At 39.9% G+C, this 72,089-nt stretch overlaps 3 protein-coding genes and 2 long non-coding RNA genes across 8 annotated transcripts in view; all 5 read left to right on the forward strand.

Annotated features, from left to right (window-relative positions):
* Nucleotides 1-342: 342 nt before the first annotated feature.
* atp6ap2 (ATPase H+ transporting accessory protein 2) lies at nt 343-11,843 on the forward strand. Its single transcript, XM_034185934.1, has 9 exons — nt 343-438; nt 4,924-5,054; nt 6,544-6,672; nt 7,134-7,229; nt 7,320-7,457; nt 8,610-8,663; nt 8,773-8,922; nt 9,015-9,134; nt 11,512-11,843. The coding sequence occupies exons 1-9, from the start codon at nt 372-374 to the stop codon at nt 11,704-11,706; spliced, it is 1,080 nt and encodes a 359-aa protein (XP_034041825.1). The 5' UTR covers nt 343-371; the 3' UTR covers nt 11,707-11,843.
* Nucleotides 11,844-15,905: 4,062 nt separating this feature from the next.
* Nucleotides 15,906-40,721, forward strand: senp7 (SUMO specific peptidase 7). 4 transcript variants are annotated; one of them, XM_034185930.1, is made up of 23 exons: nt 15,906-16,081; nt 17,713-17,800; nt 19,769-19,834; nt 19,934-19,995; nt 21,091-21,345; nt 24,207-24,331; nt 24,681-24,796; nt 26,298-26,616; nt 26,698-26,858; nt 30,416-30,553; nt 30,648-30,681; nt 31,610-31,834; nt 32,037-32,446; nt 33,265-33,392; nt 35,028-35,144; nt 35,259-35,375; nt 35,458-35,553; nt 35,648-35,847; nt 36,024-36,070; nt 36,229-36,272; nt 37,072-37,140; nt 37,227-37,377; nt 40,194-40,721. In XM_034185930.1, the coding sequence occupies exons 2-23, from the start codon at nt 17,747-17,749 to the stop codon at nt 40,329-40,331; spliced, it is 3,072 nt and encodes a 1,023-aa protein (XP_034041821.1). In that variant the 5' UTR covers nt 15,906-16,081; nt 17,713-17,746; the 3' UTR covers nt 40,332-40,721. The 4 variants fall into 4 exon arrangements, with proteins under 4 accessions (XP_034041821.1, XP_034041824.1, XP_034041823.1 ...); XM_034185933.1 differs by having other exon boundaries at nt 32,040-32,446; XM_034185932.1 differs by having other exon boundaries at nt 15,917-15,936.
* Nucleotides 40,722-44,542: 3,821 nt separating this feature from the next.
* On the forward strand, nt 44,543-45,077 carry LOC117525141. Its single transcript, XR_004564965.1, has 2 exons — nt 44,543-44,733; nt 44,816-45,077. It is a non-coding gene; the product is annotated as an uncharacterized LOC117525141 (long non-coding RNA).
* A 45-nt stretch (nt 45,078-45,122) lies between these two features.
* Nucleotides 45,123-46,546, forward strand: LOC117525140. The gene is made up of 3 exons (XR_004564964.1): nt 45,123-45,435; nt 45,934-45,959; nt 46,093-46,546. It is a non-coding gene; the product is annotated as an uncharacterized LOC117525140 (long non-coding RNA).
* A 1,455-nt stretch (nt 46,547-48,001) lies between these two features.
* Nucleotides 48,002-72,089, forward strand: part of impg2a (interphotoreceptor matrix proteoglycan 2a) — a 33,814-nt gene continuing 9,726 nt past the window's right edge. The window contains 11 exon segments of the mRNA XM_034187169.1: nt 48,002-48,205; nt 49,936-49,994; nt 52,064-52,084; nt 53,651-53,859; nt 55,356-55,390; nt 57,424-57,622; nt 61,063-61,757; nt 61,840-61,920; nt 62,011-62,127; nt 63,186-63,405; nt 65,732-65,942. Coding sequence (XP_034043060.1) covers nt 48,002-48,205; nt 49,936-49,994; nt 52,064-52,084; nt 53,651-53,859; nt 55,356-55,390; nt 57,424-57,622; nt 61,063-61,757; nt 61,840-61,920; nt 62,011-62,127; nt 63,186-63,405; nt 65,732-65,942 — 2,051 coding nt within the window.

Below are 72,089 nucleotides of genomic sequence, written 5' to 3' on the forward strand. Positions count from 1 at the left end.
CCAACTGAAGCTGTAATCTGACGAAGGCCTTTGGCCGAAACGTTATTATGAAATAAAACAGCAGCAGGACATCAATATTTTGAGTGTGCTATGCTTTTTCTTTATATTTGAGTTACTATTTCAGCATATGCAACTCAGCAGAGGATCTTGGTGTGCATTTTTTTACCTATTTATTTAAACTAAACTAAAATAACATGAGATGAAATCAAACAAAAAATTGTTATTATATTTGTATTATATTTAAATATAGAACTGTTCCAATCAGTTTTAGACATTTCTTCTTTTTTACTATTATTATTTGTTTTAGCACGTTGTGGTTGCGTGCTTTGGAGGATGTGACGTCAGAGTCAGCTGATCTCTGCTGGTTGCTGATGAACTGGAGAAGGATGGCGGCTTTAGTCCCTGTCGTGTTTGTGCTCTACTCTTTTGTCTTTGCTGGTGAGAAAGACCAAGATTTACACATTCACCGTCCGATTTTTTTTTAGAGTATGTTGTCTTATTGATATACTATGTGACGTCAATTTGCGTCAGCCACTATGTTTTAGAATGACAGCTCGCTAAATGCTAGCGTAGCTTAGCCTTAGCATCGCCGTTTAGCTTGCTGGAAAAAAAAAGAATGTTCATATGCGGTCTGATTTCTTTGAGCTGTCTCAAAATCTAGTTACATGTAGTTTCTTTGGTCAATAAATCGCTGAAATGAACGTGGAAGGAACAATGTACATTTATACTAGCAGAGTAACAGCAGTCTGACAGTCATGTGACAGACTTACTTCCTCTTTACCTTAGTTCTCTGTCACAAATTTATAATTAAATCCTCTCCACAGCGTTTAAAACAATACATTTTTTTTTTACTGCGTGTGGTATTTACTGTCATCGTTTAGTTGCACAGACTATAAATGTCAGAAACAGGTGTGAAAATGGGCATCTTCTCTGCCTTTAGATAAAGATTGTTGCTCAAAATCTACTTTATCCTGTTTTATGGGTAGGAATGTATTACTGTATTATTTCATGAACACGCAGCACATGAAAGGGCAAGAGTTAATTTTAATGTTGCATATCGATTGGAGGTCTGTTAACTTAGACATTAATGTGGTGAATACGGCACAGTAAATGTGTATCAAGCATCCATCCTCAAAGTTTGAGTGACAACTAAGGTGAAAGGCATGGAGGAGGTCCATGCATAACTGGCACATGCACATACTACTGTGCATAGTATTTTGGGAGACATTATAACATCACCCATACCCTTTATAGTTTACATATTGATGTAAGCCTGACGTCTTCTCTTTAGCCATGTTGGTTTGCGGAGATAATGATATCTTTGAAAAATGTGTTTAATACGGACTGCATTTTTGGTGACCATGATGTTTAACTGAGCTGCTCATCAAAGAGACACCCAACTCATGAGTCTTCCTGCCAAGTTAGGTGAAGATCTGCTCACCTTTTTCCAAATTATTTCCAAAATAGACACGTGAGCAATTATACCCTACACGCTCATCGACGTGCAGAGAACGGGTGAGGGAAAACACCATGCCAGCTTTGGCAGTACACGATTTAGATGGTGTGAATAAGATTTTTTTTTTTTTTTTTTTTTTTTGGAAGTGACTCTGTAGCTTGTTAACAGCTGTTAAACTATAATTATATATATATATATATATATATATATTTGTGTGTGTGTGTGTATATATCTCACAGTGAAAGCCACCTCTCTGAGATCTTGTGAGATTTTGCAGGATTTGAAACCTCAATATTGTTAATAGGGAGACTTTGCAGCCATTAAACGGCTACAGAAAGTAAAACTCTCCATAGCTGTTTAATGGGTGCAGAGTCTCTGTTTTTTTCCCCCTCTGTTGCTTCACACTGTGTGGTGATAGAGAAAGCTGTTTTTAAAAGGAAGTTGTCACAGTTACAGCAGTCATAACTTTAAATCTTGGGCCTTTGCTTATGGCAGTTGCCATAAGTGATGTTTTGTGACTCTGTGTTCATTGCTAATTCCTTGTTAGTACAGTGGTAAATATCCCCACCTGTCACCTGCGGGAGACCGGTGTTCGATTCTCAGACGGAGAGAACAAAGCTTCTTTTTTTTTTAACTCCCTTTTCGGTTCGGAAAGTTATTCTTTCGGTTCATGTATCTCTGGAAGATTTAGGTTATTTGGGCTATTTGAGTTAGGCTGTTACATGACCAGCATAATAATATCCTACCAACACATACACTCAACAAAAATATAAATGCAACACTTTTCGTTTTGCTCCCATTTTGTATGAGATGAACTCAAAGATCTAAAACTTTTTCCACATACACAATATCACCATTTCCCTCAAATATTGTTCACAAACCAGTCTAAATCTGTGATAGTGAGCACTTCTCCTTTGCTAAGATAATCCATCCCACCTCACAGGTGTGCCATATCAAGATGCTGATTAGACACCATGATTAGTGCACAGGTGTGCCTTAGACTGTCCACAATAAAAGGCCACTCTGAAAGGTGCAGTTTTATCACACAGCACAATGCCACAGATGTCGCAAGATTTGAGGGAGCGTGCAATTGGCATGCTGACAGCAGGAATGTCAACCAGAGCTGTTGCTCGTGTATTGAATGTTCATTTCTCTACCATAAGCCGTCTCCAAAGGTGTTTCAGAGAATTTGGCAGTACATCCAACCAGTCTCAAAACCGCAGACCACGTGTAACCACACCAGCCCAGGACCTCCACATCCAGCATGTTCACCTCCAAGATCGTCTGAGACCAGCCACTCGGACAGCTGCTGAAACAATCGGTTTGCATAACCAAAGAATTTCTGCACAAACTGTCAGAAACGGTCTCAGGGAAGCTCATCTGCATGCTCGTCATCCTCATCAGGGTCTCGACCTGACTCCAGTTTGTCGTCGTAACCGACTTGAGTGGGCAAATGCTCACATTCGCTGGCATTTGGCACATTGGAGAGGTTTTCTCTTCACGGATGAATCCCAGTTCACACTGTCCAGGGCAGATGGCAGACAGCGTGTGTGGCGTTGTGTGGGTGAGCGGTTTTCTGATGTCAATGTTGTGGATCGAGTGGCACATGGTGGCGGTGGGGTTATGGTATGGGCAGGCATCTGTTATGGACGAAGAACACAGGTGCATTTTATTGATGGCATTTTGAATGCACAGAGATACAGTGACGAGATCCTGAGGCCCATTGTTGTGCCATACATCCAAGAACATCACCTCATGTTGCAGCAGGATAATGCACGGCCCCATGTTGCAAGGATCTGTACACAATTCTTGGAAGCTGAAAATGTCCCAGTTCTTGCATGGCTGGCATACTCACCGGACATGTCACCCATTGAGCATGTTTGGGATGCTCTGGACCGGCGTATACGACAGCGTGTACCAGTTCCTGCCAATATCCAGCAACAGCTCTGGTTGACATTCCTGCTGTCAGCATGCCAATTGCACGCTCCCTCAAATCTTGCGACATCTGTGGCATTGTGCTGTGTGATAAAACTGCACCTTTCAGAGTGGCCTTTTATTGTGGACAGTCTAAGGCACACCTGTGCACTAATCATGGTGTCTAATCAGCATCTTGATATGGCACACCTGTGAGGTGGGATGGATTATCTCAGCAAAGGAGAAGTGTTCATTATCACAGATTTAGACTGGTTTGTGAACAATATTTGAGGGAAATGGTGATATTGTGTATGTGGAAAAAGTTTTAGATCTTTGAGTTCATCTCATACAAAATGGGAGCAAAACCAAAAGTGTTGCGTTTATATTTTTGTTGAGTGTACTTACAGTTACTGTAACAAACAGTATCCATGGGTTTTTTGTTTTTTTAAGCATATTCATTTCTGTCCTGATGTTAAAGCTGAAAGTCTGTAATATGAACCCATTCCTGTTTTTGCTTTCAATATGAATATGCTGGGGTGCATGGCTGAAACAACAAAATCTTTGTGCCCGAATGTATATGGATTCCTGACTGTTGCAGCCAGTGATGGGTAGTGATAAATGAGGTTGCTTTTAATGGTCCTGCTGTGATCTAGCCATCCCAGAAACTTCTTATTCTCAATGCAGTTGTTGGGTAGTATGTCTCATGGCCATGTTCTCAGTCTATTTAATAACTTCATACCTCCTCTGAGATGCCATGATGCATTCTGTTCTTTTGCTTACCGCCCTACTCAGACAAAACACAGTTTAACTTTTAGATATACCATTTCAGATATATGCAGTGCGAGCAGTCACCGCATATGAATGTCAAATGCAACATTTTTCAACCAATCACATAATTTTACTGATCCATGCTGAGGGAGAGCACTGTGTGAGCAGCCTGCAAGCTGTTATAGCAACCCTCTGTTTAATGAAGGCATCTTTCAATACAACATCTAAAATTGAAGTCCATTCGCTGTCAGTCTTTGAGTCTTCTGAGTTCGCTCCCCAAAATAAATTGTACATTAAACTGGGAAAATCGGGGAAACTTCCTTCAAACTTCTTTAGATCTAAAGGTCCCTGGTTCGATCCCGGATTTCAGCACCAGTTTGAAGGGAGTTTCCCAGATTTTCCCGGTTTCATTCGAATGCTGAGTTGGACAGTTAGCTGTATCATACACAGCTCAATGATGTCATGAAAATGCTGTCTGTTGATACATTTATTTCTGCAAGGTTGAAATAATTAATTCCAGATTTTAACACCACTTTACTGTAACATGGTTTATTCATACTATAATCCATAAGTGCAATTCCACTTTGTTAACCTTCACTTCCATTAGCAGCCAGCAATATTTCAATGAAGATATTATTCCATATGTTTCCCTCAACAATAAATGACATTTTTGATGTTTTTTTTTTGTAATTATTTATACTGTTATTGCATGGTTTGTTTGTTTTGGGGTTTTTTTTTTAACTTCATGTTGAGCTCGACTTTGATCAAATCCAATTTGTCCATAGGTGTCCACGGCGATGCCTTCACTGTACTTCAGGCTCCAAAATATGTGTCTTTCCAAAAAGGAGACTGGCCTGTTTCTGGAGAGAAGATTGCTGATCTGGTGGCTTTAACCATGGGCTTCTCAGTTCAAGAGGTGCTTTCATATTTTTATCTGTGTGCTTTATTTGTAGCTAATATAAATCCATTTAAGTTAACTCTGTTTTTAGATGACAAAGTTTAATAAATGAGGTGTGCTTGTAGCCAAAGAGTTGGTTGCTACCCAGATATTCAAATTCCTGCTGCATTTAACAAATTTGAATCTATTCAATGCACACATTTATTATTAGCAACCAATGAGTGGAGAGCTCTGTAACATTTGCAGGAACAACCGAATGGTCGAAAATCTGATCAGCACTGTGAAGAGGAATATAATTCCAGTACAACATCTTAAAGGGTAGATGATCAGGTTTTGTCTGGGGTTGGTGGGATGTTATGCATCATAAAGCATTTGTAAAATATGTGATTAAATAGACCTTGAAATAACAGAAGAATGAAAAGATCAAAAATGTGGCCAAAAATGTCATGTATCAGAACATAGACTTATTCATCAGTGAAGGACATTGTCAAGTGATTTTTGCTTCTAAAATCATGCAGATTTTAATTTCATTTTTGTGTTTCATAATCTATGTATAGAGTGTCTCAAAAAATGTACCCAAAAGTATTTTGACAGCACAGAAAAACCAATCAATATTATCAGACATTTTCTGCATGACCATGTGGCCAAAACATGTAATTTTTCTCCCCAGTGCACAGTCAGTATTTAACCCTTTTATCTTTTAAACCACATGATCAATATAACCTCTTCGTCTGAAGTTTGCTAAGAAACAAATCATCCGTCTCCAGATTTCCTGAAAACCTCCTAGCAAATTCATGTCTCTGTACCATTTTCTGGGGAGTTAGTTTGCTTTGAGATTTTGTTTAGAAATTTTGTTTAGAAAGAGATGCAAGTCAACCCTTAGGATGCGTTGCACAGAAATTGACTATTTTTTTTCTCTGAATTAGGGTCAACTGCGGCATTTTTCCTGGACTTTAATGTCTTGTAGAACAAACTTTAGGGTTCCTGAAATGAGAAAAACACCATTATTTCCTGGTATTCATATTTCAGAGTACTTTTGGGTACATTTTTGAGACACCCTATATTTTCTGGTCCGCTCCACCTCTCTGACAATCCACAAAAAATTGAAATTCAGTTTATTTTATTTGTATAGTGCCAAATCACAAAAATGCTGCCTCAGTCTGCTTCACTTTTCAAAGTGATGAGGAAAACCTCCCTCTGGTGATAATGAGGAAGAAACCTCAAGCAGACCAGATTCAGAGGGGTGACCCACTGCTTAGACCATTCTAACAGTTACAAGGTTTTTACAAATTTTACAAGAATTTTTTTAACCAACATTAACAGAAATATCTGTTAATGTCTGATTCAAACTAGTAAAAGTTCTCACGTAAAAATGGCTGGTCATATTTAACTTGAGTTTGTCAGGCTTCTCTTAAATTTAAGGATTTTTTCCCTTTTGAATTGTTCCTTCTATGACAGGTGAAATACTGTGATGATTGCTCTTTTTACACTGTGTGTTTGTGTTCAGGATCTGGCCTGGCCTGGCCTTGTGGCTGGCTCTTTGTTCCAGCGTCCGCGAGCCAGCGTTGTGGTGGTGGTGAGAGGAGCTGATAGCCTGGCTTTCCCTCAGACTGTGGCTTCCTATCCTCTGGAGAATGTGAGTCAAACAAACTTGTGACCTCATGATTATACTTCATGCATTTTAGAAGGCTTCCAAATTTACATCACATCTTTTTAGCTTCTTGCATATGTTTTTTTTTTAAACATATAATTTATTATAGATGTGGGTGTGATGAATCAGAGGTTGGACATTATATGAAACAAGTAAGCTTTGAGTGAATGCTAAAATATGAAGGGGAAAATTAAATTACCCAACAGGGGTATCTGACTAAAAAAGTTAGGGAAGGTATAAGGTGGTGTGGAATGGAACTGGCCACAGTACCTCATTGTGCTGTGGACCCGCACATGTGCAGCTATAGCTAGCACGTCTTTGAAGCTTAGTAAAAAGTGTATGGGACTCACCCTTTATTTTTACTTTTATTATAGCTATGGTTGAACACTGGGCTGTAATTTGTGTCGGGTATTGCATAGTTTTTCATTGTATCATTATCATTCCAGCCGGTTCCCTTCACCCTGGATAACGTCGCGGAGACTGTCCACTCTCTGTTTGCTGAGGACACTCCAGTTGTCCTGCAGTTGGCCCCTAGTGAAGAGGTAGCATTAAATTCCACTTTGTCTGAACTCTGTGCAGTTATTGTGAACACTTGCATCTGTGATGGTTTCCTCTTAAATTCTCTCTCTCAGAGGCTGTACATGCTTGGCAAAGCCAACGCTGTTTTCGAGGAACTGCCGGTTACCTTGCAGCAGATTCGTGCCCGTTTGTCCCAAGAGGGTTCTGTGCTCACCTCGCTGCCCCTCAACTCACTGAGCCGAAATGTCGAGGTCATTATCTTTACAGCATCACCTAAATCTGAATTCATGATGTTCGTATCTACTCATTTCACAAACACTGTTCTAAGACACTTTGTCACATTGACTTGGTGTAGTAGGAGTGGGTGTTGGGTGGGGTTGTGGAAACCAGTGGCTGAGGTGCCTTTTTTGGTGAGGAAACTTGTTTTACCATGGTTCTGCTAACAAAGTTGTGATTTTCCATTGATCTGCAATATCAATGGATACACTGATTGGAGCATTGAGAAGCTGAGTGAGAAATCTGAGTGTCTGCGTTTACAACTGTCCTGGATAAAGACAAAGATCCAGGCTTCTAAAGACTTCCTGAGCTTGTCCATGTAAAGTGTATTTCTTTGTGGGGAAAGTGTTGAACCTATAGAGACATCTACTTATCTTGGCAGTGACATTCATGCCTCTGAGATCAGATCACGAGATGCCTGGAATTGCTTAGGGAGTCATGAGGTTGCGGGACAAGGGTGTTTGATGATCCCAATACTTTTGCAGGAGAATAAAGGACCAAGTCCTGAGGGTCCTGGTGCTTCCCGTCTTACTGTATGTATGCGAGACGCAAACCAGTGACCTGATGTGATGATTGGATGTCTTATTGGATTTCTTTGAAGTATCTTTTGGTAGTACTAAAATGACTTCATGACAACGAGTTGTTATATAGGGAGACTTGGATGAGGAGTATCACTTGCATTGTGAGGGAACGTTAGCTACTACAGCTTGTGGTTTGTTTGTTTCTCTGTGCATGATTGAGCACATAGCTTCTTCAGTTGTCTGCCTGGGTGTTTTCCATCTAGGGCTCATGGTGGTTCTGTAGTGTGGCGATCCCATACTTGTCTCGCCAAAATACTACAGTAATACTTCAATCCACAATTGCTAAATAGTAGTCATACATGAAAGAAACCATAAAATCTGTGTTCGGATTTAAACTTCAATAACCCACAAACTAAGGGACATTTTTTTGTTTAAATAGTAGAGAATGTGTCACACAACTGTTCAGGTTGACATTTGAACTTTAAGGAATAATCTTCTTTGCAATATGGATTCTTCAGTTTGATGAGCTGCTTATGTGTTTGTTTTTTTTTCCTCCTGTTCCCTTCTTTAGGATTTACTTTACAATTTTCTTGTTTTGTTTTCTAGGCTGATTTGCTCTTTCTGTCTGAGGTTCAAGTGCTCCATGATATCACTGCTCTGGTAAGTCATCATGGGAAATACAACCCCATCCCAATTTCAACAGAAACAAACAAACTATACAATATACACGAACTGCGTCACTTTTGCTTAGAATTTGCACTTTGTGTAGCTGCAGAGACACCGACATCTAGCCAAGGACCACTCCCCTGACCTGTACTCTTTGGAGCTGTCTGGCTTAGAGGAATTGAAGAGGTCTTATGGGCAAGACTCTCCCCAGTATCGTGACGCCACCACCATTCTTACGTCTGCTCTGCAGAAGGTAAGAAAAGATCTGAAGGTGTGACGTGTCTTCTTAACGCCATCACTTCTGGTAATCTGTCTGTTACTGTTCTTGTACCTTTTGTATTGTAGTTTGGACAGAACGTGTACAGTCTCTATGGCAACAGTGCAGTGGTGGACATTGTCACGGTGAAGACGTTTGAGGCTCCTTTGACCAGAAAGTCTCGATCGATTCTGGAATCTCCACAGATTGTAAGTCTGACTGACCTAGTCGTTGATTAGGGCTGGGCCATAATTCAGTAATTCATGATGATTAGTCATTAATTAGGGATGTCCCAATCTCTCTCACTCATGTGCTCGCTCTTTATTTGATGTATACAGGATTACTGTTTTCAGCTGTGTAAAGCCTGGTTCACATGGCAGGATTTTAAAATTATCTGTAGGTTTCCAAAACCTGAGAGACCACGTACGTGGAGATAAAAAAAAATCATAGCTCTAACAGGTTTGGTTGTACAGTGTGTGGCGTGCAGCCACACTGTAAAGACAACACACCACACACGCACATTCCCAGGTCAGATAGGAAATCTCGCAAAATCTCTCGAGATTAAACGTGACTTCAGAGTAAACAAACGGAGATAGTTTGTGGACTATTTAAAACAGAGGGGAAAAAACAATACAAAAAGAAAAGGCATTCTTTAAAGGAGTGGAGACACCGTGTTCACTGGACTTTCTGGTAAGTCAGAACAGCTGTTTTGATTTTATTTTCCGCTCCGTGTGTCCACCACCTGACTTTCTGATTGGCTCCACGTCACATTCAGCAGGCTGCGTGCTCGTTTGTGGTCGGAGGACACCACACACGCTGCAATATTGGACCAAGACAATCCAACATGTTGAATATCCCCGATTTGCGATCGGAGCGCCCCTGACGTCCTTCCGAGCAGGTTGGAGTGCTCTTAACACACCACATGGCAGGAATATCTGATAAGATTATCTTTAGCATCTTCACGACTGTTGGGGCGTCCTTAAGATTGTCGGAAGGGGAGGATCAGGTCTGATATCGGCCTAATTATCTTACCGTGTGAACCAGGCTTAAGTCTGTCCATCCATGTAAGATCAGCCAAGGACAAAATGATTTTGAGAAAAGTTGGATGAAGTCATAGACACAGCTCAAGCTCAAAACATGGCCCTAAGTCTTGTATATTGGGCGTATTTATAGTGACTATTTCCTGGGGGTGTCACAATACATGTATTTGTATTGAACCGCACGGTACACATTTGACTGTTCAGTGAACAGAACTGTACACAGAATACACAGTATGGCTCAGTATGATTATACACACGTGTGTATTTGTTTCCATACGTCACCGACATTTCACTTCATTTCCACAGTCTGTCACTCGAGTTTCATGCTCTGTGCACGCAGGAGTGCGGGGTTAGTGCAGGTGATGTGGTCATCCCCTCAGCCAGCTTTGTCTGAATCGAACAGAAGGAAACAGCCAGTTGAAGCCAAAAACCTTGGAAGCGTAATTGGAATTGGTTGAATTACCTTTTTCTTCTGAAATATGAACTTAAAAGCGAAAACGTATTGGTGCGTGTTTGTGTTGGGTCATTGTCCCTGTATAATTTCAGTCTGCGTTTGAGTTTATACAGAAAATGCGACCAAGTTAATATAAATGTTGACATTTTATGAGTTAGTGTCAAATTTCACAGATGAGATGGCGGCCAAATAGCCTCACTGCGTACTGTGATTTCAAATCTGCACAGTGTGAAGTTTTATGAGTTGGCGTCATTTGCGCAAAAACAAAACAAACTTAAAATGGACAAAATATTGAAGGAAGTGGGGAGGTGATGGTCTAATAGCATCAAGAGAATCCTTGGTTCAAATCCCAGCCTGACTGGAAAATCCCTAAGGGCCCTTGGGCATGGTCCTTAATCCCTTAGTTGCTCCCGGTGTGTATTGAGCGCCTTGTATGGCAGCACCCTGACATCGGGGTGAATGTGAGGCATTATTGTAAAGCACTTTGAGCGTCTGATGCAGATGGAAAAGCGCTATATAAATGCAGTCCATGTACCATTTTAGTCTGGCTCCACGTATTGCGCAACATAATAAACCAAAACAGTGTGCTGCACAGTAAATTCATCCCAACATGAATGACAGGAAGTGTAAGCCAATTCATAAATGTTTATTGAAAAAAGAAAGTTTAACTTTACATTTTGTCACGATGCTACAGTGGCTGACAGCAGCTCTCTGCTGCTCACAGATTAAAGCTACTGTATGTAAAAACTGAACTTGTACCAAACCGTTATGTCTAAACACAAATATAAACCGAACTGTGACTTCTGTGTTCTGTGGCATCCCTACTGTTTCCAGAAAGTGGTTAAATGTGCACCCGTGGTTACTATTAAACATCTGTGTGACCTGGAAGGGTTCAGTCCAGCCATAACAGTTGAAAGCTGAAATGGATTAAACTTGGTTTAATCTTGAGTGAGCACCCTTTCTTGTTTTATTAATTGAATCACCACAGAATCTTTGATTTTTTTTTTTTTTTTTTTTTCCCCCCCTTCTCATTTTGCTTAAATGTAGAATTATTCCTCTACTGTTGTGTTGAGTTTCATTTGTCACTTGCAGAGTAATCCTGGCAGCCCTTACAACTTGGCCTACAAGTACAACTTCCAGTATGCTGTAATCTTCAACATCGTGCTGTGGCTAATGATCGTGCTAGCCCTCTCCGTTATCGCCATCGCTTACAACCTGTGGAACATGGACCCAGGATATGACAGCATTATTTACAGGATGACAAACCAGAAGATCCGGATGGACTAAATCTTGACTTTCAACATTCCAATAGATCATTTAGACACCCTCAGTTTTGGAAAAGTTGTTGTTTTCTGTGGTTGTGTTTAGAGAAGAACAGCCGAATGGGTGGAAGCACCAAACATGGAATTTGGTGTCAAACAAAATTCATTACTTTACTAACTCAAAGGGTTTGCTTATGTAAATACGTTAAAGTAGACATTTGACATTTTTCAACCTTGGCTCCATTTTTGTCATGGGTCTTTCAGTTGGGGTAAAAGCTGAAGTGGTGCATTGTTGATTTCTTATGTAAACAGCATCATGGGCTAACTAGCTAATTAATGTAATAGCATGGGGCAAGCTAAAACATCACCATCAAACTGCTTCTTGTTGCCCCTGAACAGGCAAAAATGTCTTTAAATTGTCAGGAAGCATAAAGAGGAGCCATAAAGTGTAAACTTGCATGTTTGTCACTAACTATAACAAAACTTAAAAAAAAAGTCTGATTATGCTGTTAGCTGTTTACCTTAGCCTAGCCATCCTCCCCTGGTGCTGCTCTCCACTGAAAGATTCCAGGACTGATGAGGGGATGGTTCCAGAGCCTAGGTTCTAAAATTGGGTTTCCCCTTTAATTGTCTGTTGTTTAACACACTCAGAAGATTCAGAATTCCTCCCTTCAGAGCCTTTGTTCTCACCATTCCTGCTGATGTCACTGACTTTGGTTCCTGTATGTCTCCTGGTGATTACAGTTGTTTTTTTGTTTGTTAAAAACATGTAATGTGAAAGGCTGTTTGGTTTCTGTGTCGCTATGTGAAATTGTTTAAGAAATTTGTGTGTGTATATATTGAAAAGAAACTATGAGAAACTGCTGTGCTCCTGTTGTGGTTACAAATATGTTTGCCGTATTCATGCCAGCAATATTCCACCATGTGTTCCAAATGCGAAATGGATATTTAGTGTGCACTAGTAAATATGGCAGTACTTGATTTTACTGTTGGCTGTGAGGCTCAGGCAAGGATAAATGAAGATGTGTAAATTGCAATGAAGTGTCAGATAAATTATCACATTGATCACCCAGGTTATTATTATTGTAAATAAGAGAATACAGAGAGAACTTATGACATGAGTGTTGTTGGATTGTGATATGCATGTTCATAATGTACTAGTATTGATGAAATTACATGGTTTTCATTAAACACAAAAATTTGAAATACTTGGAACTTTTTTAATGATTTATGAAATGTGTTGGTAAAGGTGACTTCACTGCCTTTACAGTAATTAATACACTGGTGGAGGATGGTGTGTGTGTGTGTGGGTGGGGAGGGTGGGGTCTGGTGGTTGCCTGATTGTTTAGCTCTTGTAAACCGTCAGATTCTGGAGCTTGAGCTTGTTGCGTAGTTTAAGCCAAAGATCTGCTGTCTGTATCAGCGGTTACCAAGAACTCAGGATCTGAGTCATGTTTGGTGCATTGCTGTATGTGGCTGTCACCATGGTAATGTCATTTTCTGATGAAATGTTCCATTAGAGCTTGTTGAAATTCTGCTGTATTACATAAAATTTGACATCTGCAGACAAGCCTGATTAACCTTAACCTTTGATCTCAAAAGGGAACCAGTAGGTCATTACCTACCCAGTGATGGTGGATTTTTAACTTCACTGGTCAACCAACCTGCCAGGATTCGCTTGCTGTGCCCCAACAGGTCCCATACTGCAATAATCCAAGTCCCAACAAGTCCTATACAGCAGAAAACTTTGACATTTTAATCCAGTCAAGAGGTTATCAAGAGTAAGAGTCAATTATAACACATCACCTGACCCACCTGGACATCTCTCAGGTCATATAGGTGGGTCCCAGTGAACATTTATCTCAAACTGACCTTTGATGGTCAAGTGCTCAAACAATTGACACCAAAGACACTTCCCAAGTAATGTGGCATCACCATGCAAGAGACGAGACCAATGGTTGGGTTTTTCCCACTTTCCCAGAAAGTGCGTCTGATGTTAGCATCTGTTTTTCTCAACCTCTTCAAACCTTGAGCAAACAGACACAGCAGAGCAACCGTCTTCAGTCGTAGTAGAATAATCAACGATGGCATTGTGAGTGCCCCATTGGTGAACACCTTTACTTAGATGCCCAATAGCGTCACTGAATGCATTAAGTACCTAACTCAAGTCGATGACCCGTTCAAGATGAACAGATCAGGACTTACAGGTTGATCGAAGAGACTATACTACTGTACTACGTACAGAGTAAGCCCCTTTGATTGCTCCCTTGTTTTTGCACTCAGAGTTGTCACAGCAAATCCAAGGTGAATCTGCACGTTGAATTAGCTGCCCTTCCTGATGCAACTCCACATTACATGGAGCTGGGGTGGGGTTTGAACCTTCCGCACTGAAACCAAGTGCACTAACCATCACTACCTGCCACTGTACTGCATACAAACATGACACAAATTTATAGCACAATAATTATATTATTACAGTTGTATGTAAAAGTTTAGGCACCCCTGATGAGTTCCATGATTTTTCTTTATAAATCATTGGTTGTTTTGATTAGCAGTTTCAGTTAAATATATCATATAGCAGACAAACACTGATATTTGAGAAGTGAAATGAAGTTTATAGGATTTACAGAAAGTGTGCAATAATTCTTTAAACAAAATTAGGCAGGTTCAGAAATTTTGGCACCCCAACAGAAAAAAATACATCAATATTTAGTAGATCCTACTTTTGCAGAAATAAAAGCCTCTAAATGCTTGCTATAACTTCCAATGAGAGTCTGGATTCTGGTTGAAGGTATTTTGGACCCTTCTTCTTCACAAAACATCTCAGGCTTGTTGGTTTCTGAGCATGGGCAGCCCGCTTAAAATCACACCACAGATTTTCAATAATATTCAGGTCTGGGGACTGAGATGGCCATTCCAGAAAGTTGTACTTGTTTCTCTGCATGAATGCCTTAGATTTTGAGCAGTGTTCAGGGTCTTTGTCTTGTTCAAAGATCCAGCCCCGGCGCAACTTCAGCTTTGTCATGGATTTATGAACACTGTTCTCAAGAATCTGCTGATACTGACTGGAATTCATGTAACCCTCAACTTTAACAAGATTGCCAGTACCTGCAGTGGCCACACAGCCACATAGCATGATGGAACCACCTCCAAATTTTACTGTATGTAGCAAGCACTTTTCTTGGAATGCTGTGTTCTTTTTCAGCCATGCATGCTGCCCCTTGTTATGTCCAAATAGCTCAATTTTAGTTTCGTCAGTCCACAGCACCTTATTCCAAAATAAAGCTGGCTTGTCCAAATGTGCTTTAGCATACCTCAAGCAACTCTGTTTGTGGCATGTATGCAGAAAAGGCTTCCTCTGCATTACAGCATCATACAGCATCTCTTTGTGCAAAGTGCGCTGTATAGTTGAATGATGCACAGCGATACTATCTGCAGCAAGATCATGTTGTAGGTCTTTGAAGCAGGTCTCTGGGTTGACTATGACTGTTCTCACCATTGCGTCAGCTTATTTGAGATTTTTCTTGGCCTGCCACTTCGGGCCTTAACTAGTATTGTGCCTGCGGTCTTCCATTTCCTCACTATGTTCCTTACGGTGTAAACTGACAGCTGAAATCTCTGAGATAGCTTTTTGAATCCTTCCCCTAAACCATGATGTTGAACAATCTTTGTTTTCAGGTCATTTGAGAGTTGTTTATAAGCTCCCATGTTGCCACTCATTGTAAGAGATGCAAAGAGGGGAAACATTTGCAAATGGCCTCCTTAAATACCCTTTCTCATAATTGGATTTACCTGTGTAAGGAGGTCAAGAGCCAATGAGGTTACCAAACCAATTTTGTGTTCAAATAATTAGTGCTAAATGTATTCAAATCAATAAAATGACAAGGGTGTCCAAATTTATGCACCTGTCTAATTTTGTTTAAATAGTTATTACACTCTTCCTGTAAATACTAGAAACATCATTTCCCTTCTCAATTATCAGTGTGTTCGTCTGCTATATGATATATTTAACTGAAATTTCTGATCCAGACAATCAATGATTTATAAAGGAAAATCATGAAAATTATCAGGGGTGCCAAAACCTTTCCATACAACTGTGTAATGTAATAATATATACTTATGGTTTTGGCAGTAGAATTGTTTCTCTGAGTGTCCATCTAGTTTTTTTAATACTTTGGCTGACCACGTGTCCTCAACTTTTTTGTTTTGTTTGCTTCCTGTTGTCACCGGATGTAGCTGATGAAGCTCCTCTAAAGTATCGACTTATGTCTCTGTCTCATGTATATTTATCGTTTCTACACATTGTTGTTGTTAATCTGCAGGGGAAAATAGTTGCCAACATGTTTCTTGTGTTCTCCGTTTATAACGAGTGAATAAATGTGAAATGAGGTCGTCTGAGGGTAAGCGTTTCACGTTCCACAGGTTAGCCTGTGGGCTAGCGTAGCGTAGCTTAGCTCGGCTGGCTAGCGAAGATAATCAGATTCTGTACCCTGTTGTATTTCGATATGTGGGGAATCATTTTTTTTTTTAAATATGAAATAGCGTCTGTTTGCTTTAGTGCGGATTAAAATACATTTTAATGATGAATGCATAGGTTTTCACGTGGTTTTTACGAAACATGCATCGGCTTCAGTGACAAAGGATCCAGTGCGGCTTCTTGCTACATTATGATTAGCTTGTTGACTACTTTTCAGTAAATCAGTCATTTATTACGTTGAAACTTTAAATTATAACGTATGCGAACAAGATAATTACGTTGTGACCGTAAATTAACAATGTTGTCCGGGAACGAAGCTGTTTTGTAGGCATATGAAGGGGAATGAGTTTGCTGAATTTACAGTTTTGGGACTACGAATTAATGTGTGGAAATAAGATAACTGTGTCATAATTATGTTACAGCAATAAATATATCTGCAACAGTATTATTAAATATTTCTCAGCCGTTATTAGCAACTCTTTGGCCGCATATAAACATTTGTAAGTTAATTACATTGTGTGTATATGCACACACACATACACAAAATATTAATGGTAATAATAGTAATACACTGGGAATTAAGTTGTGTCCACATATTAATAACTTGTGGATTGTGGCTTGAAATTAATAATATGTGGCTTCCCTTCAGGTAGTTGCAGCCATAAATAAATAATGAATAGGAGCAAAATCAAGTTATGTCCACATAATAATGTGTGGTAAAAAGTAAGTCGCTTTGGCTGCTCCCGTGTTTGCACTCGGGGTCACCACAGCAAATAAAAGGTGTATTTTGCATGTTGAAGTGGCACAAGTTTTACACCGGATGCCCTTCCTGATGCAACTCCACATTATATGGAGAAATGTGGCAGGGTTGGAGTTTGAACCGGGAACCTTTCGCCCTGAAACCAATCACCACTTGGACACCATCTCTGTCTACATAATCATGCATGGTAATCGGCTAAAAATTATGGCCACAAATTAGTAATGGGAGTAAAATGTCCAAAATGTAATAATATATGGGAATGTGATTAAGTTGTAGCACCATATTAGTAATTGTGGGAATCAGATGATTAAAATTGTGGCCACCGATTATGGAAATCACATTAAGTTGTGGCCATGAATGAATAATCTGTGAGAACGCGATAAGTTTGGTGCAATTTAATATCATGTAGGAAAGTTATGTTGCAGCCATGAGATGATAATGTATAGGAACTACATAATTATTCCAAGCCACAAATAAGAGTGATGTAATTATATCACATACTAACAATATATTTGAGAGACTAAAATCCAGTTTCTGTCCACTCTGAGACAAAAACACACAGTGTTCTTGGTACAGTTGTTTTGGGAAATTTGGTTGTCACGTTGTAGAGATTCCAAATTGACTTGTTTTTCCAATAGTTTGCAGTAATAGAAAGTTGTACTTTAGTCACTGGCTGGAGAAGTACTGCAGTATTTTGACTTTGTGTATCCTTTTTTTAAACTTGAGCAAAGCTTTGTATTTATTTTGCTTCAAGAGTTTGTAGTATTTAAATGCCTGTGTTTTTTTCTTTGCAGTGTTTTTACAGTGCATTCTGTATGTTAGACCCTGATGGATCCCAAGAATGCTTTAACTATTTCATTTACTGTTGATAAGGATAACTTGGTAGGTGTGATACAGTTGTGTGACATTTATTAACCACTTGATCAGTGTACTGCATGCTGTTGCTCTGCTATCATTGACGTAATGAACCACTGTCAGAACTCCATAATAATGATTAACATCAAGATCAGTTTAACATGTTTTAACAGCAGCAATATATATTGCGATAGGGTGCAGCCATTGCTTGCAAAATTCCATATAAGCAAAAAAATTGTGATCAAAATAATTATTGTTGATTCATTGTTTTCCATTGCATAAGGCCAGTACTCTATGTTAAAACGAAAACTTATCCAACCAGTTTGTCAGGTTGCAGTTGAAGCCTTTTGGTTAAGTGGCAGAATATTTAAATTATGTAGTAGTTTAACTACAGTGTAATTCTCATTTTTTTATGTGATATTAAAGGATTTGTTTTTACCAAGCGTGATATCTGTACTGGGAAATATCAGACCGATGTGTTGTCAGTACGGACCGAGCGAAGTATACAGAGGTCTGATCCCTGTACAGACCGTATATATATATATATATATAAAAAAAAAAATATATATATATATATATATATATATATATATATATAATATATATATATATATATATATATATATATATATATATATATATATATATATATATATATATATATATATATATATATATATATATACTGGACAAGATTGAAGACGGGAAAGAAGATCTTGGCAACCCAAGGATGAAAATATCTTGAGACTGGTATAAAATAGTCCCAAATACTTGCGCATTTTTATCAAGTTCTGTTAACTTAAATAAATATTTGTGTGTTAGCTCACTGTGTGGGACCATGGTATAAGCGGATTAAACAACTTGAAGCTGTGCATTATACGGTTTGAATGCACTTTGCGGGGTAACTCCGCTTCGCGTCGTGGTGTTTTAGACGCCGCATCATGCATTCAAATCGTATAATGCATGACGTCTCATTGTTTAATCCTTACATATATGAAGAGTTCAGATGCAAAACCCAGTAAGTATTTTTTTTGTTTTAATGAAGAAAAATAGTTGAAAATGGAGATTTAAAGGAAACCATATTCAGAAATGCACAGACTTTCATCAATAAAATGAAAAACATTTGTTCAAATTCTTTCAAATTTTGCACACTGATGGTCTCCTCGACAGCCAAGTACATGTTGGCCTCAACTGAAAGAAAAAAAAAAAAAAAAAAAAAAAAAAAAAAATATATATATATATATATATATATAATATTAAAGCTGCTGAATGGCTCGTAGACACAGCTCACAGTCAGAGCGGAAGTGAAGCCATTCGCGTCACCTCTGAGCCATCAGCTCTGAGGTGAGCAGCCAAGTTTACTTCCAAAAATAAAAAAAATTTACAGCTTCAAAGTATGCGTTCGGACCGATTGTCATGGTAACGGTCTGATACGGGAAAATATCAGACCAGCAGTCAGCCAATCAGAGCCTGCGTAGTGTCACAGCCATATAATAAAATTCATTATCACCCAGTCCTAGTTGCTAATTGCAAGCACATTCTGCTATGTACCAATTGCAAACAAACAAATGCGGTAATCTCAACTGGGACTGGACAGTATGGCCTTAAAGTTATATCATGGTATAATTTGAAGTACAGTTGTATATTGTGGTATTTTCCTTTTCCTTAAAATTTTGATATGAATTCTATTGAAAAGGAAAATCATTGATATGGCTACTGCATGGCAGCTACACATCACAAGGTGTATTGCATCCAAAATAATATCCAAACATCAGTTGTTTCCAACATGGTGCAGCCCTACTGTAGAGCAAATTAACACCAATGTACTTTACTGTTTTTACAGTCCACCTTTAATCTCAACATGATGATCTTCAAAGTTGTGTGATTTGCAGGTTTCTTGTTGCTGTTTTTGTACAGCTTTTATTTTTGTGTTTGTGCATTAACAATTATTTTTGTCATGGCCTGGTAACTGCTGGCTGCCCTTGTGAATTTTAGATGGAAAATCAACTCAGAATCCCCATGAAATATCTCTCACGGGAATGTGCAAAGTTGGATGGAAAGGTAAAGAAATGTCTTTGCTCACTGTGTGACCAAGTGTTATGGTCCTAATATGGTACTTGTAGTGTTTTTCTGATTAATTATCAGTCTTCTTTTCAACAGGTTTCCTGGACCACGTTTGCAGGTTGCAAAACCAGACGTTGCAGTTCACAGCTTAAAAACGGGTGAGTGCAGTGTGATCTCACTCAAGCAACCTTGGTCAAGTATGGGTTGGCATAGGAGGAGCCAAAAAGTATCCTGAATTTTATAGACAATCTCAAGCAGACCCATAAAGATACCTCCATATGAATAGATGTTCATGAATGAATGAATGAATAAATAAAAAACTGGTCCAACATGAAAGGACTCAGGGTTACTGTCAGATCTTAAACCAGAGTAGACTGAAAGATGTATGTAGATGATCTCAAGAGAGCTTTTTCAAAACAGAATATCAACACAAGTAATTGCATGATACAAAATTAACTTTGTTTTTATAACATTTTGTTTTAAACAAACAAACAAACAAAAAGCAGAAGAAGAGGAAAAGCCAGCCTTAATTTCCTTATTAGAAAGCGGTGACTTCTGACTGTGTATTTTAATTCATTTTCACTGGCGATAAAAAGCATCAGATTATGGTATGCAGACTGCTATACTGTATTCACATTTTGTTTTCTTGACATTTGTTATTAATTTTTTAATTAATTTTTTTGTCTCTGAAGTGATATTCAGCACAGCCAAAGTAAGGTTAAAATGCCAGATTTATTTATTCCAAATTTTAAAATTGAAAACCTGGTATTTTGTTGTCGCAAATGTTTAGGTCCTTTTTTTAACACTACAAAATAAGTATTGTATTGAAAACAATTATGAATATTTCTACATCTTGCTTAGAGTCCACTTGTGTAAATTCATTTGATTGAACATGATTAGTTAAGATAGACATTCATCTATATAAATTTCATATGAATCATAAACCAAGTCATGTGGTCAGATGCATCGCCCACAGATCCTTAAGAAGGTGTTTCGTGCTTCTTAAAGAAACATTAATCATAAGTGTCACAATTTAGAATGACGCTTATCGTGAGTTTACACATGCCTTATCTGCAGTACCTCAGACCATGTGTGTACCACTCCCTGTCTCTGTGGAGTCTGTCTTCTGCTACTGGTCAGCTGAATATAGTTTGTACTTTTATAAGTCAAAAAGCATTGATGGCCACAATGTTATATTGAGGATATAGTTCTGGAACAGTTTCACATAATTCTTTCTCTGTTCCCTCTTATAGAAGGAAGCCTCATTTGGTCCTGACGGATGTCCTGAAGACAGATCTGGGAAAGGCTTATGTAGAAAAGATGAAACTGAGACAGACCAAGGGCAATAGAGGAGGAGTAAGAAAAGCACAGAGGGAGAGTGGTCGGTGCCAGGAAGAAACACTGAGCTGCAGAGAGAGAAGATCAGCCCGCAGGGATGTTAGGAGGGATAACAATGAGAGTATTACTCCAAAATGCAACCAGAAGATCACTCCTCATACCCCTCAGAGGTGGGTTTACTTTGAAAAAGTAGAAAAGAGCTTGTAGCCTTGGGTTGGTATGAAATTTTGATGATATGATATTTGTAGACAAAAATACTGTGGTATACAGTATTATATGGTATTGTACATCTCTGTGGACATACATTAGATGCATTGATGACTGCATATACCCATGGAGCTAATTAGTGAATCTTGGTGGATTTAATTAAAAGCAGAATCATATTTGTCTAATAGATTACAATTTGTTCATGTAAATGGGGAATCTTCTTCACAGACTAAAGTTAATTATGGAGTTCCACAAGGTTCTGTGCTAGGACCAATTTTATTCACTTTATACATGCTTCCCTTAGGCAGTATTATTAGACGGTATTGCTTAAATTTTCATTGTTACGCAGATGATACCCAGCTTTATCTATCCATGAAGCCAGAGGACACACACCAATTAGCTAAACTGCAGGATTGTCTTACAGACATAAAGACATGGATGACCTCTAATTTCCTGCTTTTAAACTCAGATAAAACTGAAGTTATTGTACTTGGCCCCACAAATCTTAGAAACATGGTGTCTAACCAGATCCTTACTCTGGATGGCATTACCCTGACCTCTAGTAATACTGTGAGAAATCTTGGAGTCATTTTTGATCAGGATGTCATTCAAAGCGCATATTAAACAAATATGTAGGACTGCTTTTTTGCATTTACGCAATATCTCTAAAATCAGAAAGGTCTTGTCTCAGAGTGATGCTGAAAAACTAATTCATGCATTTATTTCCTCTAGGCTGGACTATTGTAATTCATTATTATCAGGTTGTCCTAAAAGTTCCCTAAAAAGCCTTCAGTTAATTCAAAATGCTGCAGCTAGAGTACTGACGGGGACTAGAAGGAGAGAGCATATCTCACCCATATTGGCCTCTCTTCATTGGCTTCCTGTTAATTCTAGAATAGAATTTAAAATTCTTGTTCTTACTTATAAGGTTTTGAATAATCAGGTCCCATCTTATCTTAGGGACCTTGTAGTACCATATCACCCCAATAGAGCGCTTCGCTCTCAGACTGCAGGCTTACTTGTAGTTCCTAGGGTTTGTAAGAGTAGAATGGGAGGCAGAGCCTTCAGCTTTCAGGCTCCTCTCCTGTGGAACCAGCTCCCAATTCAGATCAGGGAGACAGACACCCTCTCTACTTTTAAGATTAGGCTTAAAACTTTCCTTTTTGCTAAAGCTTATAGTTAGGGCTGGATCAGGTGACCCTGAACTATCCCTTAGTTATGCTGCTATAGACGTAGACTGCTGGGGGGTTCCCATGATGCACTGTTTCTTTCTCTTTTTGCTCTGTATGCACCACTCTGCATTTAATCATTAGTGATCGATCTCTGCTCCCCTCCACAGCATGTCTTTTTCCTGGTTCTCTCCCTCAGCCCCAACCAGTCCCAGCAGAAGACTGCCCCTCCCTGAGCCTGGTTTCTGCTGGAGGTTTCTTCCTGTTAAAAGGGAGTTTTTCCTTCCCACTGTAGCCAAGTGCTTGCTCACAGGGGGTCGTTTTGACAGTTGGGGTTTTACATAATTATTGTATGGCCTTGCCTTACAATATAAAGCGCCTTGGGGCAACTGTTTGTTGTGATTTGGCGCTATATAAAAAAATTGATTGATTGATCATGGCACAGCACATCCGTTAATTGTGTTGTGCAAAATGGAACGTTGATAGGACTAATATTTTATGACAAACTACAGATATTAGCCAACAACACTGAACAATGGATGTTGATAATTACATTCTGGGCTCACACGCCATTCCAACAGGGGCAGGGCAATCATCTGTATATTAAAAGTGAAGTGTTGTGTTTGTATGTGCGTGTGTGCGTGATTTTATTTATTAAGTTCAATGTAAGTACATAATATAATTGCAGATATGTTAAAAATACATGGATGATGCAAGAAAGTGAAAATACTTATTTACATCGTGGTCCATTTAAAAATCAAATGACAAAATAGAAGTAATAATAAAATAAAAATAAATAAATAAATAATAATAATAATAAGGAGTATATGATAATAAGAACTTAAATAATTTATAAATACATTAAGACAGTAAATTAACATTAAAAACACTGGTATACAAATATTTAGAAGTTGTCTGCTTCAGAAATAAAATGTGCTATTTATTATGGACTTTGGCATGTTGAATTCAAATATGACAATAACAACGGCTAATTGGCTACTGTTTACAAGATATACAAGGTTTTTTTTTTTTTCAATACATAATTATACTGTGTTAACAGTAGAGTTTTGATGAAAAATCGTAAACATAGGTCTTTTTTATGTTTCTCTGACTGTATAATATTTCGCCTGTTCTCCTTTTGTAACACTTGAAAAATCAGCAAAAGGGTTATATGTTCATCCTTATTAGCACAGTAGTAGCATTTCTTAAAACTACACTCAATCAACAATTTCAAACAACATTTTCATTTTCCGTGGGCCAAAATTAGTAAAGTTTGACTATCTTTATTTCAGAAGCATTTTGGCTGTAGACCAGTGAAACGTATGTAATTTGCATGATATAAATGGGTTGAGTTCTTGCTTTAAAAACTGTTGAGGTCTAAGGTTCTACAAACATTCTGGACACAGACTCCATTCCAGCTCATTATAGAAACTTTGCACAATTTAAATGTCAGCTTCCTATTTTTGTAAACACTACCCAATCTAGAGCCCATGGATCCCCACAAGCATTGTGCTAGTTAACATTTAAATGACTAAAATTGATATGTACCCCAGAGTATCACTGCATGGGCTTGGTGTTCTTGCTGTGGCAGTAGCCAGAATTGGTATGTACAGCATACTCAGAACATACTCTTTGTTTGATGTCCTTGATTTAAGACACATGGGAACATCACAGACTTTTGGCAAAGATGAAGAGAAAGAAGTCGAAGAAAATGACGACACCCCAGAGGTGATAGTAGGCGAAGACAATGGCGAAGACTACACATACACAGAAATAGTAGGTAGGTCAGCATGAGGGAATTTCACAGCTGCTCAGATTTAATTCTGCTCTTCTGTCCATTTTCCTGAACAGGATGCATCGGTTTGAACTTTGAATTCATGGTTTGTTTTTCTCATTGGTAATGCACATCTCCACTGAAGGGTTTTGATACCTCTGCACTTACTCCAAAAGTCAATGAATACTGCCCATGAAAGTGCTAGAAAATTCAAAAAATATGTTTGGACACAGTTTAAATTTGGACCTTTCTGTCTCTGAATATTAAATATTGCTAGCATTAGATATTTGTAGGTGTATGTATTTATTTGAATGTGTTAGATTGATCGGTGTTTCCTTTTGTCTCATACATACAGACTGTGGGTTGTCAGTGACCTGGAAGCCCACTGAGGATACAACAGAAGATAAACTCTCTCCGTCTAACACGAAGGATGGATGGATGGATCCCCCATGTCGATTACAGAACAGTTTGGTGGGTATTGTTCCTTGTTCAGGTTTGTTTACATTCTGAAGACAAACTTATTTTCACAGCTACATGCCATCTTCACACCCTAACAGCTGGAGTGTGAAGATGGCCACTTACACATGTTTATAAGGTCAAAAACATGAGCATGCAGAGGAAAAATTGTAACTGGACCAGTGACCAGCTCAGAAACTCACATTTTACCATTTACTACCCTGTTGCTAGAAGAGCTGAGTTTTTCCAGTGAAAATTTTGCAAAGCTGCTGCTGCAGTCACTGTTAATTCTTATCTTTCATTCTGTCTGAAATAATTTTGCAGCTATATCAAACAATTTTTTTTTAATCTCTGAAGCGCCACAAGCTGCTGTTACACGTGGTTTGTTAAGGAAAGTAACATTTGTCATTTTTTTCTAAAATGATTTTCTCTTATATCTTGATATATATCAGGTTATTATATTTGCTGCTCTCCACTTTGAAACTTTATACAACATGTAAACATGGATATAAGCTGCGCCCACATTGCTTAATGGATGGATGGATGGATGAGCTTTATTGTCATTGTCATTACAAGTGCAACAACAACGAGATTACATCCACACTCACATTTCCACAGACAGCAATTAATCCACAATTATTACTTGTTTACCGTAATAATGGCACACATCAGAATTAAGACAACACATATACATTTTACATTGTTTATGTGCACTAAACTTGAAAAAGTCCGTTTTCCAAATTGAGGCGATGTGAGTGTGTGGTAGCCGCTGCAACTGGAGTCGCGCTGCTGCTTAAAGGTCACTTATTAAGAGAAATGCACTTACTGTCGTGTCAAACAATAATATGTGCCCCTAGCCTGTCTGTAAACTCCCCCAGTCTGTCCTCTCCCTCTTCTGTCTGCTCCACCTTTCAGAAAATGTGTTCTCACACAGGCGAATCGCACATTTTCCTGAGCCGAGATGATGTCATCTGGGGAAATAGCACCTCCTTCTGTGTAACACACCCAGCTAGGTGTATGAGTCCGCCTTGCAAATGCCGCATATTAGAAAGCCCAGACCACATCCCTTCCAGTTACGGACATCCCTTACCAAAAATAGTACTGATAAGTATATAAAAGTAAACTGGACGTATACTTGAAACATACTTGCATGTACTACTTTTTGGTAAGGGATGTTCAGACACAGGCACTGGCAACTAAAACTACAGACACACAAACAGCCTGTTGTGAGAAGGGCTGAAACAGACGGGTTATAGGTATGCTAAAATCCAGGATCAAGGCCGATTTTAGCAAGAAAATTCAAAAACATATTTTGGGGACCTCTGAGATCAATGTAACCTGTTGAAAAGGTGTGTAATATGTGAGCTTTAAGTTTTATTGGACAGTGCTTTTTTTGCATGATTATATTTACATAATATTTTTGCATTCATTTTATTTAGCGTAACAAACTATGATCTTACCAACTTGGTGAGGTTGCAGATCTTGAATTTGGCTTATTTCTATGCTCTCTCAACAGAAAAAGAGAAAAGGGGATCACAAGCTCCACTGCAATGGAACAGGCAGCACCAGAGGTCTCCGTAGGAGTGTGTTACGCCTCTCTGAAGTAGGAAAAGATGGAGCACCGGCCCGTAAACACATTTGTGTGGAAGAAGGTGGAAATGTTGGGGGGTTGTACAGTGCGGACAATGGGATTATAGAGTTCACAGTGGGTGAAGATGATGATTCAAGAGGAATATTAATTCCAGTCACCAGATCTCATATGGAGACAGGAGAGACAATAGAAACGCTCTCATCTAGTCAGGACGGCAAAAGCAAGACCAGCCCTTCTGAACCCAGTGAGTATATTTATATGATATGATGTGGTTTTCATAGGTATGTCAGTCTAACCGAATGCTCTCTTGATGCTTGTGTTTCAGTTGTGCTGTCCAGTGATGATGATGAAGATAACAGTGGTGGTATTCCTCAGCTCAGCAGACTTCGCTCAGTGGCCACAGTGAAAGACGTGCTGATGCAGAAACAGCCCATATCACACGCTGTGAACACACAGCACGGAGGCGCTGACATTCAGGATGTAGAGGTGGGCGGTAATGTCCCTGCATCATGTAAACCGTCAGACATGTTTAATTAGAACTTTTAACATCTTTTAAGCCCTCACATGTATTTAGAGTTTAATATTGTAAGTGAAAGGGCGTCGTTTAGCATGCAGGGGCTGGAGGTAATATGTAGCCGTAGGGGGGGGCTGGCCTAATTACTGTGGGTGAGCAGCCATGTTGCCACTGTTCTTCTCTCAGTAATGGCAAGCTAGGGGTATTGGGATTAGAAATACAACTACCTGATTAATTAGTTTGCTGTTTTGTCTCATTTTTCATGGAAAAATCCAAAAATTTAAAATATGGCCATTTGTTCAGTTTCTCATGTGTTTATCAGTTAAAATTATATATCATGAGGTTGTGGATGTCTTTTTGGCTAGTTTACACACAGCAAACCTATATATTGCAGTGTTTCCCCTACAGTATTGGCCTGGCGGGCTGTCAGGCCAACGAGATCCCCTGCGAGGCCAGATATAACTTGTTAATAATGCCACTGAAAAATTAATTTGTATGCCAGTAATCATTTTAGTGCATCCACAGCACTTTGATTCTGGTATTCCATCACACAACTGTCTTCTGTAGACTAACTGTTGCTTTGATAGTGGTAAGACAGCACGCTAATTGACTTATTTTTAACCAAGGCCAAAATATGGCCATTGGGTATTGCGAAGGCTCTGTGTCTGTCTGCCTGTGCTCAGCATAACTCCATTCCTATTACTGCCAGGGTTTTCAAATTCACAGGGAGCTTTCTTGGGACATAGACCTTGGACGAGTTCAAGGAGGGCTAACCTTCACCTATTTTAAGAGGTCAAAAGGTCACATTCTGTTTCCTACAGTTGTGCTCATACGGCTGACAGCATAAGTCCAGTCCAGTTACTGCCAGAGTCTTCAAATTCACAGGGAACATTCTTGGGGAAACAGACCTTGGACAAGTTCAAAGATGGCTAATCTTGACCTGTTTTAAGAGGTCAAAAGGTCACATTCTGTTTCCTATTTCTATACTCATATGGCTAAGGGTATTTTTCCATTGTTATATTTTTATCTTACTGACAGTCATCTGACAGCAGCCAACGTTAAAACCCCCCACTGCTGTCTGCTTTAATTAAAGTTAGCAGTCAGTTTTCAATAGAAGGCGTTAGATGTCCAAATATGACACCTAGATTTTGACTCCTATTGACATAACATCCATCCATCCATCCATCCATTTTCTTCCGCTTTATCCGGAGTCGGGTCGCGGGGGCAGCAGCTCAAGCAAAGCCGCCCAGACCTCCCGATCCACACACACCTCCCCCAGCTCCTCCGGGGGAACCACAAGGCGTTCCCATGCCAGCCGAGAGATGTAGTCCCTCCAACGTGTCAAGGGGCTTCCCCGGGGCCTCCTCCCAATGGGATGTGCCCGGAACACCTCTCCAGCAAGGCGTCCAGGGGGCATCCGGAAAAGATGCCCGAGCCACCTCAACTGACTCCTTTCGACGTGGAGGAGCAGCGGCTCGACTCCGAGCTCCTCCCGAGTGACCGTGCTCCTCACTCTATCTCTAAGGGAGCGCCCAGCCACCCTGCGGAGGAAACTCATCTCGGCCGCTTGTACTGGCGATCTCGTTCTTTCGGTCATGAGCCAAATCTCATGACCATAGGTGAGGATCGGAACGTAGATCAATCGGTAAATCGAGAGCTTTGCCCCCCTACTCATCGACATAACAACATTGGACAATACTCTTCACGTCAAAGTATATTTTTACATTGAAGATGTTTTTACATTAAATGCTCTCTCGCCATTCACACAGTCTGTTGATGCAGTCCTGTTTCACAGGAAACAGCAGTGATGCTAAACGCAAAATGCCATTTTACAAGTGTATATTAAACATTTGTGATTACAACCCCTGGCAAAAATTATGGAATCACCGGCCTCGGAGGATGTTCATTCAGTTATTTAATTTTGTAGAAAAAAAAGCAGATCACAGACATGACACAAAACTAAAGTCATTTCAAATGGCAACTTTCTGGCTTTAAGAAACACTATAAGAAATCAAGAAAAAAAAGATTGTGGCAGTCAGTAACGGTTACTGTTACCAAGCAGAGGAAAAAAATATGGAATCACTCAATTCTGAGGAAAAACTTATGGAATCACCATGTAAATTTTCATCCCCCAAACTAACACCTCCATCAAATCAGATCTGCTCGTTGACATTGACCCTATGCCATGACATTGACCCTATGTGTCTTTTTGCAAGGAATGTTTTCGCAGTTTTTGCTCTATGGCAAGATGCATTATCATCTTGAAAAATGATTTCATCATCCCCAAACATCCTTTCAATTGTCCAAAATATCAACGTAAACTTGTGCATTTATTGATGATGTAATGACAGCCATCTCCCCAGTGTCTTTACCTGACATGCAGCCCCATATCATCATTGACTGTGGAAATTTACATGTTCTCTTCAGGCAGTCATCTTTATAAATCTCTTTGGAACGGCACCAAACAAAAGTTCCAGCATCATCACCTTGCCCAATGCAGATTCAAGATTCATCACTGAATATGACTTTCATCCAGTCATCCACAGTCCACGATTGCTTTTCCTTAGCCCATTGTAACCTTGTTTGTTTCTGTTTAGTTGTTAATGATGGCTTTCGTTTAGCTTTTCTGTATGTAAATCCCATTGCCTTTAGGCAGCTTCTTACAGTTCGGTCACAGACATTGACTCCAGTTTCCTCCCATTCCTTCCTCATTTGTTTTGTTGTGCATTTTCGATTTTTGAGACATATTGCTTTCAGTTTTCTGTCTTGACGCTTTGATGTCTTCCTTGGTCTACCAGTATGTTTGCCTTTAACAACCTTCCCATGTTGTTTGTATTTAGTCCAGAGTTTAGACACAGCTGACTGTGAACAACCAACATCTTTTGCAACATTGCGTGATGATTTACCCTCTTTTAAGAGTTTGATAATCCTCTCCTTTGTTTCAACTGACATCTCTCATCTTGGAGCCATGATTCATGTCAGTCCACTTGCTGCAACAACTTTCCAAGGTGTGATCACTCCTTTTTAGATGCAGACTAACGAGCAGATCTGATTTGATGCAGGTGTTAGTTTTGGGGATGAAAATTTACAGGATGATTCCATAATTTATTCCTCAGAATTGAGTGAGTCCATATTTTTTTCCCTCTGCTTGGTCTAAAAAAATAACCATTACTGACTGCCACAATTATTTTTCCTGATTTCTTATAGTGTTTCTTAAAGCCAGAAAGTTGCCATTTGAAATGACTTTAGTTTTGTGTCATGTCTGTCATCTGCTTTTTTTCTACAAAATTAAACAACTGAATGAACATACCTCCGAGGCTGGTGATTCCATAATTTTTGCCAGGGGTTGTATTTAATGTGATCTGTGAGAAGGTTTGTCGGACAGCAGCTTGTTACGTCAGTCGCTGTGCAGCACATGAATGAGGGCTGCTAATTTGTAATGGATTGAGAAATGTAAAGGGCTTGTAAACATGTTGCTGGTTATCGTCTGTTCTGCTCTTTTACCACAGTCTTTACATGTGTGTTGCAGGTGTTGCATATGGTAGAAGACACTCCTACTCCATTGGAATCAAACTTTGGCAATGCTGTTGCCTACCCTTGTATGGGTGTGGCCTTCTCTACACTGCGTTGCGGTCGTTATCAAGGGAAGGCCAATGGAGATGTCATGGTAACAAATACAAGCCACTCCCACAAGCACTTTGATGATGATCCATTAGAGAATTCATACATCAAATCGCATAATGTGTGTCTCCGCTCCACAGATAGTAGAGCAAAGAATCATCATACCAGTGAAAGGTAAGGCAATGAAGAGTTCTTTGACTGCTTTTAGACCATGAAAAAAAGCCATAAATAACCATGTATCTAAGTCCTAGTGGTTTCTTGTGTTGCGAAACACTCTTCATCAATGTAAAGACAGACACACCCAAAATTCTTGAGCAGTTTGTTTAATTAAGATCGTCATGGTGCGTTCAAGGCAATGGTAAACATGGGAAAACCCAAGTTGGGATCCTCAGAGTTTCAAAAAGTATACGTTCACTTGATCATCTTGGCCAACAACATGGATGCCCACAGTAGCCTGCCTGTGATTTGTTGTTTTTACAAAGAGCACATATGTAAGTTATTACAGCTGCTTGTTGTGGGTGAGCAAGATGGGGAATGTCTCAAATGTCTATTTCTATATCTGTCATCAGAACCCAGTGACAATATCAATTATTGCAGACGTATTGGTTAAAACTGCAATGCTAGCAACTTCAGAAATATACAAAAACTGTACACTTTAAACTGCATTTGTAATATTACTGTATTTAGTCATGGTGGACGCCATGATTGTAGCTGTTATGACGTCAAGTCAGATAAACTAGAGCTCTGAATTGACAAGCAGAGAATCCAACCCGACCATATTGTCTGTGAGCCCGAAGCCAATTTTGACCTAATTAGTACTACTTAAGGTGTCCAAGCAGCACTTACAATCCAGCCTCAGTATACCATGGCCTATTTAAAAAAATCTTACCGGTTCATGGTCTCAGATCTGATTTATTTTCACATACAGTATTTTGTAGATTATGGGTCCAATAGGAAAAATCCAAAAATAGTAGGTTCATGCTCCAAATAGTTTCCCTTACAGTATGGTCAGAAAAGGGGGGTATGACTCATCGTTACTTCTTTGGTGAGCGAGGCATTATTCTGAGGTGCGTCAATAGAACCTGTCTCCTCCTGTCCTCAGACACTAAAGAACAGGTGATGGTGACATTAACCCTGGAGCGCAAAGAGGTGAAGAGGTTCAGTATTTGGGAGAAGGAAGAAATGGAATCGAGGAGCTTCCACTATTACAACAAGGACGAGCCGCCCCCTCCTGCTGTCCTCATGTTGAATGTGTCTGAAACAGCTGCAGCTGCGATACACTGGGACCTCCGACAGCTGCCAGTCAGAAAGAGTGACGCATGCTTTTGTGAGACTGTGGGAAGACTCATGATACAGATGCATTTTCAGAATACGTAGAGTCTGTACATTTAGCTTGCATATCTAAACTGTATTACAGAGACTAAATTTAATATTAAATCCCCTCTAAGATATAAACGTTCTACTATTTTTATGATGTGCACTATATAATTTCCCAAGCTTTTGGTCTTTTTTTTTTGTTTGTTCTTTAGCAGACAGTGCCAGCCCCTTCCTCCTGCTGAGTTTGAAAGATCCCATGCGTGGAATTGCAGGTGCTGTATTACGCTCCCTCCTGGAAATGGACTTTTTTAGCAGTCTGGCCCACCCTGCCACTGGCCAAGGTGTAGTGAGTAGGTTGGAGGACCTTGAAACTCCTGTTATTTCTCTGGATGACAGCGTGGAGCTGATTAGGAAAACTGGACTGGACCCTCTGTTGCTCTCCTTGCTGAGTGGGGACGGTGTCAATTCTGGTGCATACACAGAGCTAGATGGTATACTTTCAGACACAGAGGAAAAAAACACTACACAAAATGAACTGGCATTAGAGCTTGAGGTAGAACCAGACACGGGGCTCAACCCAACAGAGGATCAGGAAGAACAAAAGGCTGAAGTTCCCGCTGAGGTAAGTGGTGCATGTCATCAGCCTGTGGCAAGTGATTAGCGCTCAGACTATTCTTTAATTAACGCCAATAATTTGAGGTGTAAAAATGCTCTGCCTTGAAAAATGACTTTATCAGTGAAATAATTATGCAACTGAACAAAGAGCCCAGAGACAGTAATTTTTGATGCATCAAGTGCTGGTTAACGATGCTGGAAAATAAAATTAAAAAAGGATCATAACATCTGCAGAAACCTTCCTCTCATTCAACCTAAGTCACACAGTGTAAGGCAGGGGTGGGCAACGAGGGCCGAGACAGTGCAGGTTTTCCTTGCAACCAGTCACCTCAGCAGGTGGGTGCTGATGAGCTTCTCCTCTGAACATAAACACCTGATAGTGAATGAAATCACCTGCTGAGACACCTGATCTTTAATGAATTCACCTGCTGAGGTGATTGGTAGAAAGGAAAACCTGCAGTGTTTTGGCCCTTCATGGCACTTGATTGCCCACCCCTGGTGTAAGGTGTTGTCTTTAGTTAGCTGCAAATAGTTCTCTTTCTACCTGTATTATAACTAAATGTGACTTTTTCACTGAGTGTTTTAATACTCTGTGTAACTGGAAGATGTTAAAGGTTAAGCTAACCACAGCGCTGCAATATGAATATGATCGCTAATGCATTTTATTACAATTTTTTGCATCTCATTTTCAATGAACCACACAGTCTTACACAATTTCTCGAGTAATCGTAGAAAAACTAGTCAGTAGTTTATTCAATTATGAAAATAATCGAAGGTTCCAGTTCTAAAAAAGTGTATTTTTAACATTTTCCCCCCTTCTTTCAGGAAAGCAGAGAGGAGCCCACTCCGGTGTACATGGTCTGTCATCGTAGAATTAAAGGAAACTACTCAGTGACGCTGTCCAAACCAGACTCCAGATGGACTCAATATAAATATCAGGGCCACACCTCTAGGCAAGTACCTTGGGTTTATTTTTCATTCAGCTATTCGTGACACCCCTTAGGAGTTTAACCCTAGTGAGCCCCCAGATCTGATAATACCTGACCATTTTTACCACTATGAAGATACCGGTCTGGTAAACATCAGTACTCTTATATCTCTTCATACCAGTACAGTTGAGTTGACCCTCAGCCTTGCCACACACACACACACACACACACACACACACACACACACACACACACACACACACACACACACACACACACACACACACACACACACACACACACACACACACACACACACACACACACACACATACACCTACTAATTCCATTGTCCTTAAGTCCTGTATAAGAACTGAGGCCTGTTGGTGCTAGTGCTTAGGGCACATTCACACTATGAGAAGTTGGTGACGCTGGCTGACATAGCAGATTCTCAGAAATCTCTCTGAAACAACGTAGCAGACTCACTCCATTTATGATTGGCTCAGTGTTTGCTAAAGGAGAGTGAAAAGTTGATTAATGTCGACCAGGTATGCCAGACTCCACAAGAGCTAAGTCAGTGTCAGTTGGGAAATGCTGATCTTCATCATGGCCAGTCAAGGCTGGTGGAAGCAAATGGAGCAGTATCGGCGTACTATCGGAGGTGACGTAGTGGTAGCAGAGCTCAACTCTTACCAGCAGTTGAACAGCGAAGATTTTAAGCATGTTAAAAATGTTTCCAGACCATGACGAACATCAGGGTTGCCTGATTGATGTCAACTTAACTACTGAGATGTCTGTTGGCCCTCGGCAATGATGGGTGTTAATCAGCTTTTCATTCTCCATTGGCAAATGCTGGGCTAATTATCAAAGTGTGATCTCTGGATCCCCCTGACAAAGATTACTTCCCCAGCCAAGGCTAGTACCCATTTACAGCTGGGTGGTCTGAAATGCAGATTAAGGACACAGACAGGTAGCGTGAGCAGGGTTGTCCTGCTCTCGTGTAAATAATGTATTTATAATTAATCTATTTATTTGATGACTGAAGAATACCTGCTTTAAAGAGTGTGAGGCAGAGTGTACAAAATTTAAGGGTGAGGCTGAGTTTTTGTATGTGAAACGGATAAGATTCGGTGAGAATGTAGTAGGTCGGCTGAGTGGGGAAGTTAGTATGTTGCGCCTGTCAAGAGAAGCCCTTGACAGGCGCAACGGCAGAGTGCAAACTTGGTGTCAGTTTTTTCTGCTCTGGGCAAATAAAGTTAATCTGAGATAACAAGAAGAGATCTCCTTCCTGGAGTTACACAGAGATGGGCTGGGGCTGCACCGTGACTGAACCGGGCTGCTGTGAGCTGAGCGCAGGCTAGTCTGGAATGAATGACATTTTCCGAAGGGTGTGCCTTAGGAGGACTCGGTTGTTCCAAACACAGCTGAGTGAAAGCTCCTTGAGAAAATCAGGTACAATGTTTCATGGCTCATCATGGTATCTTACCCCTCGTTGGCATCCTTCTATCTTCAGGAGATGATGGTGTAGCATGCTGGGTAAATAGTTCAACTCTCGAATGGCAGTCTCTTTTGGCATTTACTGCAGACAAAGCAGCTCCCCAGCCTCCTACGATATGCATAACATTTCCAAACTAACCTGTCTGTTCCTCTTGTGCTTAGGTTGATCCAGTTTCCGCCTCCGCCGCTGAAAGGGGGAATCACTGTTACAATGGAGGACTTGCAGTGCCTTGATAATGGACATTTTCTCAATGATGTTATCATTGATTTTTACCTCAAGTAAGTAACAATTCTGCAGACAAAACGCTCCATGTGTGTAAAGTCATCATGAATTTTTATGGTCGAGAGAGGGGCAGCAGAACTGATTTTTGCTGATCTGTGTCTTTGCACCAGGTATCTCCTCCAGAATGCTCCGGCTGCCATGGTTGAACGATGTCACATCTTCAGCAGCTTCTTCTACAAGCAGCTAACACGGAGAGACAATGCCAGTGAAGGCAGTCCCAGCGAGACGTAAGAGTCTGCTGACGCATCTGTGTCTGAAGCTGTGTGAAATGTTGGGATCAATGTTTGTTGTGTGTCTGTGCCTGTCCAGCTGTCAGAGGCAGAGGCGGCACCAGCGGGTGAAGACGTGGACGCGCCACATTGATATTTTCAAAAAGGACTTCGTGTTCATGCCTGTCAATCAGGAGTGAGTTAAATGCACAAAGAGGTGTGTTGTATGTCCGTGTTGTTTTTTTTGGTTGGGTACATGGTGACACGTGGGCTTTCTCTCATCTGATCAGGGCTCACTGGTACTTGGTTGTCATTTGCTTTCCTGGATTGAATGAGCCGTGTTTACAGGCCTGGGCGGGCCTAGACTCACAAATAGGAAACAGTCAGGAAGACTTCCAAGAAGAAAACGACACCAAAACACCTAAAAGTTTGGATAATCCAGAAGGATCACCTCCACCAGACCACAAGGAGAGGGTGGACACAACAGCAGGTACAGCAGATTAAATGTGGCGTCCTGTTTCTGTGTGTATGTGTCAGAAGAACTGTTTTAGTGTGATTGTCATTGTAAGGATACTGTACTTCTGGTAAAATGTTTGAGGCAGTTTGATTAAAAAATAATGAGCTTTACCAGTGATGACAAAAATGAAGACTGCGGTTGTTTTGTAGAAAATGCTGAAGACGATTCCACCAAAGAGGCCGGAACTGATCTAGTGGTAGGAAATCTGTCTTTATTTTTGCTTGCTAGAGGACAGAAATTATGTTTTTGCCTTTTATCTCTGGTTTCTTTTATCTAATAATTTGGCTATTTTTACTTTTACACATTTTTATTCTTCTATGTCTGTTTGGTCTCTCTCTCTCTTTTTTTTTGTAGAACTGCACAGAGCAGACCTGCCAGATGAAGTATGTTTGCAAAAGGTGAGAAAGATGCTGGAGCAAGTGAACACGTGACATATGACAGTGAGAAATGGTTCAGTTTCTCAGTAGAATGCGGTAATTGTAACAATAACATTTATTCATGTGGCACTTTCAAAAATGTTAAAGAAGCCTCCATGGTAAAAATATCAAAAACAGCTCATTAGAAAGAAAATAAAAACAGGTAAAAATTCAAACACCAAAGTAAAAACATGCAAACCAGCATAAATAGCATAAAATGAAATCATACCCTAATTACAAGCAAGATAAAAAAAATTGTCTGTGGTAGTGGGCCTTCTGATATCCACTGGAAAACTGTTCTACAAAGTTGATGTAAACGATCACCGGCTCTAAAACCTGCTGGCTTTTTCTTTACACTCGACACATAGCGTAAGCCTCCACACGGAGACCTCAGAACACAAGGAGGCATATAAGACTTAATCAGTTTTCTGAGATAGGAAGCCACATGATCCTTTAGGGCCTCATAAGTTAGCAACAATTTTTATTATTGTGCTGCATGCTGTATATAATAATTAATATTGTGTGCATTATTTGAAAATGCAGAAAATGGATTCAAATGTGCATCAGAAAAGGTTGTATTTAAAATGCAGATAAATGCACATCAAAAGTCAGTGGAAGGAAAAGTTGTGTTTGAGGAGAAAAGTGGCTGTGAAAAAATGTCATGCACACTGCGGAGTTCTATTTTACTGTTGAATGTGCACTTGTGTATACATCATTAAGTGTAAACAGATTCATTGACGTGGATTTACATGGTTGGCGGTTGTCCGTCTGCTCTTTGTAGGCCGTGTATTCTTGTCATGGATTCCCTGAAAATTTCTTCTCATGAGCGAGTCTTCAAACTCTTACGAGAGTAAGTGTGATCGTTTACACCCATATGCAATGTTTGTTATGCATTTGTGGATAAATGTGTGTAAAGTCGAGGGTTTTGTCCTTCAGGTACTTGCAGTCAGAATGGGAGGTTCGTCGTGGCTCATCCAGGTTGTTCAGTCCCGAACAGATGAAAGGTTCTCAATGCAAAGTTCCCACTCAGGACAACAGCAGTGACTGTGGGCTCTACCTGCTGCATTATGTTGAGACTTTTCTGAAGGTAAAAAAAAAAAGGAGGAAAAAAAAACTCCCCCAAACAAATTTATCCACATAGATCTCCTACTGGGGCTCCTTTGTAAAAATGATTCAACCACATATTTAAAATCCAAAATAAATGATGAAAAATATGTTGATTCCTGTATTTTGCAACCCCAAATCAGAAAAAGATGAGGCAGTATGGGAAATGCAAAAAAAAAAAAAAAACAGAACAAAGACAAAACACATTGTTCCATACATTTACTTTGACTTCTTTTATTGCACACAGTATGAACCCAAGATACGTAGTTCATGTTTTGTGTGGTCAACTTAATTTATTAATATACATCCATTCCTGCATTTCAGTCCTGCAACACATTCCAAAAAAAAGTTGCAGTTGGCAATTTTGTTACGGTTCGGGGAACCGGGTTGGGTGGTTGACCCAAATGCAGGAGCAGTAAGGAACACAGATAAGTTTAAACAAGAGTTTATTAAGGAAGGACTGCGCAGTTGGGACAACCGAGGATGAACCACCAAAACTGGACGGGACTGACAGGACCACACAACAGGGACTGGAGTTAGGGAAGCGAGCCTGCGGAGCTGCTGGCACTACAGGGGAGAGATGAGAGGGCAGATGAGAATAATGACTGAGCATGTGGGCACACATCAAGAAACAAAAATGAGTCTAAACCAAATGATTTAAGACTTCTCTTCATTCTGGCTTTCAGTACAGAAATAAAGTCTCAGTTTATCCCAAGTTGGAGTCTAGATAAAAGGTACAGTTCATTCTGGAGTTCAGTTCAGATCAAAGTCTTTGTTCATTCTGGATTTAAGTTCCACAGGACACGCCCTAAAGGAGGGCTCACGTGGCAGACCGACAAAGTCAGATGACAGCTCCCAGTTCCAGGATTAGATGCATACAATAACTTAGCAGCTCACACTTTCTGGGGAACTGCACTCAGAGAACTACAGTTTCAATAACTCAGAAGCTTGGCTGCTACGTGTGGATCACTGCTGACTGTCAACTGATTACATCATAATTAACTGAACAGTTCCACCGGTGGAATAATAAGATGACTGTATGCTGATCCTGAACTGCGTGAAAGCGTACGAACCCGAACTACAGATTAACCATTGGATTTCACAAAACTCCATAAAGGAATTGACTCGGAACAGAATATCTGCTGAGCACTCATCAGCATGGAGATGAACGTACTTTAAGAATGAACAGTGTGAATGGAGCGCTGCGTGTGATTACACACCGGACAAAAATACTGATAATGAACAGCGTGAGTGGAAAAAACTTATATGATCCGCTCAACATAACAGGAGTGATATATTAGTGCAGGAGCTCGCCTTGCAGGGAAAAAACACGAGCATGTCACAAACATGAGCCGGGAAGCGCCAGTGGAAAAAAAATACACAGACGTATACTCTCGTGGACAAGGGTGCCCACAGCGAGAGGGTTACAACAAGAGCATGGAATTACAGTCCGGGAAAAAACGGAGCAGGAAGAGTCAAGAGCTTGAAAACTCCCGTCAGGAACACAACAGGTGGCATTATCTCCAAATGTGACGACGGAACGTTAGATAAAGCACACTAAAATAAAAACAAAAGGTTACCGGCTGGGTGGGATGAAAGAGCACAGCTGGGAACCCATGGCAACCCGGCTCCAACCCAGAGGACACGGAGGTTCTTAGGGCGGACTGCAGCAGATGTCATTTGTTGTCGCAGTGCATAGCAGTGAAGAATCTGGCCCCGAACCCATGATAGGTTTGGGTTTAAATCTGGGATGTTGATGATCACCAGCTGTGAGCACCCACTCAGTAACGATGCAAATCAGCTGTGGGACGCCGCTCTGTCAACCCCCAGCGCTGTCTTGATGGATGAGGGCGGGGCCCACATGCAACATGACAGCTGGGAGCGGAGCCCTGATGTCGCACACAGAGGATGCATCCAGCCACTACCCAGCAACTCCACCTCAGCTTCACCTGAAAACATAAAAACAAACAGAAGCCAGCAGACCAGGGGCAATCCACAACAAATTTAGGGCTAGGTGATGAAACAGCTGATGTCAGCAGGTGAATGAATTTCAATGCACGAGGGGCAATGGTGTGAGCCTAAGATGAACACCTGTGATGTGTGTGTGTGTGTGTGTGTGTGTGTGTGTGTGTGTGTGAGAGAGAGAGACGTGCATCAAGAACGTTCATCATCAATAGTTGACATAACCACGTGTAAATTTGCGTTTTCTATACAATCCCAACTTTTTTTGTGATTTGGGGTTTTAAATCTATGTAAAATAATCTATTGCCAAAATTACAACGTAACTTTAATTGCTACCAATTAAAATATTTCAGCTTTATATCATGATTTTATTGGGATGTGCTTATGTTGTGGTAGGACAGAACATAACCTCTATAGTAAAATGATCTTCGTGATAAGTATTTATTATATTGTTGATGAGCTGGAGATAATTATTGGTTTTAGGATTTGTTACAAGATGTAGGCGTCATGGGTCTGTTATGGTGTGGTTGCATTATCCACCATTTCAGCAAGCTAATCTAGGTCATACAATCTCAGCCGTTAAATATCTGTGAAAACTGAACAGGGTTTAATTCTGTGTTTTTAAAGAGGTACGTTTGTGGGCTTCAGACCAACTAGAAGTGATTTAAGCTAAGTCTGAAAACCTGAAAGTGAAATATAGACACAAAGGTAGCATGCCCCAAGAAACAAAACAAACAAAGGTAGATCCACTAATCAGAATTGAAAGCACGCTGTTTTAAGTGCAGTGGGACACAGTAAAGAGAGATGGGAAAAATGTATGCTGTCTTGTGTTTTTAGGACCCGGTGGTGCATTTTGACCTACCACTGCGTCTGGAATCTTGGTTTCCACGGCAGCAGATTCGGAGGAAACGAGATGAAATCAGAAACCTGGTACTTAACCTTTACCGAAAACAGAACTTGGACAATGTAAGATAGAAGCATGACACAGCTCGGCTGCCCATACTGAGCAATGGACATTTCAGTGTCAACTGAAAAATATATATGTATATTTGTGTTATATTCTGTTACTGTATCGTGCACTAATTTGAACAGACGAGTAAGGCCTGTCTCCCTTTACCTGTTTTTGGCCCCAATTTCCATGATGATTTTATCATTGAGGAAATTGGGCCTGCTATTAAAAATAAATAAATAAATTAAATCTTTAAAAATTATAGCCATATGTAATCACAGTTTTATTATTATCTGCTATTTTATGTGAGATTACATACGATTGCAACCGATTTCTGTAGATTACACCCAATTACATCTGATTCCCTGGTGAGGGTGGTGGATCTGGTTGGGTTACCAGATCCACCACCCAGGGGGTTACCAGGGGTGGAAGCATACTACGCTATGCTTCCACCTCTTCCTCTGGGTGTGGCTGATCCGCAGTGTTGTTGGACCTCCCCTTGCCGCGCCCCTTCCCCTTCCCTAGTCCTCTGGTAGGCAGAGCTGTGATGTGTCTTGACGATGTTGAAGCATTGAACCTCATGGAAGATCTGATCAAAGGGGGTGATCCGCCACCCCTTATATAGCCACCAGGTTATTCCCTAATACATATGATTGGTCACAATTTCATAATTGTGGTTAATCGGGAGTTTTACTGCATAATCAGGTGCATAATCCATTACTATTTTTTCGCCCTGATTAAAAAAAATCAGGAATGTCCCAATTACTGTGCATTGTTCCAGATTGACCACTTTGACTTACTTTTGCACAGGCTTGCCCCCCCCCAGATCTGCACCAATTAAATCTGATTATTCACTTTTGTATTATGATTTATCCCAATGTAAATGCCATGTTTCAAACATGTTTAAAATATTCATAGTTGTTCACAATATTCTGCAATGCTACGTTCTTTTAACACTCGGTTTCAGGGCCTGCTTGATTATCTGATTATTTTATTTAATTTAATTTATTTTTTTGCTGAAATCATTGACATTCGGGTAACAGGAGACAGTCCTGTGTCTTTGTTCATAACATCAGTGTGTTTGAAGAAGCCCTGAACCTGAAACTGTTTTAACAGTAGATCATACCCCATAAGTTCAAATGTTTGTACACCCCTTGACTTTTTTGCAGATTGTTTTTATGCTGCAAAATATTTTATAAAGCTTTTCATTGTATTTAATTTTTTAAGAAGTAGAACTTCACTTGAAGCAAATGTTTGTGGGACAATAATGGAAACACAGGTGTTTCCAATTGTGTGACTTCAGATTACAGTCTATTTCTTTGTTTTCATAATATGTTTTTTTTTTTTTATTAGTGCAGGTTTATTGGATTTACAGTAGGTGGCATCACAGTACAGTTCCTGTACCACAGAGCCTGATATAAGGGTTTCTGTGTCCTGTTCTGAAAACATCCCACATTTACCTTTCCCATTATTTTGTTGTATAGATTAAGAAACTCAAGAATGATCTTACTTAGGCCTCCTTGGACTCAAATTCTACAAACAGCCTACATTTTATCTGAATTTTACAAGCTAACCATTTGGAAGGTACCAGTATACAAACAATCAATGAAGTGGAAGTAGTACTGATTATACAGTCCAAAGCAGAGCAGGTGTGTTATTTCACTTCTGGTATTTTATCAGAGGATTACTAGTTTTGTTTGCTTACATAGATGCATCTCATATAATGGAATATTAATCGAAAATCAACTGTTGTAATAATGTTCAGGGGTGAACATTTGTTGCCATTTGTAACACTGTTGTCTGAAAGTGAAAAATACAGCAAAGATTGTCATTGAAGTGACATTTCAGTCCACAACCTCAGTTGCCTCTCATGCATGTTCATAGTCTTAGATCGTATTTGTTCAGATGCCCATTTGTTGTTCTACACTTTGATGCTCCAATGAGATGTTCTTCAGGATAACTGTGTTAGACTAATAAAGAAGAAACCCAGTTCCAAACAATATCAGGTTTAAAGGTATATTAAAAGTTGTATCAATGCTTGCACTTGTATTTATTATTCCCCCCCAAACTCAATCAAGTTGGGGGGCATTATGTTTTCACCCTGTCAGTAGAGTTTTTGTTTCTACACCATAACATTTCTTGTGGTGGTGGTGTGTGGGGGGGAGGGGGGGTAAGTAAAGAACACCTCATCTGATAGATGAAATCGCGATGATGTCACGCGCTGGGCGGGGCCCACACCGATAGGCAGAAAGCTCTTATGCAGCCACTGACGGTGTAATGTTTGAAGATGTCACCGTTCAAAGCGTGCATTCTGTGATCCATCGCACACTGACAGATCAGCGCTGTGCATAAAAAAACACATCACATCCAGATGGATGACAATCCGTTTTAAAGATTTTCACTTTGCAGCGTTTAGCCTCAAGGATCGGATGCAGTTTGGCTCAGAATTGTGTCCAGTACATGTGGTAGATGGGATCACATGAGCTCACCCTGTGTTCAAACTCATCACATTAAAAACAAACCTCCCCGTCTGTATTTTTCTTTTTCTGGTTTTCTCTGTGCAGCTCCGCATTTAGGCGATAAGCTGAGACTGAAGTTATGAGGGCTGCAAACTAACAACAATCTGACTTTCGGTTAATTTTGAAATAAAGCACAGATTAACACGCGCAAAAGTGTAAAGTTGGGCTCGCCGTGTCAAAATGACTGTAAGCCGTGGAAGAAATAAAACCAGCGAGAAGAAATGCAGAGGAGACTGTCCAGGATCCCAGGGTTCGGTTCTATCTGGTCTGGTGGCTTTCAGCTTGTTAAAATGTACAAATGTAATGAACACACACGGGCTGATTTTGTATTTGTGGATCTGTTTTTATTATTATTTATTATGGGGAAGTCAGTTTTTCCAACCTTGCACACATGCAGAACTGCATTTAATGACTAACACAGGTGAACTACAGACTGGCGCACGATGCACACACCGGCTGGTTGCTGTACGACTTTTTTTTTTTTTTTTTTTTTTTTGGACTGCGTTTAAAAAGTTCTGCAACTTCAAAGTGCATCCTGTTGCTGCACTGAGCCCACAGAGACGGAACCAGACAGCAGAAAGAACTCAGACAGACATCAACGTCTGCAGCAGCAGGCTGATAACAGCGACCCCTCACGTGACCACTGATAAACTAATTGTACGCCTCCAAAAACTTGGAATCCTTCATGGTCATCATCTCCAATATTTAATTCCTCACAATATCACTTTTGATCTTCGGGATGTCGGGAGTTGACACATAATCTTGAAGCTATCTTCCTGTGCGTTTTCTCAGTGCATCTGCTTGGGGTCTGGAGTTTTCTGCCTACCACCTATGTGCGGGAAAGGCGGCAGTAAATAACAGCGACCCCTTTTGTTGAAACCATTTCTTGGTGTATTGTGGGAGGCTGGAGGAAGTATCCTTGTGAAAGTGGGGTGTTAATAATAAACCACATACCAACTGTAAAGCAGCTACACTCTAAAAGAACTGCTGTCATTTGGAGCAGCATACACTTAAAAACAGTGAATGGACTAGAAGTATCCATCAGCTAGACGTCCTCAACTTACAGGTGGCAACTTCCTATTTCAGCAAATGGCTATTCTGGAACTGAAGTAAGTCCTGTACATGCCCTGAGGACCATCGGTGCCCGTGCTTATCCCTGGATAGCTTAAAGTAGACTAGTGTCTCAAACTCCACCTGGACTGGATGACGTTCTGTTGCAGCTTACATCCCCAGACAAGGCTGGTACCCATTTAGGAGTCTTGTCAAATGACACATGTAGACTGACTGGCTGTCAAATCCAAGTTCTGTGTTGGTGACCTGACTCTATCTTGTTGAGTTACTTGTGACTTTAAGATGTGTTGAAATATTTCAGTGAGAGCTTTATTGTTAAACTCTGCGTACCCAGCTCTTGACTCTGTGGCCTTTGTCACACCTCACTGGCCACCTTTCCTTAATGTTTACCACCCTCTCGGTTTTGGTCCAGTAATGCCCTGGCAAGCTCTTTGAACAGACTTGGCATAAACGGGATTAGGGCGCATTTTTAAAAATCCTCATCTGCTGTGCCATCTGCCAATCTTCCTGATCCAGGAGCCGCTCTTTCAGCACCATGAAACAAATCTCTTCAGCTACAGAGGAAAGCAAGGAAATGCTGCAAATGCCTCGTTGACTCAGTTCAACACGGGTACAGATTTTTTTTTTTATGTGCCCAAAGAATTCTGAACTATGCAAACCAATTTGCTCATATCACTGTTACATGACTTGAAAGGAACCGTTCATGAAGTTGACTCATTTCCAAATCCTTGGATTTAAATCCCAGCTCTGCTCTGAGTTACCATGTGCAGCAAACCTTGCAGATGGGTTCTCTACTCAGTGTTAGCTTTTGCACTCGTACTTATGGACTTAAGGACAGGTATGTATTCAGCATTTAAAAGTTTTCAGAATACTGCTCAAAAGTCATATATTAAAAGGTTTTTGTTGGTGTGGTGCCGTAGATGCAACTCTGGAAGGTTCCTCTATGGATCTCCCAGATCTGCCTTACAGTGAGGACCACCTGGTGTATCCACGGATCATTAAAGTATCTGCTGTCAAAGGATCTTATGATGGTCATAGAACTCTCTCTCGTCGGAAACGGAACATTCTGCTCCCAAGTGGCGTTAAACTGTGTGCACAAGAGACTGCAGATCAAATTGTTGCAACACATCTGACTTACTTTCGTCTGAAAGGTTAGCAAACACTTTCAACAAACTATTGAGGGATAATTAATTTGGCTTCATTGAATTTTGCCATACTTATTCCCTGCTCTTGAGCAAGCAGAGTGCCGAACCTTAAACAGTGGTTTCTGTCACATACTCGGTACATAGGTGGACCGGTTTCCAAAAATGGCTAAAATGTTACTATTTGTATGTTAGCTATAAGCAGATGACATCTCTTCCTTGTCTGATTAGTGTGTCAGGAGACCATTTGGGAGGCATTCAAGATCTTCTGGGATCGCCTTCCTTATCAGGAGGAATACCAAAGCTGGATGAGCCAGTGCCAGAAGGGCCTTGCTACAACACAAGTTATTGGCAACTTTTTCAGCCAATCAGAGGAGCACAGAGCCCTAGTAAGAAAGGTTAGTGGATGGTTTCACTTCTTTATTGTCAAATCTTTAGGAGTGATGCGGAATATAATGATGATAGTGCCACAACACACACCAAAATTTTGCAATATTTAAATAAAATCCTGGGTCTATATAGTTTTGGAAACTCACTCTAAAATGATTATTATTGGGGGTTTTTTTTTGGTGGTGGTGGTGGTGGGGGTGTGGGTATTGTGGGAAAATCCCTGCCCTAAACAATCATCCATTGGGAGGCAGGGAGGCACCTGTTCCCAAGGGTGCTTACCATTACCTTGTGGTTCCTCTAGTGTGTGCCAAAATTTAAATTAGTCATTAAAATAGTCATTCAGTTGTGATAGGTTTGCTTTACCTTGGGACCCCCCACCCAGCACTCCCGCTAATATTGTACTTACCAAAAATCCCAAAGTGGCTACATAGGTAGTTGCTAAGCATTAGAGGTAGTAAACTATATTTGGCTGATGGGTATTGACCTTAATTTTCTTACATTTCCAGATTATGGCACCACTTGCTTTGCAAAGGTAAAGGAAATTATGCGTCCTTTGTGCGAACCCGCAGTGTCAGTTGTTAATTCTGGTCTTGTTTTAGAGTTCTGGCACCCATGTCTCATGTTTCTCTTTTCTTTTTTAATTGCCCCTTACATTTACTCTGTAGTGAGCCCACTGGATTCAGGCAACATTTGGGCAAGTAAGGTCTTTGTTGTTTTTCAACCTTATGTGTTCATGTTACCACTTGCCCATCATACAAGCCTTTAGATTTTTAGGGACATAGTCAGAGGTCTGCATCAGTAATACCTTCCCCAACTAGGCTTTGAAGGGCAAAGATGGAATTACTTTTGGATTCCTGCATACTTGGATGAAAATTAACAATGTAATATTTTTTAATTTTCCTATTTGAGCCCCTTTAAGTGTTTCCAAAGGCTCATGTTTCTGTAACAGCAGATAGGACAGTGGGACAGGAGTTGGGCTGTCAGTATGTAGTCCTAGATTTGATTCCCAGTCAGGCTGGCTGTATCCTTAGAGACAACATTTCATCTCCTTTGTCCAAGTCCACAGAGCTGTATATTGTTACCAGAGTTGACTGGGAAAGTAACCTGCAATGGACTGGTGTTCTCAGGATGCCATTTTTTTAATCCTAAAAAAAAAAAAGAGTTTTTACTTTAGAGCCTATAAGTGTGCAGAACTATTTCCATTGACATCCAAAGTTAAAGCCATGAAAGAGGAGGATTAAACACAATCTGTCTGACCTCAGCTCTCTTGCTATTTCTTACTACCCTTACCAAAAAGTAGTACATGCAAGTATGTTTCAAGTATACTTCCAGTTTACTTTTTATATACTTAGCACTATTTTTGGTAAGGGTATTCATCATTTTTCATGCTCTTTATGGTAATGGTGTGGTGTTGGTCTGGTTGTTGTTGTCCGGATCACTGTACCATTGTTCTGGTCTGAGACACCGACCAACAGAGTCTTGTACTCAGCCCACACAAGACCAAACCGACATCAGTTTAAAAGTGAGCTAAACCACTGAACAATAACGGCTGTCAGGTCAGCCTATCCCAGACCGAACCAAGCAATATTTAACAGCTACATATCACCCAAAACCAACCTGAAGTCAACTGATGCTCATTTAGATAAAGACTGGAGGAAGCACATTTTGGACAATTCTTGAACTTTTTAACTGTAACTTCGGTTATAATTATTATTTGTTCAGTTCAGCTAAATTTTCATAACATGTTATCTGTAGGTGCTATACACAAATAAGATCTAAGATCTTTCCCACTACATGAGCAAGTATGCTGGGAAGAGTGGTGAGGTAAAACTCTGTTTTTTTCATTACAGGAAGGAATCTCAAGCAGACCAGACTCAGTAGGGTGACCATCTGCTATGGCCATTCTAACAAGACAACATATAGTATAACAGTACATAGATTATATGAATGCAGTTCAAGCTCAGATGGGTTTTTGGATAACTCAATGAGATTTTCTTAGATTTTTGTGTTGCTTGTCACATTTTGCTTTGACTTAATTAATATCCAAGCTCAATTGTAGGTTTATTTCCCCCTTAATTTCTGCTATTATCTCTTCCCAATTCTACTTCTAGATACTTTCTGTCATTGATACTACCCTTCTTTTTTTATTCTTTTTTTACAGCACTCTGACAGTAAGGACCATAGGGTTAGGTCAGTAACAGCACGGCTGTGGAAATGACACTCATATTTAGACAAATACATTTTCTGCATATTGATGCTTGTGCATGAGCTTTTCTATTTTATTACAATGGCATATGTAAACTACTGAGCCATATTCCTGGTGGTGTACCTTCTCTGCACATGGGTAGTGCCCTTATCAGACTGAGAATCAGAGCAGTTTGATTTATAAAACCAACACAGATCTCAGTACTTAAGGTCACATCCATTTGCAATAAACTTACAATCTTTATCTTTTCTTTTTTGCACCCAGGATCTATTTCTGATGCCAAAGAGGAGAAGGAAGCAGCCGCTGTTGTTCCTGACCTGGAGCAGGGTCCAGTGAGCATGCACACACATGCACTGAGTGCCCGATAAATGCTTAAAGCCTCTGTGGTCGTAGTGATTTGTAATTCGTGTCCTGTGCTGCAGCTAGACGTCACCGTGCAACCACCCGCTCCTCCTGTGCCGGAGCAGGTGGTGGAGCTGAGTCTCCTCTTAAGGAGAAAGATCTACACTGACGAGCTGCTGGACCCCGACAGTCTCCAGCACCAAGCGCTCAGCAAACAGCTTGCTGCAAAGGTTTGCTCTGTTTGTTGGGTTTAGTTTCCCTCCATTACAGACCTCTTAACTTGTGCACATTTTGCACACCTGCTGCGTTTGTCTTTATGTCTCTTGCCAGAAACCTTGAGTCACCGTGTCTTCCCGTTTATGATAAGCATTAAATGCCTTGTTAGTTTTAACAGCTGGAACTTTGACACGAGGAGTGAATAAAAACAAAGTGTTCAGAGGTGGTTGGAAATCAGACTTTTACGTAATGCATTTTATGATGTTGAAAATGCAGCTTTATGATGTGCATATGCACGTTCAGCATGTGCAGACAGAAAAACGTCGCCCGGTAGGATTTTCAGACACATAGACATTAGCACATGGCTCACGTGTCATGTAGAGATTCTGCACCAGCTTTGAAGTAGAGTGAAAATGATGAGTTTCCCAAGACATGAGCTGAAGACATATTTAATATATATGTAAATAAATGTTAAGAATGAAATTTAAATTTGAATAGAATTCCTTTTTTGGCACTGTGCAAAGTACAATGAAATTGATCAGCAGTCCTCTTCGGGGCATTCATAATAATACTGTAATGAATTACAGAAACAATAAAGGTTTGCTTATAATAAGGAAGAACCTTTTCAGGTTAAGATGCTGCAAAAAAAGTGATGTGTTACTCCACATATTCTATATGGATGATGAAGTGGAATATATATACATGAAAAAATATTTAATACATATATGCTAATGTATCCAGTTCAATTGTGACTATTCAAAATGTGAATACCACATCTTATTATTAAAACATACAGTGGTGGCCACCAGACAGAAGCTTTGGATATGAAAGAAACTAACAAACAAGCTCATTTCAAGCTGCAGGAAACTTCAACCACACCTGTTTCTAGTTTCCATCATTCTTGTGACAATAAGTTTGTTCCCTGCAATAGGCTCAGACACGGCCAGCAGGTGGGAGTATTGAGCAGGTGGCAGACAGGTATAACAAAGTTGTTCTTATGTTTTCTAAAATTTTGGTAAGTTTTATGATGACGGCATTTATTGTTTTTGACTTACCGTGTCAACAAATTGGGGGGGGGGCTCATTCATCCATTAATTCATTTATTCATGCATTTTACAGGGTACATGCTGAGGTTTTTTTGCAGGGATCACTTGCAGGAATCAAAAATATTGTGGTTTTTACTGCTTTTTAACACTTCAGCTGTGCAGGTAAACTGGTTTTGTTTGCGTTTGCACTGTTTTTAAAGTGTTTTGGGGTTATTATCTTGTATTAAACATTACTGTCCCATTTGAAAATTTGTTTTAAAATGGCTAAATTTTATGAAACGTCTTTTAATTTTATTAAAAATGAATTAGCATCGCCCTGCGACAGACTGGCGTCCTGTCCTGGGTGTACCCCGCCTCACGCTCTGTGGCTGCTGGGATAGGCTCCAGCCCCCCGCAACCCTTAATTGGACTAAGCGGTAGAAGATAAATGAATGAAATTAGGATCTTTTGGATTTTGGACAAGAAATGTGAATGTGTGTTTTATGGTCTGTGGCAAGATGTGCTGAGAGTTGGTTTGTTTCTACCAGTTTCATATATATGCTAAATCTTAAATTAATTGTAAAGATAAGGGTTTTTTAAAGCATTACTTGCAACCTTGCTGTATATGTTGACTGTATATGAGGCAAAATGTAGGAAAACTTGAAGGACTTGATTTATTTATTGTTAACAAACTCCTGTTTTTCTGATCATCTTTGCAGATAGAGAGGGCCCTGCAGAGGCTTCCTGGATTTAAGAGCGTGTCTGTACTGGATATCAGGTCAGCCTCTGCTGCTATTTTGTCCCCAACAACAACAACAGCAAAAAAAACAAACAAACAAACAAACAAAAACAAAACAAAAAACCTCCACATTGAGCTAAGCTCAACTTTATTTTTCCCAAAGGAAATTATTTTGCCAGAGTAGCAAACAGTAAACACATTTTTTTTTTTACATTAAATACAACAAATTTATATGAAATGACTGGGAAACATTTGCACAAGATGTTTGATAATATTGCATATAACTCTGAGTAACTGAATAACTCTTCATTATCCAAATCAAATCAATTTATTTATATAGCGCCAAATCACAACAAACAGTTGCCCCAAGGCGCTTTATATTGTAAGGCAAAGCCATACAATAATTACGGAAAAACCCCAACTGTCAAAACGACCCCCCTGTGAGCAAGCACTGGCAACAGTGGGAAGGAAAAACTCCCTTTTAACAGGAAGAAACCTCCAACAGAACCAGGCTCAGGGAGGGGCAGTCTTCTGCTGGGACTGTTGGGGCTGAGGGAGAGAACCAAGAAAAAGACATGCTGTGGAGGGGAGCAGAGATCAATCACTAATGATTAAATGCAGAGTGTGCATACAGAGCAAAAAAGAGAAAGAAACACTCAGTGCATCATGGGAACCCCCCAGCAGTCTAAGTCTATAGCAGCATAACTAAGGGATGGTTCAGGGTCACCTGATCCAGCCCTAACTATAAGCTTTAGCAAAAAGGAAAGTTTTAAGCCTAATCTTAAAAGTAGAGAGGGTGTCTGTCTCCCTGATCCGAATTGGAAGCTGGTTCCAGAGGAGAGGAGCCTGAAAACTGAAGCTCTGCCTCCCATTCTACTCTTACAAACCCTAGGAACTACAAGTAAGCCTGCAGTCTGAGAGCGAAGCGCTCTATTGGGGTGATATGGTACTATGAGGTCCCTAAGATAAGATGGGACCTGATTATTCAAAACCTTATAAGTAAGAAGAAGAATTTTAAATTCTATTCTGGAATTAACAGGGAGCCAATGAAGAGAGGCCAATATGGTCGAAATATGCTCTCTCCTTCTAGTCCCCGTCAGTACTCTAGCTGCAGCTTTTTGAATTAACTGAAGGCTTTTCAGGGAACTTTTAGGACAACCTGATAATAATGAATTACAATAGTCCAGCCTAGAGGAAATAAATGCATGAATTAGTTTTTTCAGCATCACTCTGAGACAAGACCTTTCTAATTTTAGAGATATTGCGCAAATGCAAAAAAGCAGTCCTACATATTTGCTTAATATGCGCATTGAAGGACATTTGTATTCAACTGCTGCCCACATAGTTTTTTTAGATTTAACTCAAAAGGATTTTCTTTGGCACCGCTACACTCTAAAAATGAACCACTGTCTCAATGGAAAAAAAGTGATGTATAACAATTTGCATAGAATTTTTTTAAAGTTAATTCAATTTAATTAAAGTTATTTCAACTTTATTAGAGAAGTCTTGTTGAAATAACTAAGTTGAAATAACTTTTTTTTTTAATCTATGCAAATTGTTACATCAGTTTTTCTTGTTGAGACAACGGTTCCTTTTTTAGAGTGTATAATTATGTCCATTAGTATTCAAATAAAGGTTTCAGAATCTTAAGTCACCACCACTATTAAAAAAAAAAAAAAAAAAAATCACCTTATCTGTGAAAAATTTTGAACTTTGACCCACCTGGGTTAAACAACAAAAAAAAAAAGTTGTAAAGCTGAAGCAGAAAGAAAGTGATGGACAGAGTAAATACACACTGCAGTCAAACCAGCCGCTTTACGTTTCCATTTATTTTTAACGTAGTTTTAAACTAAGTCATTATATTTGCCATGGGGAGCCCCACCCCCCCAACTTCCCCCTCCAAAAATAAGAGCTTTACCATTAATAAAATTAGCAGAAATTTTGTGATGTACTGCAGAAGGTACTTTAGAATAACTGGGTTTCATATATAGTTGTGTGAAAAATCACTTTTAAAAATACAGTATTTACTCCACTTTTAATAAGTCAACTTTTGTGGGTATGTTTGACTGGTTTTGTTGTGGTTTTTTTTTTTTTCTTGAATTTTTTAGGCCTCAGAAGGACTCCCACGGGTGAGTCACCAACACAGACGGTTTGATGTTGACTCATGCTTCCTCCCACAGATCAGTGCCAGGTGTTCTGCATGCTGAGTGTGTTCACGTGTGACGGGCCACAGCGCCCGTCTGAGTTAATGGTCTTACTGCAGTCGCTCACCTATTAAGTGGGATCAGGATGGGTTCAACCCAGTGAGCAGATGTTCTCCCACAGAGCCGATTATCAGGTTTTACCACCTCAGCCATCAGAGCTCCGGCAGAGTGAAAGATGCTGCCATTGTTTGAGGGAACCACGAGTGTGAAACGTTATGAAGTACAGAAATAAAAACTAGCAGGGGGGGGCTCATACTGAGGCCATCAGAACTGTTTTTCTGCAGCAGAAAGTGCACGCTCCTTAATTTGTTCTGTACAAAATGCTCTTTTTAAACCCCTGCAAACAAATCTTAAAGGGGAGATAATAGAATAAAAAAATTTACAAAAATTTTTGACTAATGCATCTTATGTTTATTTTGTAAGTGCTAACTTCTCTGCAGCTGCTTTATGCATTTAATTGAAACTTCACAAAATGGTAACAGCACACCACATGAACATGTGCATAATCCACTACTATAAACAACAGGTTCATGACCCGACAGCAGACTGTACTCAAGGAGCAGTATCTCCACTCGGTAGACATTACCATTAGGTACAATAAAATATCGCCAAGAGGTCTAGTAGACAATAACTCTGGTCTGACATCTTACAGAGGAGGATATTTGGATTTTTTTAAAATGCATCATATTTGTCAATTATATTTATAGAGGTTCACCAGTTTGTTAATTCAGTTTACTACCACAATATAATATATTATCATATGTGCTACAGTGCATTTGACTCATTTATATATATATATATATATATATATATATATATATGTATATATACATAGTTTGTCAAAAGCATACAGATCCAGATTCTAAATAAAACATTTTTTTTTCCTGTTAACACGACCTTATAGCCAGTAATTTTCTATAACCACTTATTCCAAAAAGGAATGCATTCCTTTGGAAGTGGGAGGAAGTCTTAAGGGAGGGAAACTGTACACGGGGAGAAGATGCAAACTCCACACAGACAGGACCAGGCAGGAAGCATTTCCAGGACCTTCTGACTGTGAAGCAATAGTGTGGCTCTGTTTTATGACAATCACTCATAGCATCAGCTACAGCTGAGCGCTCCGTTGTGCTATTAACAGATTAAACTTTCGGTCAAGGTGCTGACAGAAATTTTTCTCAGCCATTCTCAATCATTTGAGCTGGATTGATTCTTGCAGAATGCTGCAGGATGAGATTAAAACCTTCATTGTGGCCTCTGAATACGGTGATGCACTTTTAGAGGTGACCATTGGCAAAAGTCAATATAACTACGTATGTGTCTTATCCCTATAGACGTGTTCTGTCAAGGTACCTTTGAGGAAGGTATTTTTCTCCTTTGGAGCCACACACATTAAAGAGAGATGTGGATTAACATGAAGAGTTTTCATTGATGAACTTTGAGGAAGCTGATGAATAAATGGATTCTGGAGATCCGGTGTTTTTGTGGCTCCAGGCTGGATGGTGTCTTGGTCAACTATACAGTGACGGTGCAGGTTGAAGAAGCAGGACTGAGCCTTGAACAACTAGACTACCTGACTTTACACTCGAGCTGGGCTGAGACATCCTTCTGGGAGTTTGAGGAGCGCCCTGCTGTGGTTGATACAAACACTGAGGTCAGAAACAACTTTGAGGAGGTGACGCATGTGGCGGAGCTGGACAGTGGTAAGATGATAGCATGACTGATATATCAGTACCAAAGATATTCCTTACACTAGCTGTTCCTAATCCTGATTCTTGGGAACCGCAGTACTGCACATTTTCCTTTTTCTCCCAGCTGTGGATTGGCTGAACACACTTGACTGAGACAGTCTGGTTTTAGAAGTTCAGGGGAAATGGAAAACATACAGTAGTCTACTTTGGGGCACAAGGATCAGGATTGGGAATCACTTGCAGAATATCAGTAGAAAAAAGCATTGGCAGTGGTTGTGTATATAGGCAAACATCCAAATGTCATAACAAAGAGAAACACTACACAACTGTGATATTACAAGATGTTCGACACTGCTCGAAAAATCTTTCAGGGGTTCAAAAGTCTCATCTGTTTCTTATTTGTCAGATTTTTACTCTTAGGCCAGAAACTGTTAAATTTAACCATTTATAATGAACAAATGTTATCAGCTATCTGAATTGTATGAACAGTTGAACCCTTGTCGTGCAGCATATTTTTACACCGAATGCTTTTGGACTCTTTTGGACTTTTCATGTTCGCCAAGAGAGGTGTGATAGTCACACGAGACTATGATCTGGGACAAATAGCAGATTAGATTTATTATTTATTTTTTGTCTAATAATGTGTGTCAGTCTAGATGAACTTGTATTGTTGCTCAGTTTGTTCACGAGGTGATATTTGTTTAAATTTTATTTTATATTTATATATTTATTTGGGCTATTTTACAATTTTGAAGAAGAAGAATCTGCAAAAGAGAAAAAAACTTGATAGGTTTCTGCAACTGTTGATGCTAAAATTGTAAAATTATTCGTGTGACTTTTGATATTATACATATTTGAAACCAAAGAGTGTTTTTGTGTTCACCCTGTATGTGGGTGATTCTTAGACTACGGGCACTTATTATGTCCTTTGATCATATTGTATGAAAAAAAAGGGGACATTTCACACTTTTATAGTTATCTTTACAATGAAAGTGTGTTAAGAAATTTGTTCTAGTAGTCTATGATGACTTTTTCACCTTTTTTCAGCATCATTATATGCAAATATTGCCGTTTTGTGCTTGTCCCACACCCAGACTTTTGATCTTCAATGATAAAAATGAATGGTAAAGAAACTTTTTTTCTAATGTTTTAAAATATCTCTGAATAAAATATCAGTAAAATAATCAAAACATAGTTGGGGTATTCAATGTCATACAACTGTTGTGATTTTTTTTTAAACAAAATGTAGTTGTCCCACACTATTGCTGTAATTTCCACCACAACACTGTAATGTCCCTTTAAACAGTTTGTATGAAAGATTGTTTGGGTAGTTTCTATGGAGATAAACAGTGACATCAGAGCACATGTATATAGCGCCAAATCACAACAAACAGTTGCCCCAAGGCGCTTTATATTGTAAGGCAATGGTGTGGTGGAAATTACATTTACAAGGCCAATAGTGCCCGTAGTTAAAGAATCACCCATGTATCCCTCCTCTGATTCCACAGTGTCTGAGTCCGATGTATCTGCACATCGAGCCCCGGTGAGTAACATCAGTGTTTTTCTAAAATACTCTGCTGTGCTCATCTTTATCACCTAAATCGTTTTTGTTTAAACAAGCTGACAGTTGAGATAAACCAGGGTTCTCACCAGCGCAGATCTGCATAGGGGGCTCCTATGCTGTGACCTAACCAAGATAGGTGGCTTTTCTGTATTTGCTTTTTTTTTTTTTTGGTCCTTTTTTAAAGGACATGTCACATATTACTTATCATCGTAGTTCACAACAGAAAGTGGCCCTCAAAATGCAGAAAATAGTGTTTCAAAGGGTTATACATTTCCAAAGTTTCAGAGGGGGTGGAAAGATGTCCCGGACCCTCTTACAATACTTGCGCCTGCAATGCTCATCGCATGGCTAGATCCCGCTAAGTTTTAACCCTTACCCTGAATACCATATTTTTCTGTATTATCAGCTCTTTAATTTGTGATTCTTGTGCATTGTTCTAGTGTAAGTGTACTATTTATTATAATACTTTCATTACTGGGAACGTCCTTTATAAACAGTCATTATGTCCGTCCGCCAAGGACGTAATAAAATTATCAGCGTTTATTTAATCATGTGTCTGTTAGCAGGATTATGTCAAAACTACTGCACAGATTTTGACAAACGTTTCACCACAGATAGATATTAGGCCATGGAAGAGTCCGTTACATTTTGGAGGTGATCTGGATCTGGATTCTGGATCAAGAGTTCACTTTATTTATGCTTTGTCAGATTGCGTCAAAACTACTGCACAAATGTTGACTCCACTGGGTTTTGAGATGATCTGGATCCGGATTGGCGGACGTCAGAAATCTCCAATTGCTTGTTATAATTGTCATTATTAATAACAATGTTTGATTTTTCTGTATATGTTGCATTGGTAGCAGGAGGTGGTAATGGTAGAAAATTTTTGTTTTTTTTCAAATATGCTTACATCCACTTCAGAGATTGTGCATTGTGTAATTAGGGAGATATTTCATATAGGAAGTGGGTGTCTACCATGACAAAAAAAAACCCCACCCCATGCAAAAAAGAAAACTGCAATATATACTGTAATTTTAACATCTTTCGAAATATTCAAATGTAATTGTTTGACTTCATGATTAGTTTTGATGAACCCTGCATTGAACACAACATTTTTATGATATAATGCTCCTGACTTGGTAGTACTTGTTTTAGAGAAGTCACAAAAGCTACATAAGTACTGATATTATTACAGTGATCATGCAATTACACATGTAATTTCAAGTCACAGCATGGCAAGTTGTAGAAAATCAAGTGTCATGGCCAAGCCAAAAACAAGAACTCAGGCTAAAGAATTTGATAAAACCTTTGACAATGGTTTATGTTTTTAAAGTTTTTGAAGAGCATGGCCTCCTCCTAAGTTCTGTTACACACAGTGTTACTGAATAAAACCTTTGTGAAAGAATTGTGTTATAAAGTTTTGAAGAGCATGGACAAACTTTACACATAGCGGAATAGCCAGATAATTGAAAATAGACCATACTTTGTTACATTCAAGGGGTGGGGGGTTATTTTCAAGATATAGGATTAATTTTGATGCCAAAATGCTGGTATTAATATTGTGAATCATTTCCCAAGTGGATGTATTGAAATTCTGACTTGTGATTTTACCACCTCCTGCTAGCACTGGAGTATAAGTTGCAGGACCTCCTGAACTTTAACTTATACTCCAGAAAAATACAGTAATATAGAAAATAAAGCTATAGAAATATTTTAAAACAACGCTGATAAATTGTTGATGTTAGCTAACTAATAACCTACACTAATTACCAGTGAACACTGAGTCAGCAAAATCAGGTTTTTATTTAAATTTCAGAATAATTGATCCTATTTGAAAAGATGCGCATTTAAAGCCATTTTACTCTTAACTCGGCTTAACTCTTGATTACGCTATTTGCCATTTCAAGTCCTTTGTAGCTTTTTTATGTTTAGAATTTTGTTACACCTGCTGAAAATGTTTGTACATCTCCATCTGTCTGAGTGGATTTCTGTCCCTTGTCATCTTATTTTAGGTCAGCGTTGAGCTTGATGAGCCACAAGATGTCTCCTTCATGAAAAGCAACACAAAAGACGTAAATAAAGAGAATTTTCTGTTTGAGCCCTCTGGGAGAAACACAGTGACATCGACAGAAAACGGTGTCATTGTTTTGGAGCAGAGTGAGGTTGAATCTGCCACGCTTGTTTTCACCTCCAGTGCACCTGAAGCACACAGTGAGTCTGTAACATAGTATTTATTTATTGTATATCTTATCCATCCTATTATTATATTTTTGCAGTTGGGGGAGGAGGAGTTGCTTGACAAAATATAGAGTTAAATAATGAGTGAACCTATAAACTCATCTCCAACTATTCAGACTATTTATCAAGTGAAAATGCACGTTATTGCATGTGTGAAATTGCTGCTTTTCTGGCTTATACTATTACAAATTAAGTAACTGATGTTGGGCAAAACAAGACATTTGAAGACTTAAGACCATTCAAAAAAAAAAAAAAAAAAATCATAATTTTAAAGCTACAGTGTGCAGCATTTAGGCGTGTTTATTGGCAGAAATGAAATGTAGCATTCATAATCTGTTCATTAATGGTTAAATTACCTGCAATAACAAACTGATCCTTTCATATCTACATGGGGGCCGGTCCTGTCATGGACGCCGCCGTGATGCACTGCCATGTTGACACAGTAGCCCAAAAGGGACTCACTTCAGACTGTAAAAACCATAAATAAATAAGGGGAATCAGCTATTGATCATTTACTGGTTACTAGCACAGGCTAACAAGTTCATTTCTATTATTCTGAGATGGGGGCGAAAACATTATCACAAGAGAAGGCGAGGGAGCATGAATCCTCATCGCCAAAGTAGCGAAAATGAGAAGGGAAATAAAATTGGGACCAAAGATGCCAGAATGCAGTCTGCAACTTCACCAGTAGAGGGCAATAATCCCACACACTGTAGCTTTAAATGTGTTGACTTAAAAAAGTAATCATGGAGGCATTTATGCCAGCATGGAACATGGATTCTCATTGCGTTGTTAAACCTAATTTGGAAATAAGAAAAGAAACTGGTTAAAAAGAAATTTCTGCTGAACGCAAAAAGTGATTTGATGAAAAAAAAAAATGGATTGTTGTTGCTTGTGTTGGGAAGTTTGGTTTACACTGCAAACTGATAGAAGTGCAGGTTAGTTCTAGATGGCGCCATAGTGCCATAAATATCACTTCATCACTAACTAACATAATCATCACTTTAATAGCCACATTTTATGTGGATAAAGTGGTAACCAGGCAACCACAAAAAATGTCACAATTTAACACTGTCACTGAGTGACAGTGTGATTCATCACAATGAAAAAGTTAAAAATTTTTGTGTAACATTTCATCAATCATTGTCTTATTACAACTCCAATTCCAATGAATTTGGAACGTTGTGTAAAATGTAATAAAAACAGAATACAATGATGTGCAAATCCTCTTCAACCTATATTCAATTGAATACACCACAAAGACAAGATATTTAATGTTCAAACTGATAAACTTTATTGTTTTTGTGCAAATATTTGCTCATTTTGAAATGGATGCCTGCAACATGTTTCAAAAAAGCTGGGACAGTGGTATGTTTACCACTGTGTTACATCACCTTTCCTTCTAACAACACTCAATAAGCGTTTGGGAACTGAGGACACTAATTGTTGAAGCTTTGTAGGTGGAATTCTTTCCCATTCTTGCTTGATGTTCGACTTCAGTTGTTCAACAATCCGGGGTCTCCGTTGTTGTATTTTGTGCTTCATAATGCGCCACACATTTTCAGTGGGCGACAGGTCTGGACTGCAGGCAGGCCAGTCTAGTACCCGCACTCTTTTACTATGAAACCACGCTGTTGTAACACGTGCAGAATGTGGCTTGGCATTGTCTTGCTGAAATAAGGAGGGACGTCCCTGAAAAAGATGTTGCTTGGATGCAGCATGTGTTGCTCCAAAACCTGGATGTACCTTTCAGCATTGATGATGCCATCACAGATGTGTAACTTGCCCATGTCATGGGCACTAACACACCCCCATACCATCACAGATGCTGGCTTTTGAACTTTGCGCTGGTAACAATCTGGATGGTCTTTTTCCTGTTTTGTCTCGAGGATACGACGTCCATGATTTCCAAAAACAATTTGAAGTGTGGACTCATCAGACCACAGCACACTTTTCCACTTTGCGTCTGTCCATTTCAAATGAGTGGGTCCGCGTGTCGGGACGCAGCCGCCGCGGTGCGGCAGGACAGGAAAAACACCTCCGTGTTGATAACCATTTGTAAAATCCAGGCGGCTTTTGATGGCTTTCAGTGGAGTGAGTATATGAGAAATTAACAGCTGGACATGTTCCAACTTGTCCTTAAGGCTTCCAACGGAGGTGTTTTTCCTGTGGCGGAGCGTCGCGGCGGCTGCGAGCCGACGCTGCAATCCGTCTGCACGTCTTTCATTAAAAAAAAATCTTTAACAGTGGAATATCCGGATAAAATGCTGAAACCGACTTCTTCTGAAACTTCTCTGTTCTCTCACAACGTCCTGGATCAATAGAGCCTGAAATGTGGAGGTTTTCAGCTTGAAACAGGCTGACGACGGCGCCTGAGAGCGCTGCGCGACGTCTCGCACCGTGGGAAGTCCTTAAAGCGACAGTATCACCTCAAAATCTCATCAGCCGTTAAAATTTTCACTGAAAACCAGCTTAATTTTTCGAACCGTGTCCACTTCGATGTGTCTCACAGCTTTAGAAAAAATTTTGATCAAACAAAGCGCCAGTCTCTCAGCAACTTCTCAGACAAAGGAATTCCGACGAGGGGCTGGACGACTCCTCCCACAAGGAGTGCTCACAGGCGAATGACGTCACCGACAGGCGTGGAAAAACTCACGCATGCGCACGAGGGTTCAAGCATGTCTGATGTAAAAACATATGACTGAAATCCATATAGTTTTGAAAAAAATAAAAAGGACCTATACTTTATTGACAGACCTCGTACTACCTTATTTGTCTGATCATATAGATTTCACAAAGGCATAGTTAGGACTGTCTATGACCAATATTGTGGAGTTATGGGGTAAAAACAGCAAAAATGTTAACAAAGGTCAATTTCAGTTTGTACAGGGGTCATAAATGAAAGTTGCTCCAGTTTTAGTAAAAAGTGATGCAAATTATTGGTAGAGCTAATATGGTTTTAAAATGGGACAGTTTGCACCATTGTTGCTTAGTTATCACGTGACGGGGTAGCATGTCATATGCCAGAGAATCCAATGGACGTCGACTTTGTTTGACCTTTACTTTGGACACCAAGCATTCCACACTGTCAGACGCTATTCCATTTGTTCACTGACCCCACCTACCAGCTGCAGCTGCCACCCTGGGATGGCCACCGTACAGTTTGGTGTTGGCTGTGGTAGACTAAGGCTGAATTGTAAGTGTGGTTTACTCCCTGTAAATGGTAACAATTAGATCAAACTTGGGTTTGGCTCATGGACTATTTGTAGTTATCAGCTGGTGGAGTCTGCAGTTTCGGTGAAAGTCTGCACCCTTGTGGCTGTTTATGGAACAAACTTTGAAACCACACCATTTAAATGTCTTCTTTGAATCCTCACACCACTTCAATAATCATTGTCTCTTTGTTTCTGCAGGCGTTGAGAAGGAAGGCCTGCTGTTGGAAGACACTGTGCAGACTCCCACTGCAGACAAGGTTCCAGCTCAGCTTCCTTCCGCTGAGCTGCCAGAAAGCCTCACACTGCCTGAACCACCAGTAGACATCAAGGCTTTTGGTTCAGGTTCTGATGAGCAAGAGGACTTCAAGCATCCATCGATATGGACAGAAGGAGAATCAGAAATACCTTCTGAAGCACAAGACGTGTTAGATACAGATGCAGTCACTGGAGATGTTGATCCTGCAGATGTCCCAGGTGTTGCAGTTGGAGAAGAGCCTGCAGAGGCTGTGGAGGAGACTGAGGTCTCCACAATCACAACCGAGACTACAGAAGAACATCTCCTTGCTGTAGTACCATCATCAGAGACTGCAGAGGAGATGCTGGATTTATCAGATGAAGTCATTAGTGTGGAGTTGCCTGATGATAATCCAGCTGTGGACAAGGAGGAGGTGGGGATGGGGCCGAGCATTTTGACAGAAACAACAAAGAGCCAACAAGAAGTGCAGGCAGAGGCAGAACCAGGAACTTCAAGGATCCCCACAGAAGATCTTACAGCAGTTGACTTACTGATAGTCAACAAGGACAATCCAGATCCACCATCTCCAGAGTCAGATTTGACTGTCAGCTTTGATATCAGCCACATGTCTGAGGGGCCACCTGACGTAATCACAGAGGTAATGCAATTAGATTTCACTTTACTCTAAAAAATAGCCATTAGATTGATTTTTAGTTTGGCTGGTCCTTTCTACTCCCCAGGTTCAGACGACTAGCAGGGGTTTGGATGACATCACCATTGCCGAGCAGGGTTACGATGGGATTAGTTATGGTTACGGTGTGGTTAGCCACACAGAGGAGGGCAGTGCTGACTTTCCTTTTGGTGTGGCACACGGCACAGACCAGGCGAGGTGTGGTGATGCCCGTTGATCCGGGCGGGCACTGATGGTGTTCTTCAGTCTGAGGGTGACCAACATGATCTTCTCACAGGATCTTTTTAATAAGAGTTCTCCAGAGTATAAAGCTTTGGAACAGCGCTTCCTGGAACTGGTAATCTGTATTTGTGGTTGTTGTCTTTTGTTTTGTTAGTTTGTGAGTTAGTTACAAACCAGCTTTCACTATGTTTTGATCATTTTTGTCATCAACTTCAAAACATGTTAAACATCTAAATGCAGATCCAGTCCATATCACCCTGTGGAACTGTAATTCTGACCAGTCCAGATAGAAATACAGATCGGATCTGGAAACATGCTGTGGTGCTGTGCATCACTGTATCCACCACACCGTGGGACCTGGATAGTAACCACCCAGTCAGAGAATCTGTCCATCCCCTCTTCTTCAAAGTACACAGCTATCTGCAGTAGTCGGCTGAAGCACGGCCATCTCCTTGGGCTTTTCCAGTTGCTGGGGTCCTCAACACTGAGGCGCTCACGTGTTGGATCATGCCCTGAGAACTGAGCCACACGGCCAAAATGTCATAGTTGAGTTTCTGTAAATAACCGTTCATTTGTCACAAAGTTGTACTAGAAATGCTCAAGGTTATTCAGTCATCACCAAACACTTCTGTCCCGTGACCTCATGACTCCATAAGTCCTTCCAGGCATCTGTCTTAAAGGTTGAGGACTAGGAGACATGAATGTCATGCTGGCATACTGTACTTTCCAGAGGATAGGGAAGGTTTTTTTTTATGAGTTTGGGAGGTCCTGCACCATACGTTCTAGTCCGACTTGTACTCCAGAAAATGTAGTAATTGAATCTCTGAAAGTTCAACACTTTGACCACATACAGATACACTTCTGATGGCAGAGTCCAGGAACTTATTGAAAGCTTGGATCTTAGTCTTTATCTGGAACAATCGCAAACCCAGACACCTAGTTTCTCAAGTGTTTCAATGAGGGTAATGTTAATTTCATAAAGGTCACAGTAGACCTTGACATCGAGTCCAATGCATTCAGTTGGGTTTTAGACATATTGAGGCTCAAGTTGGTCAAACTGTTCCAAATCCAACTGGGCTGTACTAAAACCAGATTTGTCCTAAATCTGTTCTAGTTTCAGTTTACGTCACTCTCTGATTTGCTTGAATTATTCCCAGTCTTCTCTTTACCTAGCTTGTGCCATACCTGCAATCCAACCTGAGTAACTTTGAAAATCTGGAGATTCTCAATTTCCGGAACGGGAGCATTGTGGTCAACAGCAGAATGAAATTTGGCAAGCCAGTACCTAGCAGTGTGACCACAACCATCTATCTGATCCTGGAGGACTTCTGCAATATGGCCTACCAGACCATGAACCTGGCCATCGATAAGTACTCACTGGATGTGGAGTCAGGTGGGTCTGAAGTTTTTATAGAGGTGGCACCAACAAGGTGGCATTCATTAGATGAGGCCGCAGTAATCTCATGCTGTCATTTGTAAAAATAATGGTGGTGGCTCAGGTGAAAGGATTTATGTCTGGGATGAGATTCTGTAGGTGCCGTGGCTACAGTTAATGGGTGATTCTTTAACTACGGGCACTATTGGCCTTGTAAATGTAATTTCCACCACACCATTGCCTTACAAATAAAGCGCCTTGGGGCAACTGTTGTTGTGATTTGGCGCTATATGTGCTCTGATGTCACTGTTTATCTCCATAGAAACTACCCAAACAATCTTTCATACAAACTGTTTAAAGGGACATTACAGTGTTGTGGTGGAAATTACGGCAATAGTGTGGGACAACTACATTTGTTTTAAAAAAATCACAGTTGTACGACATTGAATACCCCAGTTATGTTTTGATTATTTACTGATATTTTATTCAGAGATATTTAAAACATTAGAAAAACATTTCTTTACCATTCATTTTTATCATTGAAGATCAAAAGTCTGGGTGTGGGACAAGCACAAAACGGCAATATTTGCATATAATGATGCTGAAAAAAGGTGAAAAAGTCATCATAGACTACTAGAACAAATTTCTTAACACACTTTCATTGTAAAGATAACTATAAAAGTGTGAAATTTCCCATTTTTTCTGTTTTTCATACAATATGATCAAAGGACATATAAGTGCCTCGTAGTCCTAAGAATATGTGGCATTTAAACACTGAGTGCTGTATGAGTGTAGCTCTGCTCTTTCAATGTTATTTTACACATTGAGTTCATCTACTACTAAAGGCAACAGGTTCATCTTGTGGCCACAGCAACTGTAGTCAACATTCTTGAAATGGAACAAATATCTCCACCTGGTGGACATTACTATTAATGCAAGTACAATAGAATGTTGCCCAGAGCTCCAGTATTACATGTTTAATGTATAATTAATCTTTTTCTATGTGGTGTCAGTTAGCAGCCAGTGTGATTATTCATCTGTCCATCCATCCGTCTATCCATTTTCTGAGAGCCTACTCATTTTACTTAAGTGACATTGGTGGGTGGAGCCTATTCCAGAAGTCCTTGAGCAAGAGGTGGGGTTCACCCTGGACAGGCCGTCAGTCTCTCACATGCCTGAAAGATATAGATGGACAAACTCATTCACACTCTCACTCACCACTTCATCTAATCTGCATGTTTTTGGAAGAACCAGAAGTGATACGCAAACACTGGGAGAACATTCAAACTCCACACCGAAAGGATCAGGTTGGATTTGAACCCAGGGCCTTCTTGCTGTGAGGCAGCGGTGCTAAACCACGAAGACATGGCGTTGCTTCAGTGTAGTCATAAAGGTCATTTGTGAGATCAGTAATTCACATTCATAAGAATTTTGACTAATCCACACCCATGTGGGCACAATGCCAATTTTTCTTAATTTCAAAATCTTATATGTACTTTTGATGCTTTTGTGTGCATGCAATCTGAAGATGTGCAGAAAGGAAAATAATTAGGGTCCAACATAGACAAGGGTTGATGATTGCAATTTTTTGTTGAGTTGATTGCATCATATGGCATTAATTTTGTAGGTTCCACTCCTCCAATTTCAGTAAACCTTCCCACAGTATAACACATATGAAGAAAATAATTCCAGTCAACATCTTTTTGGGGAAATAATTGGAGTTCTGTTGATGTTTTTAAAATGCACCAGATTTGTGACTTGCATTTGACCAGTTTGTTAATTCAGGTTTTATTATAAAAGATCTACTACCACTGATACATTAATGTTTAAAAGTGCAGATAAACTCCCAATGTGTCAACAGCAATCATCCATATATTTGCTTTAATGTGAAATAATAATGTTTTATTCTTTTGTGTCTTACTGATGTGGTATTATGCATTTATTTATTTTGTAATTGTTGCCATGTGGCACTGCATTGTATATTTGTGTACCTGGATAAGGTCCCCACATCCAGGAACTGTAAGTGGTTCTCCAGCCTGCAGGTATGATTAGACATTAATGAAAAAAAATTGTAGGGTGTTTGTTGCACAACTGATTGTTCGTAAAGGTAATTTAGTATAGGTGTGAAAAGATTGTTGGGCCTTTTGTGTTGGTGTGCAGTCCGAGGTTTTTAGTTTGGACATTAAACTTATGCATATTTTATTTTGACAAATAAACCATTGATGTAATGATGTCGTGAACGAGGCATTCAGTAGTTTGTATTGTTTGCTTTTAAAATGGGATCAGCTGCTCAGATCATATAACTATAATTGTAAATGACCGTTGACTGTTTTTAAATGCTTAGGTGACAAGGCCGATCCCTGCAAGTTCCAGGCGTGTAAACGAGTATGCCGAGTGTAAGGTGAATAGACGGTCCGCGAGGCAGAGTGTGGCTGTAATGCGGGTTACTTCAGTGTGGATGGACTTCCTTGTCAGAGCGTCTGTGAGCTGAAAAAAGACTTTTGCCTCAATGATGGCAAGTGCGACATCGTCCCTGGCAAGGGAGCCATTTGCAGGTGGGTGGGGATTAGATGAAAAGTGATCAGTTTTGTCTCTAGATGTTTGCAATCTTTGAGTGCTTAGTGACAACATCACAGGTAATCCACAAGACGTAAAAAACAAAAAACAAAAACCCAACATTTCTCTTATTTGCCCAGATATTCTGATAATTAGGAGGTAATGACATCTTGTGTTTCAGCTCAAAGTCAATCAAATTAATGACATCATACAGCCAAACATCAATCTGCTGGAGAAACGAAGATATGAACCATGGTTAGTTGACTTAGCGCTAGGAAACCCCCCCTCCCCCCCAAAAAACCCCACATTGTCATCACAGTAGAGAAGCTTGAATCTTCGACTGGACTGGGTTGCTTGACGTGAGGACGTTTCGCTTCAAATCACAGAAGCTTCCTCAGTTAAAATTCTTGCTCTGGTAGTCTGACTTCTGTCTTGACTCTTGTAGAGAAGAATAACCAGAAGCCAACAAAAGCTGGAGTTTTTTAACCTAACCAGACCCCACCTACCGAGAGGCTGACTGCTATAGGCTAGTGACTAAACAATAGCTCTAATTAGCACCTATTGTGCTCTAGTTAGCACTCTCCTAATGACAGGATGGAAGCCTCCCCTGACAACTCTCTCCTGATGACGTGAATGACTCATTACCATGAACAAAAGACTGAAACTGCTTTGACCTGAGCACCACATTGTAAACAGGGACAAAGCGTGTCTGAGACCGCTTAGGGTGAATTAATTTACATCAGATCCTGATCCAGATCACATACAGATCCTGTCCTTAATCCTAAGGACAGGATCCCTAGTTACAAACAGAGCAATGTAGTGTATCATATCAGATGTCAGGAAAACTGTAATGAACACTACATAGGTGAGACGAAGCAACTTTACACAAGAGGCTATACCAGCACCGCAGAGAGGTCACCAATGGACCTCAGTCTGCAGTTCATCTCCACCTGAAAGACACTAACCACACGTTTGAGGACAAGGAAGTTAAAATCTTAGCCAGAGAGAAGAAATGGTTTGAGAGAGCTGTCAAGGAAGCATTCTTTGCAAAACAGTTGAAACCCAGCCTTAACCGCGAAGCAGGTCTCAGACACGGTTTGTCCCCTGTTTACAATGTGGTGCTCAGGTCAAAGCAGTTTCAGTCTTTTGTTCATGGTAATGAGTCATTCACGTCATCAGGAGAGAGTTGTCAAGGGAGCCATCAGGGGAGGCTTCCGTCCTGTCATTAGCAGAGTGCTAACTAGAGCACAATAGGTGCTAATTAGCGCTATTGTTTAGTCACTAGCCTATAGCAGTCAGCCTCTCGGTAGGTGGGGTCTGGTTAGGTTAAAAAACTCCAGCTTTTGTTGGCTTCTGGTTTATTCTCTATAAGAGTCAAGACAGAAGTCAGACTACCAGAGCAAGAATTTTAGCTGAGGAAGCTTCTGTGATTTGAAGCGAAACGTCCTCATGTCAAGCAACCCAGTCCAGTCGAAGATTAAAGCTTCTCTACTATGGAAACCACCTGGACAACTGAGAGCCTACACAGAAACATTGTCATCACACTATTTTATCTGCAAACAGGTTATTCCAAAGAAAGAAAACGACAGTTACGAATGTAACTAAGGTTTTACCACAGGGGTGGGGGTACTTCAGGATGTTGTAGGTCCCACGATCCAGTGGGTGGTCCCGGGTGAGACCCTGGCCCACTCTGTGGGTATTCGAGCCCTGACTGCTGTTGGGGCTGGGGGTCTGTGTCCCACACAACCACCCTGCAGGCGGTGGTTGTGTGGGCCCTTTTATTGGACAGCTGCTCTATGGTTGCTTCTTGCCTCCTGTACACACAGGATATTAATCCTATTGCTGTGGATTCTCCTCCCACTGGTATAGAAGTGCTCTGTGGCACTGCTCTGGTATCAGGTCCCCTTAAATACTTGTAGGGCTGCATTGATAGATTTAGGGCGATGTGGCTCTGATGCAACTCACGTCTCATTGTATCTACCATACTGTGTACACAGATTTACAGCTGGCATGGAACAGGCACACACCGCTATCCAGTGAATCAAAGATGTTAAAGTTTTAACCAGTGTATTAATGAAACAAATCACAGATGTCTTGGACAGGGGTGGGTCAGTACACAGATGGCAGTTTTTCCAAAGGGAACAGCAGAAGGGTTATTCAGTGCACAGATAAAGGTCAGCAACACAGTAACAGCCCAACAGCATTAAACAGGTATCTCAAAGACAGCAGGCAACCTCAGAAGTCAACAGAAAATGCAGAGGTCAAAACACAGGAAAACTGGAACACTAAGAACTGAAATGAACATGAAAAAGCAGGACAAACCACAACAGTCTGGCATGTTGAATGAAACTCCTTTCAAAAGGATGCTTGGCCAAGAGAAAATAGAAGCTCTTGGAGGAGTCAGATTCAAAATAAATGGTACATGAGGAACATGTAAAGTATACTGAAAAACAAGAGATGCCACAATCACAAAGGAAACTTCATAAACAGTGATTGCAGTGAAGATGAGATGAAAAAAAAAATGTAGAGGTTAAAAAGCACAGACAAGACGGGAATGCAGGAGTGCTCTAAGAACGTCAAACCGAGAGTAAGCCCAAAGAGAAACCTCACTGCACCATGATAAATGAAACAATACAGAGAAACTAAGAGTGCTGAATTGCAGTGGGGATGAGAGAGAGAGAGAACATGAAGGCATTTCGTAAAATACAATAAGGCAGAAAATGCAGGAGTGATGAGAGAACACTAAACTGACGTTAAAACCCAGGAGAGAAACCTGCAGGGTGCGCTGTAGGAAACATAACCACAGACAGTTTCACTGCAAGCAGGAAAACAAACATGACGTGGAGGAAGAACAAAATAGACTACACACGTACATGTTCGACTGTCCCCATGACACACAGATTTTCCACAAACATGCGCACACACACACACACACACACATCCCACATTTACTTATACTCATTTTCACTGTTGCTGCTATTACGAGAGACATTCTTCCTTTATTTTAATAATTTGCTTACAGACCAACTTTGTTGGCATCGTTGTTTTGCACACTGTTTTTGTAGTCATTTGTCTGTCACTTCTATTGTCTGTTATTGTTTCTCATTTTTTATTTGTGAGTTAACTTTTTAATTAATGTGTAAAATGAGAGCAACAAATTATTGTTGTCATATTTAAGTTGCGTTTATTCTTAATGGTGTGAGCCAGCAGTGACTTGTACTGGGATTATAGATACAGACAGGATGGGAATAAAAAAAAAAAAAAAAAAAGATATTACCTAAGGTTGAGGAAAATCTCAGTTTATTTTTGCTATTATCTGACATTTAATGGACCGAGCAATCACTTACTCATAAAAGTGGTGGAATTTAGAGCAAACGTAATTAGCAGGTGCTGAAAGGAAAGCAAATGTCTGCGTTATATTTAAGGGTCCACAAATCATATTAAACAGAGAAAACTCAAATATACCTGACATACTTTTTATAATGCTGCTTAATTAGTCTTTGAAAAGTATTCACTATTTTTTCCTCTATGTCTTGTAATTGTTTTAAAAATCTGTTTGTGTCTATTTTTAAATCCAAACAGTCACGTGTTTCCTCGTGAGCAGAGGTTAATGTGTCGGTGACAGAGACTTTCTTCTGGCTCCACTCAGGCTTTTGATTGTAGCACACTTAACAGTGATTATGAACAGACGCAAAGCAAACGAAGCCAAGACGAGTGCCACTAACCTTTTGTTTCGCATCCATTTATCACGTCATGGCACCACATGGCTGGCGGCTCCAGATGGAGCAAGATTATTTACTTCACACTGTATCCTGTACTTACTGTATTCCATGGAGTTAGGAAACAAACAAGCAAAGAATTTATGTCATAACGACGTGTCGGTGACTTACAGACATACTGACTATGTGAGGAGAAATTGCAGACATTTCCGAGGAGTCAGTGAACTGTTATTACAAATGAACGAACTGAAACGCTTCATGAAACTTGGGGAAAAAATAAAAATAAAAAATCACTGATGCTGGTATGTGGATAGTCCAAAACCTATGAGATGGAGTTGGATAAAGGTGGTGGAGAGAAGGAATTCTTAATTTTGCAGTGCTGAAAGTTTTCCAGGATGTGTGGCGTACTGCTGTTTTTGCTGGGCGTTGTTCCGCTACTGGTATTCATCAGGGGCTGGGTGTTGGGTAGCGTTGTGGAAACCAGCAATTTAGGCGCCTTTGATGAAGAAGAAAAGTTTACCGAGTTTGACTTCCTGGGTGATGCTGTGAATGTTGCAGAATCATTTGAGAAACAGTGAAGAACTGGACCATCCTGGATCAAGACTAAGATCCAGGCAGTGGTGGGCACAGTTCAGCTAATCTGATAACAGATAATTATCTAAGCTAATGTTTTTGCTAGCGGATTAGCTTTTCAGATAAGTTTTAAAATCATCATCGGACTAATTAGTCCACTAAATTTAGTTCCGATAACTTTCAGTCTGCTAACATTTTTTTTGCTGGTAAAATGAGTAAAGTTTAACGGTCAAAACGTTTGTAAACCCTAAAATCAAACATTTTAGTCCATTTGTTGTGTGTTTATAGCAGACTGGCTGCTTGTCACTTGCTGATGACGTCATCATTAAGCGCAAAACGTAAGGGTGATTCTTAGACTACGGGCACTTATGTCCTTTGATCATATTGTATGAAAAACAGAAAAAAGGGGAAATTTCACACTTTTATAGTTATCTTTACAATGAAAGTGTGTTAAGAAATTTGTTCTAGTAGTCTGTGATGACTTTCACCTTTTTCCAGCATCATTATGTGCAAATATTGCTGTTTTGTGCTTGTCCCACACCCAGACTTTTGATCTTCAATGATAAAGAAACATTTTTTTCTAATGTTTTAAAATATCTCTGAATAAAATATCAGTAAAATAATCAAAACATAATTGGGGTATTCAATGTCATACAACTGTTGTGATTTTTTTTAAAGAAAATGTAGTTGTCCCACACTATTGCCGTAATTTCCACCACAACACATAATGTCCCTTTAAACAGTTTGTATGAAAGATTGTTTGGGTAGTTTCTATGGAGATAAACAGTGACATCAGAGCACATGTATATAGCGCCAAATCACAACAAACAGTTGCCCCAAGGCGCTTTATATTGTAAGGCAATGGTGTGGTGGAAATTACATTTACAAGGCCAATAGTGCCCGTAGTTAAGGAATCACCCGTAAATGGCCAGTCGATGCAGGGAGCATTCGCATCCGAATCAATACGAAAAGTTATTGGTTGTCTGTAAAAGATAAATTTTTTAGCAGTTTAGCATCATAAAGATAACTTTTCAGTTATTGGATTAATGGTTATCGAAGCTAACCTTTTGGTTAGCTGTGCCCACCACTGGATCCAGGCTGTTAGGATTAGGAGTTATGGCAGCTAACTGAAACCAGGACTTAGGTAAACAGTGTAGAACCCCAGGATGCAGAGCAGTCTTGAGACTGGCATGAATAAACAGAGGAATAATCTTCATAACAGTGTAGGGCAACTCAGGAAATCTTCTTAAAGGAGTGGACAAACTCTTAATGAAGAGTGAGAATGAATAGAAACATCTTTCATGGAAAGGGCATGACAGAACTCAAACTTAAATCTCCTTTCTTCAAGGATGGTGAAAGTCACATAAACAAAATCAAACTGATATTTAACTTCTTCATAAGAGGGAGTCCAACTGAGACGTCTTTCTCCTTAGATGGAAATTAAGGCTAGAGTCTTTAACAACAGGAGACACCAACTGAAGAGACTGCTTCAAATGGGGAAAAACTCAGGTTCTGTTCAACTTAGGAATGTCTCTAACTTCTTAGATGTGGAAGTCCAACTCAGTGACTGGGTTACCAAAAATAGTCCTTTCTTCTTACAAAAGGTAAGAACTCAGAGACAGGGGTAATCTCAGGAAAAAAAACAAAACTCTTTCTTGCTTCATAAATAGGTTCAACTCCAGAGTGCAACAAACCAGGCAAATACTCACTATTAAGTGGCAACAGGAAATACACCAACCAACCAACCAACCAACCAACCAACCAACCAACCAACCAACCAACCAACCAACCAACCAACCAACCAACCAACCAACTCCATGCAAACATGCACCAATGCAATGGATCCACAACTCA

This window comes from Thalassophryne amazonica, chromosome 14 (genome assembly GCF_902500255.1).
Source record: "Thalassophryne amazonica chromosome 14, fThaAma1.1, whole genome shotgun sequence".
NCBI classification, from domain to species: Eukaryota; Metazoa; Chordata; class Actinopteri; order Batrachoidiformes; family Batrachoididae; genus Thalassophryne; species Thalassophryne amazonica.

Coding starts and splice junctions, on each gene's coding strand:
- atp6ap2 (XM_034185934.1), top strand. CDS start 372: ATGAACTGGAGAAGGATGGCGGCTTTAGTCCCTGTCGTGTTTGTGCTC. Junction 439..4,923: donor CTACTCTTTTGTCTTTGCTG/GTGAGAAAGACC, acceptor ATTTGTCCATAG/GTGTCCACGGCGATGCCTTC. Junction 9,135..11,511: donor TTCTGGAATCTCCACAGATT/GTAAGTCTGACT, acceptor TGTCACTTGCAG/AGTAATCCTGGCAGCCCTTA.
- senp7 (XM_034185930.1), top strand. CDS start 17,747: ATGGATCCCAAGAATGCTTTAACTATTTCATTTACTGTTGATAAGGAT. Junction 24,332..24,680: donor CACATACACAGAAATAGTAG/GTAGGTCAGCAT, acceptor TCATACATACAG/ACTGTGGGTTGTCAGTGACC. Junction 37,141..37,226: donor GTCTTCAAACTCTTACGAGA/GTAAGTGTGATC, acceptor TTTGTCCTTCAG/GTACTTGCAGTCAGAATGGG.